The sequence below is a fragment of the Thermobia domestica genome, unplaced genomic scaffold (assembly GCF_964235325.1).
Source record: "Thermobia domestica unplaced genomic scaffold, izTheDome1.hap1.1 HAP1_SCAFFOLD_310, whole genome shotgun sequence".
In the NCBI taxonomy this organism is placed as follows: Eukaryota; Metazoa; Arthropoda; class Insecta; order Zygentoma; family Lepismatidae; genus Thermobia; species Thermobia domestica.
The window spans coordinates 57,448-129,536 of NW_027656024.1; the positions used below are offsets into that span (position 1 = coordinate 57,448).

Consider the following 72,089-nt stretch of genomic DNA (forward strand, 5'->3'; position numbering starts at 1 on the left):
ACAGGAGAAACTAATGTCAAAAATTTATTCAAATTTGATTCAGTTGATTTACCCTTCAGAAAACCATACTGTTCGGATATAATATACTATATAGATGTATATTATATAGTATATCAACGGAACTATAAAGATAATTGTAAATAAGCTGATCAAAAATTTTAGATATTACATCAAGAATAGAAAGAGGTCTATAATCAGTTACGAACCTTCCATCAGTTTTCGCAACAGCAACAGTTTTCCATACATTAGGATAGAAATGAGGTGCTAAACTCCAATTAAACAATGATGTCAAAATTGTTGCAATTATTTCAGATATACATTTAATTATAAAAATCGGAATTAGATCAAGACCTACAGAAGCTTTAACATTTAAAGATTTAATAACATCAATTACCTGTTTAGCAGAAAATAATATTTGAATCGGTGAGATTAAGAAGGGAAAGATTCCACTTTTTTGTCAAAATGAGTTGAAATAACCATTTTGTTCCTTTAATTAAGACGCATATTTTGGCATGAAAAACGGAAGGATTCCTTTCATCATTATGACGTAAGAGCACGTGAAAAATTTGACTGAGGTTAAGAAAGTAAACATTCCAGGAATCTTTCCCTTTTTATTCTCAGCCATGGAGCTAAATAAGAACATACTGGAGTGCCTAGGAATGTGTAGTTCCTATTGTTTTGCTATGGAACGGAATTTGTTCAAAATGAGACCAGTTTTCGGTTATTTCCTAGGAAAGGTCCGTGTTGTCACTGCTAGAGGCTTCATATATGCAGTTTCTCTAGTTCATATTACATCTAACTCCATTAGTACGAGTGTTGTAATTGCTTTTTATAGAAAATATGATCGGCTAATATTGCCGAGTTAAAGTCCGTTGCGCGGACATGTGGTAGTCTCAATTTATCCTACTCGGTAGGCACGATAACCATAAGAAATTTCCCAATGATGTTTTAATAGTGCTAAAGGAACACATCGAGTCTTACCCCAAAAAACGCCCCACTATTCTTCAAATCCTGTTACATATATTTAGAGGCTGGGCTGACATGCACAAAGAAGCATAAAATGTTTCTGGAAAAGCATACAGAACTAAAAGACATAATAAAATATGAGTACTTTTTAACTTATTACAAGGAAAATTATGGATACCGATTCGGTAGGCCGCAAGTTGACGTGTGTTCAACGTGTGTATGAGGACCTAAATACAAAAATATCATCATCGACATTGAATGACAACGCTAAACGGGTCGCTTTAGCTGAATTGATGGTCCATAAAAAAAAGAGCAAGTTTTACAAGAAAATGAAGGAAGTAACTGAACTATGCTCTAATAGAAATGACGTTCATGGAATCTGCTTTGATTTTATGCAAAATCTTCCTTTGCCGTGCATACCTGTTCAAGAAATGTTCTATTTAAAGAAGTTATGGCATTACGTGTTTTGTGTTCATAGTTTAGGAAATGAAGAAGCTACTATGTACACCTATTATGAAGGAGTTGCAAAGAAAGGAGCAAACGAGGTGTGTTCTTTATTGTATGACTATATAAACAACAGTGTTGACCCTCAAGTAAAAACTCTATACGTATTCAGCGATTCATGTCCCGGGCAAAAGCGCAATTACACTTTGGTGAGATTGTTCCTGTTTCTTACTATTATTAGGCGATTTAATGAAGTACATGTATTTTTCCAACTAGAGGACACAGTTTTCTCCCCTGCGACCGGAACTTTGGTGTTATTAAGGGAGCCATGAAACGCCACGATAGGATTTATTCCCCTGATCAATACAACGATATGATTAGTACTGCGAAAAGCAAGCAGCCTTTGTTTCAGGTGGAATCCATTTCAAACGAACAAATTCTGAACTTCTAGGGATGGTGGCCGACATTTTTCAAAGCACTTGTGCTAGTGTTCGAACAAAACGACCTTTTAAAATCAGTACCTACAAACACTTAACATTCACAGCAGCAAAAAGGCGATATGTTACAGCTTACACTTTTATAGACGGGCTACAAACTGAAGTTTTTAAACTGCACAAAGGTGGTGAAGCAGACCCTCCTGTTGAAAAGGCATGTAATGGAATCATTCCCATAAAAAGGAAGAAACTCGAGGATGTTGCCAAAGTGGTTCACTATGTGCCGGAACAAGCCAGAGTAATTTACATTAAACTTTTAGAGTGGCCTACTCATGAGCATGAGAGTGAGGACAGTGAGTAGTAATAGAAACAGTGTACAAAGGCACAAACCAATATTTCATGTATTTTATTTTTATAACATGTGTGAATAATGTTTAATTTTCATTATTTTTGTTGGTTTAAAAAAATAAGGAACAGTTTTAAGCTCATAAATACGGTTTTCTTTACTTTTTTCAACATCTAAGTCTGTTGAGATTAAAAAGGGAAGGATTCCACCGTTTTCAAACTCATATAATAACCGTAATAAGAATGTAATGGTAAAACACTTTTGCGTGTATGTTACTTAAGGTTATAAGGAGCAACTTTCCAATAGTACGTTTCTTCCTATGACTATTTGTTTGGTTACTATGAAGTTTTTTTCAGTTTCCCAAAAGTTTGGCTATGTTGAATCTTTCCCTTCTTAATCTCACCCGTTCATTTGATCACTACAAAATTGACTGGCCATAAAAGTAACATTATCATCATTCACATTAATATCATCTTTATGATAAACAGTTACAATTTCTTGGCCATAGCTTCAGATATCAGTTGAGGATCAGACAGAAATTCGTCGTCAACTAATATTGCCTTATGTCCATCTTTAGCATTAATTTTATTATTCGTATACTTCCCAAATCTTTTAGGATTATTTTTTTAAACTATTCTCAATTTTATTATAATATTTACTTTTATCAATAGTAAATTGCTTCTTAAAATCAGAACGAAATTTAGAGAATACATTATAATCTTGAAGGGATTGGGTTCTTTTATACTTCTTATGAGCATTATTCTTTTTTTAAGCAAGTAAATTAAATTACGAGAATACTATCTCGGATATTTAGAAATTGATTTGGTTACTAAAGGAACATTATTCGTAATTGCACTCAATATAACATCATTAATATTTTGAGCATCAATATCAATATCTGGATTCAACAAAATGTTGGCCCAAGGAGACCCTTGGACTTCTTTATATAAAGAAAGATAATCACCCTTTTGATATAACAAAAAAGCTATCACTTGGTATCTCCAGTATTAGAGATAATAACAATAATCTCAATCGGATAGTGATACTGATCAGGCGGAACCAAAGATACTACAGAATTATTAGATTGAACATAGGTGTTGTACAAAATTAAAGCAAGACCAGACGTCCCTGAAGCAACGTCCAAATTCATATCATCTAAAACATTAAATAGAATTTTAGCCTTGGTTTTAGAATAATAGTTTATATCATTTGAAAGATTTCTATTCGTCCAGTCAAGTTTGGATATATTAAAATCACCAATAATCACTACTTCATAGTTCAAAAAGTTCACTTTGGAAACAATATAATTAAGATAATTCGTAAAAGTTGTAACTGAATAATTTGGATGAAAATAACAGCATGCAACTAATAATTTTTTTCCCATTCAACGTATCAATCTTAATCCAAACACACTGAATTTCAGATTCCAAGTCAAATCTCCTTTGACAATTTATATTTGTTTTAACTGCTAGCAAAACACCACCACCTCTGCTACACTGATCAGTAATATAATTCCTATCGGAGCGAAAACATGTATAAATTCCAGGAAAATAGTCATCAGTATGTTGTTTACGATTAAGCCATGACTCAGTTACTGCAATAATATCAAAAGAGCAGTCGGCAACAGACGAAAAAATATATTACTTTTTGTTCTAAGTCCTCGAACATTTTGATACAAAATATGGACTTCCATATTGAACTAGTTATTGTTATTAACATTATTTATTTGATTTTCAGAATTAGTTGTTAAAAGTTTGCCATAAAAAGGACCAATTAATATGCCACTGGGCCAAATCATAGGATCATTAATAATCCCAAAGTCAGATTCAAACAGTTTAATATGAAAAGAAGCATAAGTATCGTGTTTAGTTTTCGTCTAGTACATTTGACATAGGTTACACTCCTATCATTCACAATAGACTCAAGATCATTTTCTTTTACTGATGGATCAAGTCTAGTAACAAATAATGCCCTCTTTCTGCTTTTACCAACCAAATCAATTTTATCATAACCACTACCAGGAGTCAACTTACGTTGATTTTTATGTAAACCAATACTGAAATTCCCTCTATTATCTGTCTCTTTTCATCTTTTGTCCTCTAATCTCCTTTTATTACGTGAAATAACTTGAACCCATTGATCTTTGTTCGCATCAAACTCAACTTCTTCATGATTAGAGTCTACAAATCGTATATTCTCATTTCTAGTTAATTCTGGGAAATGATCAGAATCACTTATATCAACAACCTTAGGATTTTTACGAGAAGGTTCTACTGATACATTCCTCAAACAATTACAGGATTTATTAACAAGCAATTCATTATTTTTTTCATTTTGAGACCTTAATTGCACTATTTCCTCTTTCAAACTTTAAAATTCTCTCAGAAATACTCTCTTCAGATTATTCAGTTTACTTTCAAAAATTTTCTCCAAAGAATCTTCAAAGTTTGACTTTTCAAAATCACCAAAGTTACCATCTTTATGAGATATTTCAAAAAACCTGTCACCCTGTATACAATAATTACATAAAAATTCAGATAGCTGAATGGAACTACTGTCCATTTTAATAATAATAATAATAATAATAATAATAATAATAATAATAATAATAATAATTATTATTATTATTATTATTATTATTATTATTATTGGCGTACTTTTGAACTTGCACGGCGAACCTACCGCAAAATATGTATTATTCCTGTAATTTTTCGTGGATTGTATGTTTTTCATTTGCTAGTGGGAATTAATTAATCTCTATGCCATCGATTAAATGAATTTTGTTGTGCACTTTGGTTCATTCCAAAGATCAGGGCCAAACTAAGTAATATTTGGCTTGTAATTTCCGGTGGCCTGATAGTGTAGGGGTAAGGTAATGCTCTTATGAATAATACAGCTATTTTACATAGGTTAAAAACCTGTTCACCCCAAAGATATTTTTTTTACAAAGTGAAAAATTGTCTTATCATACTGGATATGCAATACACAAGAATATGGAGGCAAACACCTGATCACGATAGAAACGATTTACGAATGTTGGTTGGGAAAGGGCAAGGGAATTACCAGGACATTCCAAAGACATCATTGATCTGAGGTATACACTTTTCGTGTTATCGTTCTGAGAAAGAAACACTACACCATTTGTTAAACAAAGTTTGACTAAAGGAATCGATGGTGTAGTGGTAGCGTGCTAGACTTCCAAATGGAAAATCTTAGTTCAATTCTCCAAAAGGTAGTATGATCTTTTCGCATAAAATAATGGCTGCAAAGAGAGATTCATCTTCTGATGGAGAACTTACAAAGCATCACTGGCGATAATTAGAAAAAAATAGTGTGTGCGTTCTACACCATACACTGCAATGATAAGTATGTTTCATATTTATATTCGTCCCCTCCCTCTCTCTATTTCTTTACGTTTTCCTATCCTGTCTTTGCATCTTTAATTTTCCCCCTTCTCTCTCACGCACACACTCACTTCATGTTCCAAAGTTAAAACGGAGCAAAAGTTCGATATACCTGGTCTGGAGAATAATTAACTGGGAACTTCGGCGTCGTGTTTTCCGTGCTATGGGGATGGCATTTCCGATCCTGGTCACTTCTGACAGAAACACTGCTTAAACGCACGGAAATAAGTAAAATCTATTTCTTATCCTCTGAGTCACCGAGTCTGAGTCGAATTACCGGGTCACTGCGGATTTGAATGATGTTTTGGAATGTCCTGGTAATTCCCTTGCCCTTTCCCAACTAACATTAGTAAATCGTTTCTATCATGATAGAGGTGTTTGCTTCCACATTCTTATATATTGCTTGTCCAGTATGATAAGACTATTATTGACTTTGTTATTTTTGGGGTGAACAGGATTTGAACTTCTTTTAGATAGCTGTATGATTCATAAAACCATTACGTTACCCCTACCCTATCGGGCCACCTGATATTATAAGCCAAATATTACTTCGTTTAGCCCTGATCTTTTGAACGAACCGAAGTGCACAACAAAATTGGTTTATTCGACCTTCTAGAGATTAACTAATTTCCACTAATAAAGGAAAAACATACAATGCATGAAGAATTATAGAAATATAACGTATGTTGCAGTAGGTTCGCCGTGCTTGTTCAAAAGTACGTGAATATTATTTTTATTATTATTATTATTAGTAGTAGTAGTAATAGTAATAATAATAATAATAATGGCAATAAATGTTCATATTCACAATAGTTGACTATTATTATTATTATATTATTATTATTATTATCATTATTATTATTATTATAAATTGCCCGCTTCGTAGTGTTAAATTGAGAGAAAATAGTAATATGTTTCGTTAGTCAGTCACTATTTAATATTACTAAAGCGCTCTTCGATATCGGTCATTTTCGATGAGTTTATATATCCCCTCCCTACCCTATGTTTTGGGGCACGGCATCTGCGGTGACATTATTCATCTCAGCGAGATGGGAAACTATGAATTTGACACTCATATTGGTTATTTCGATCATTTTTATGTCCCCCTTCCTCCGAGTTGCTTGGCTGAATTTGGATATAAAGAGCATCAGATGTGTCATTGTTAATCTCAGCGACTAAAAAATTATTGATTCGCCACTAATACCTGTCATTTTTCGCTATTTTTTAAATGTCGCTTCCCCACTCCATCTCTTAAGTTACACCGTCAAAGTGATATAACAGAAAATATCTCAAGTTCGAACTTCACCTAGGTTGAAAATTTGATCTAGATTTGTTTGGTGGTTCAAGATTCATTACGTTTTATTTATTTTTATATATATCCCCCTCTCCCATTTCCCTCCCCAAGTTCTCCCGTGAAAGCGAAATTAAAAATTCATCTCAGGTCCGAACGTTACCTATCTTTTTAAAAAATGATCGAGATTGATCCTTTGTTTCACGAGTTATCAAGTTTTATTTAATCTTTTTAACTCCTCTTTCTCCTGAACCCTAAGTTATATCGTCAAAGTAAAAGATAAATACTATCTTAGGCCCGAACCCATATCGGTATTGTGGTTCAAGAGTTATGAAGTCACAAAAAGAGTCACTTTCATTTAGTTTACATATATCTACGTCTCTCCGGCCCTTACGTTGCACCGTCAAACTGAAATGACAAAAGTATTCCCAGATCCAAATCCTATGTATGTTGAAGGTTTGATAGAGATCGGTCTGGTGGTTCAAGAGTTATTACGTTTTATTCAATTTTGTATGTCAACCTTCCTCTCCTCCTTCCTTCCTAAGTTATTCCCTTAAAATGAAATGGTATAAAACCTTCCCAGGCCCGAACCTTATCAATGTTGAAAGTTTGATCGAGATCGGTTGGGTGTTTCAAGAGATTAGGAGCCACAAACATAGTCCCTTGGAATTTTATAATATATGGTATTATTATTATTATTATTATTATTATTATTATTATTATTATTGCGTGCTTTTGAACTTGCATGGCTAATTTACAGCAAAATATGTTTTATTTTTTATTTTTTGCTGGATTGTATGTTCTTCCTTTATTGATTCATTAATTTTTCTCTAGGCCGTCGAATAAATGAACTTCGTTGTGCACTCACGGTGCAAATAACGTTACATGAAGAGGCCGTTTCGTTCCAAAGATCAAGGGTAAACTGAGTAATATTTGCCTTGTAATTTCTGGTGGTCAGATAGTGTAGAGGTAATGTAATGGCCTTATGAATAATAGAGCTATATAACATAAGTTCAAGTCCTGTTCACGCCAAAGTTAACTTTTTACGAAGTGATTCTGAAGAATCGACTTATATACTAGACAAGCAATACGTAAGCAAGTAGACGCAAAAACCTGCATCATGATAAGGACGATTTACGAATGCCCGTTGGGAAAGGGCAAGGGAATTACCAGGACATTCCAAAGACATCATTGCTCTTCAGTACACACTTCACGTGTTATCGTTCACAGGAAAAAAACACTAGACCATTTGTTAAACAAAGTTTTGCTAAAACAACCGGTGATGTAATTGTTGCGTATTGGACTTTCAAATGGGAAATCTTGGTTTGATTCCCCGTCAGACAGAATTATCTTTTCGCATAAAATAATTATTGCAAACAGAGATTTATCATCTGATGGAGATCTTACAAATCAACACTGGCGATAAATTGAGTAAAAAGTGTGTGCGTTCTACATCATACACTGCAATGATAAGTATGTTTCATATTTATATTCGTCCCACTCCCTCTCTTTATTTCTCGACGTTTTCCTATCTTTCACTATTCCCTCTAGTCTCTCTCTCTCTCACACACATACACTTTGTGTTCCAAACTTAAAACGGAGCAAGAGCTCGACATACCTGGTCTGGAGAGTCTAATTAATTGGGAACTTCGGCGTCGTGTTTTTTGTGCTCTGAGGATAACATTTCCAGTCCTTGTCATCTCTGACAGAAATACTGTTTGAGCGCACGAAAATAAGTGAAATCTCTTTTTTATCCTCGGAGTTACCGAGTTTCAGTCGAATTACCAAGTCATTACGGATTTGAATCTTCGACCAAGTTGTGCTCTACATCATCCGACTGACACGATGATACGTTTGAGCTCTAAAGAGTTAATTTTTTGTGTTCAGGTTACGTTATATCCGGAAGGGATGAAATAATGCTGCATGTTCGGAACATATAAATCTTCGGAAAAGACTAGAAAATGGTAACCTCTTTGGTTATTTGTAAACAGAATTTTATATGTACTAGTTCGACACAAAATTTATTTCCATCCAATAATTCAATGTGTTTTATTCACGTTGAAATTTGAAACATACCACATCTAAGCGGAACATAAATTTTTGCTTTCGAACATTTGTAACTTTTATTACGATACAGTTTGGACGTTTAATATAGGGTATTTGTGATAGAAATTTAGCAGTAAAATAGCATTCTTTAATTTTCTCTTTCTTTCTTTTTCTTTTCGCTTTTTTGTTCAGTTTGAATAAGTAATCTGAAATGGAGGATATAACCAACGCTACCTACTGGGTATATTAGAATGTGTTTCTGGATCAGTACGTCCAATCTGCACTACCGAATTTGCAATCGAATGACGCGGAAACAAAGCATGTGTGCTAAACTTTTAACATTATCCTAGACGTGTCTCGGAGTTCTACAGTTCTACTGGAGATTGTGTCTGCTATCCATTATGAAAATGACCTAATGAATGTTTAAAGCATCCTCTACATATTCGAATAGCTCTGAAAAAATTGTGCATAACAAACATTATTTCAATTTACCTGTTGGATTTCTGGAAACGAAACTTTATAATGTTAGGTTCTTTTCTTAGTACGTTTGAATCCACAGTTTCATCTGTTATCCCTTTTTTCTTCTTCTCTTCTCTCTCTGCTTTACTTTTTGAATCTGTGTGTAATAGACATCGTTTGCTTTCAAATTTTCGTTCTGTGTTTCAGTTTTTCCACAAATCAACTTATGAATCTTGTTTCATCTCGGGTTTGTTATTTCATTTTGTCGAAGCTAATACATGTATAGTTTGAAATTAGAATTGCGCTCATGCTGTTAACTAATTTTAGTATTGGAGAGAAGAAAGGAGGAGAGAGAGGGGGTCTCTTTGCCTGACACGATTATGGAATAAGAAGGTGTATATTGAGTGGCCTAACTGAACAGCGTTAGCTGTAGCAATTTTTTTTGATGCCGAGTGTACGAGCGGAGTATCTTCTTTTTTTCTCTTCAGAATAAATAAAATCAGAAATATAAACTTTCTCCAACTTGTCTAAAATTTTCTCCAAGGAGAGAGATTGTGTGCTTACAGTTAGTTTATCCACGACTGTAGTTCGTCCACACAACATACATTTTATAAAAAAATTGTGCTCTACTGTCTTGATAAGTACGATTGAAACTAAAAGAAACCCATTCTTAACCAAGAAATATATACGCATTGAGATTTCATTCATAACTCATTTGTTCAGTACAATCCTTTTGGGCAGAATTGGGTACATTATAATTCAACAGCAAATAAAGTTATAATTATTTAAATGACATCTTTGGAATTCCACCACACAAGATAACTGATATTCAGAAACCCACGCAACCACTTCAAAATTTTATTTCAGAAACGTCGAACTGAAAATTATTGTAATAAAATTCAACTAGCCAGTACCTGTTGACCAAGCAGCAACACCACATACTATTTGCTATATATTTTTGTCACATACTACCCCCTACTGCAAAGCAGCAACTTGTATAACAGTTAAACAAAGCAGTAGAAAAAAACAATGAACCTGCAAGCCCACAACAATGTTTAAATCAAATTAATACAATAGAGATTTAAAATACACAACAATGACCGCAAGGTCTGAATAGGTTAACTCACATTCAAGATATGTTTGAGTATCCACTTCAAAATATAACGCATGAAATTTCGAGAAATGGGTACGAAGAAAGGTCGTGTGACAATGTTACGTGAATAGTTCTAAAGGTAAGTCAGTATCTTGCAAATATTGTGGACATAATAAGTCAAATATGTATGCGAGAAAGTTGATAAAGTAGTAAAATTGTGTTATCTAGTAGTTACTCAACATAATTTGTTTATAATATTTTAAAAATTATTGGAAGTCTGGAATTTATGCAAAGTCGTTCTGACGTGTGATTTGTACCATACTAAAAAGTTCGGCTGCAGATATTAAACTTTTAATATCACTATTATTGGGCGTTTACACTTGGTCGATTTAGTCACACGACTAAAACGACTCACTGCATTTGTCACTAAATCGAAGCAACTAGGCCGAATCAGGTAGATGGATGTGTTCAATTATTTCAACTACAGAAAATAGGACGTCTTTCAATTCAGTTGCCAGTCGATTAGTCGCCTTTGATCAACAAGCGATTAAGTTGAAGTCCCGTTTACATGGTCGATTAAGTTGAAAGTGACGTCAATTCAACTGAATCGAACGCAAATCGACTAAGTGTAAACGCCCCATAATCATGTATTAAAACGACTGTGCATAAAGCCCAATATGTTTATAACATCAGTAGTAGGGTCAAGCTTAGAAAATAATCACTTCCATGCAAATATAAATTGTTTAAAGGTGTAAAGGTATGCTGACATCCTACACCAAATATTTTCACAACATATTTACTAGCATATGAAACATTCCGCTTCCTCCAGAGTTGTTTTGAGAATGATGAGAATCATACTAAAGGTCTGACTCCTGCAGGAAACATATGTTAATGGAACTATTTACTATGGTACTAATAACGCTTCGGAATCACTCTGCATACGGCTTAATGAAATTAAATATACATCTATGCTTACTTTCTAAATATAATAAAATATTAATAAAATAACATAAAATACCCTTCAAAATTTATAGGCTACAGTAATCTTAACGAATTCTCTGAAGACAACAATAATAATATACTGTGATAAGAAAGGGCATTTAATTTTGAAATCATAATATAATAATAGAATTTTCTTTTCTTTGTATATAAACTCACGGATTATTCCCCAAAATGGAAATATACCTGAAAGTTATTATGCCGGGATTTTTCGAATCACTATTTGTAACTACTATGGTGATTATAGCAGATCGTCTTTAACTGTTAACTGTTATAAAAGTTGCCTGTCTTTTTCTCACAGAAAATTCTATTGGAACAAGAAAATTTATATGATACTGACAATCTGCGTGCATCAAGAAATGGTTTTCTGACAAAGGACGCCCGATTTCGACAGAGCACATTACTGCGTTCCTTGATGTGGTAGTTCTCTGTGAGGAAGAGAGTTGAGTGGGAATTCCAATAACCCTACACTAAACTTGTACTTTCTTTTACATTTACACGTACATACATCCCTTCTTTTTTATACTCTTATTTTCTTTTTTCATTTTACACTTCCCACTTTATCTAACATTTTGCCCTTTTCAACTTGGATTTCAGCCCTCTTTCACTGTCTGAACTTCTTTCCCGATATTGACCTTGCCGATTGCGTCCTTTCTCCCCAATTGTACCCTTTATTTTATATAATTTTGTTCCTGAATGTAAATTCTCCGTGTGAGATATACATTTGAAAATATTGCAAGCTTAGCACACATGCCTAGCGAGCTGGTGCACGTAATTATTTGACTGGTAATGGTCTAAGACAAGAGAAGATGGGCACTATTATGATGTGACAATTTAGCTTTGACTTAAAATCTTCTCGTTCTCAGATATACGAAAAACAATTTTACATTTGTTGCCTGTGGATGTGGATCTGCGGTACCTATTTGTTTAACCGTTAGAGTGTTTTCAGAAAGAAAAAAAGAAGACATACCAACTTTAATTTACAACGCGAGTTTATGCAAATTATAAATTCACAATGCGCCAGGTTTATATATTTAAAAATCAGGTTGGTTTGTCACGCTATGATCTCGTATTTCTAACAGTCCTTCTCATTGTCCTCTAGAATATTTTCTCGACGTATGAAAACATATTTTGCATAGATGAACTTCACGCGAACCAACAGAAAAAATGTTAAATAGTAAATTCTTTCATGACTAGCGTGACAATAGTGACTTAATAATAATAAAACTTAGAGCTATGTTTGGATGAAGCGGTCCACGATTGCATAAAAATAGATTTACAGGAGAAAAAGGTTGACGCAAATGAATTGTTCTGCACTTTTACTATACGTATCCACGACGCATATGAATTGTTTTGCACTTTTACTATACGTATCCACACAGAAATTCATTTAAAGAAAGTATTTCTCTCTGTTTTCACTGTTTGTACTTTCAGGAATGATTTTCGCGGTATTTTCCTGCATTCTTCGGTAAAGGTTCACTTTAAGAAGTCATCTTTAAAATCAACCAAGCTGTATTAGGTGGGTACCAAAAACGTCCTGTTTTACTGTACAGATCCTTAGTATAAGTAGTAGGAATAAAAGGAAAAGAAGTAGAAGTAAGAGCAGAGTAGAAACCCTGAGGAACGAGGTTGAATATTTTCTCTACATAAAATGGGGAAATTAAAGACGCCTATTTTTTTTCCTGCATTCGTGTTCGAATTTTTCTCCATTTGAAAGTAGTTACACACTTGGAGAGATTTTATCAAATAACTAGTTTTTGAACATAAAAATAACGAAAACTGTGGGTTTGCTAGATGCGCATCTTACAGCTAAATGCGGATGTTATTTCCATTACTACTCTATTGAAATATTAATAGAAATTTCTCCTCTACATTTTATAAGGTAATTGTATACAACTACTACTTATCATTTTCCGTGCATGTGGATACTTCTTGTTGTTGTACTAGCTACAGTAGTCATTCTATATCATGTGCGAGTATTAATGCAACACACAAGAAACCCAGATCATGTGTTCACACTTCTACGAGGAGTGTGAGGGGGGCGCGGTGGATCACTCTTAGAGGGTTGATCTCCGTTGCTTGGGGACTTAGGTTCAATCTTAGCTCGCGCCGGTTGGACTGTGTGGTGGACAAACACCGTGCTCGTCTGTGTTCTTGAGGTTCACCCGTTCCTTCTACTTTCTTCATTCCAACATTTCATTCATTTCTCAGCATCACCGTCTCCTTTAGCCTAACCGGCATAAATGTTGGAAGTAAAGTTCATAGATTTCATTTTTCATTTCATGAAGTGTGAATACAGTCTGATTTGCGTTTGTTATTTGTTGTGTTACCACCTGTATATGAAATAAATCATTTTTGTAGGTAGTACATCACTAGGAAGTATACACGTGCTCGGGACATTCGATATGCGGTCAAATCTCCCCCACACACTCATACATTAAGAACAGGGGAACATTATTCTTCGTATACGATTTAAAAGGTGATATTCCTAAAAAGCACCTGAAGTACAAGGGCAGATTTCAAGAATGCAATAAAACACAACAGGAAGTACCAGGCGGAATAGCTCACACAATAATCACAAGGGTAAATTTCAGCAATGCAACGAAAAAGAAAATAACGATCACGAAGAATTCATTTTCACATACCTCAAATCGTTCGTAGGTATATGGGAGCAACTTCCAGCAGTGAAACCTCGTTGCGAGGGAATACTTTTTTTTTTCTCCAAGAAAGTAGGCCAGATGTCCAGTGACATGGTGTCTTTTGTTCCCGGTCCAGCATCCGATACGGAAAATTATCGGTCGGTAATTTTAACCAAGAAATATAAACCCCTATAAAAGGAAATATCAAAAATGGCCTACTAAATAGCATAGAAGTGCTTAACGTTACGAAGTTGAAAATTCAAACCTTGATATGGTTTTTGCATTTTGTTGACCTAAAATAATAATTTGTAACATGTGAAGAATAATGTACTTATTTCTTTATAAAAAATGTCACTAAAAACTAATTTGAGAATCACACCTTAAAACTGCCTGCAATGACAACCATCGGCAATTGCCGATTTCTAATATGATATTGAACACTGTATACAGAGAAAATTATCACTGGTTACCTACAATAGAAGACACAGATGAAAATCGGATCTTTTACAACTTTTGATATTCGTGGACACCACCTCTCGCCACCACCAAATCTGTGGATCCATATAGTAAAACTGCACCGCTGTAGAAGCTGTATGTACCGTACCTACTACAGGCGCATATAAGAAAATATGAATAGAAATATGCAACTAAATAGCCCTAGCCTAAGGCAATCAAAGTTAGGGTAACATAATCGCACCTAAACTAAATTAATATTAAAATTAAAAAACGACATTTTTTCATCCTTTACTGAATTAAAACTTGACCCCCATAACTAAACATAGGGCAAAATTACAATACAGAATACGGAAACGAACTTGCGCTAATTGGCCGAAATGCACGAATTTTAAATAGTGATCTGGCGGTATGAATTTGGAGGATCCGCGCTACAGCGTAGCTGTTCTTTCCTAGGAAACGGGACATTAGCCACTCTACATTTGCTCATAAGCGATGATATTGGAAACAAAGAACGGCAATTCTCAAGGCTGCTGACCTTTTTTTCTAGGTTGATGTTTACTATATGGCGGCCAGATTTTTCATAAAATCGAAAATAAACGTAAATGCAAGTTTGCTATTTTCTAATAATATTAGGTAGGGTTACATTCTAAAAATTAGTTTCTTTCTTCTTTATTGTACTGTTCATATTTCACTTTGAAACAATATGGCGATATTAAAAAGTACATTTCGTATTACGTAAAATGTACAAATAATAATGTTAACGAGACGTACATGGAAGCACCTGCATTATTCTTTACTTACTGTGTTTTATCTATAGTAGTTTTTTTTTTCTAAATGAAAGAAACATATTTTGACTCCACTTCACCATATCAACTTATAATGTGAATTCTTCCCTTGCTTGGGGTCCTGGTTCGATCACAGCTCGCGCCATGCGGATTTTTGGTGGACAAACACCGTGCTCGTGGCTTTTCTCGCCGTTCTTCCGTTTCCTCCCACCTTCCTCATTCCAGCATTTCATTCATTTCTCATAATCACCGTCTCTTTTAGCACAAACGTAAGACGAAGAACTGAAAGACCATATCTTTTTTTTTTTTTTTTTCATAAATGAAAATATCGAAGCATGTTTGGGATTGAGTGCACTCTTTGCAGAACAAGTGATTTTGGATATATTTTAGTTTCTCTCTTAATTTTGCACTTATAAGATCTCCAATGTTACTTCAGAAACCGTAGCTGAGCGAGATAAGGGGGTGAGGAGCCATACGGGACTCGTTTAGGTTCGGTTTCTATGAATGTTCTGCACAAAATGCAGTCTTATTTCATGTTTTATTTATTTATTTATTATTATTATTATTATTATTTTTTTTTTTTACAAAGTGCTGTTTTGTGATGGAGTTTCGTGTAATACTAGCTTCCTGGAGGTCAGCATATCTTTAAAAGTTTTCTGCAAGGATCTTCTCCATTGTACAATCAATCAATTGGAAATAACTTTCATGAATTCCAAAGCAATAGCAAGCTGCTGGTAGTATTGTTGCACAATGTGCAAAAATTGATCAGAAGCATAGAAGTATTTTAAATACCTCTGCATCAGAAACACTACCGTCATTTTCGCTCATTTCTTACGAGTATGGCCTCATGGAGTTCGCCATTTTTGCCGTAATGCAACATTCACATCACGATCGGAGAAGAACACTAATAGAACAGTAAGAACATCGGCACTTCACGTAGTAACTAAGTAACAGTTTATGAATTTTAGAGATAATTCAAGATCCTATCTCCGTACAAGTATAAAAGGAAAAACAAATTTAGATTTGAGGGACATGTTTATACGTGAACGCAGTCTCCTTACGTTTAGCCGCTCTTCATATATATGTGATTAGCACTCACAGTGCTGATATTTCATTCGAATAATTAGCTGTAGCAATGTTAAATTGACAAGATTTTCTGTGAGATTGAAAGAAACAGCTGAGTCCTATCGAAAAAATCAACTCGAAGGGTATCGTACCTCCCGGAGATGATATTCACTGTCGCTTAGGAGTAAATTGTCTTGCAACTATTATACAGTTTTCCGTAAAGTCATGCTGCAATTTTAGCCGTCTCAGGAATTCAAAGAAACAAGGTAGAAACGTGAAGTTCTCACCAATTGAAGAGAAAATTCCTAAGTTTCATTTTTATTCCGTGCAGCACGATGTGGCTTCGATTTGTTTCCATACAGAATCTAAGCGATATTCAATTTCTTCCCATATACGGTAAGGACCTCTTCTGTAACAGAGTAAATAAAGTCTGATTTTCTTTACAAAATTATTAATGTCGGTGGTGCGTTAGATACATACATGCTGCTTCACATAACCCCAATGGAGCATTCAAGACCACGGGCATGGTACATCGGAGCATTTAAATACCGGTATCAGCAAAACTTTGAGGAGAGGTTTGAGTTTATATTAGAACAGCAGTTTCAGTTTTGCGTTAGGCATCCTAATATTCGTTCCATTTTACCTAAAATAGACGAAATACGCATACTAGTGTTATAATTGCTGTGCTGTTTTTATAATTACTGTAATATGGCTTGACAACTAAGCTGTTTCAAATCTCATAAATATATCTGTTTACTCCATTCTCCAGTAAGACAGAGAACATAATGCTAGGGGAAGTTTAATGCATTATTTTGAAAATTAAGATGTAAAACTTGTTGAAATACCTAACTCAGGTCAAGTAGAATGCCTCACGTAATAGTCAAAATAAATTCGCTACGTATAGGTATCTTATTAATGTATAGACCACGAAGTACCACTACACCAGATTGTCTATTCTTCAGGATCTAATTACGCATGGCTATCCGCAAGTTGATTGTCTTTATATACTAGGCGACCTTAAATGTGATCAGCTTTGTCCTGGCAAGCATAAACAGCATATTTGGATCGTATCCTGGATATGTTCGGTTCTGTCATACTGATTAAAGAACTTAGAATAACACAGTTCGGTGAATCGTTACCAGATCTTATTGTTAACGATAAAATTGACATGATAGCATCAAATGACGTTTGTCCACCCATTTTATTATCCCATCACTCAGTGACACATGCTATCCTGAACATTAAGAACCCACCAAGTTAATCTTTTGATATTATTCGTTATCGCAACTTTAATACATGTAATCGCGACGCATTTCTCCAAAATGCCGAAATTTTGAACTGGAAACAAATTGAATTTCATAATTTCATAGATGCTAAATTTATTTTCTTCTGAATTCTCTAAAACATCTTTTCGATGAGCACACGCCGATGGTAACGGTTAAAGTTTCAAATAACAAATTACCTTGCGAGACTAGTAAATCGAAGCTGCTAATTAAAAATCGCGATTGTGCGCTCCGTAGATTCAAACGCACTAAGTTGGCTCAACATTGGGATGAGTACAGAGTTCTGTATTTTTACTACGGCAGTTATTCGACAAGAAATGATTGCGTTTTTTTCCCTTCGTTTAATTGGCGCTAAAGACAACAAAGACCCTTGGCAGACATTACACAATTTGGGAATAAGAGGGAAAAGTTCAACATTAAACCTCCCTGAAGTAGTAATTTGTCGATGTCATAAACCCTCTTTTTGCTAAGGTTTCCGAAGTCTTATTAAAAAGTAACGATACATTTCATAAACAAACAAATCGGTACATGAAATACACTGTCAGTGTAATTCCTTTCATGTTAAGACTTGTTCATCAACATGAAGTTAAAACAACAGTTAAGATTAAATCCAATGGCGCAGGTTTTGGTGAAGTAACACATATGTTTAAAATAGCTTCACCTTTTACCACATTTCCCGCAACTAATATTGTTAACTTCACGTATCGAATGGTAAATTCCCTAATGTCAATAAAATAGTTAAAGTTCTGCTATTACCAAAGAAGCCTTGCATTAAATCAATTGGTGACCTTAGGCCAATAAGTTTACTGCCAGTTCTTTCAAAGGTAATTGAAAAGTTAGTGCTTCAGCAAATGGTTTCATATATTGATAGCTATGGCATACTTCCGTCCGAACAATCTGGATTTCACAGCACTTTTAAAGCTTTGTTAGGTATTAAAGGAGATGTGTTTCATGCACTAAATGACGAATTTGTGGTAATACTAGTTTATTAGACCTCTCAAAGGAATTTTACTTAGTCCAGCATTATGTTCTCTTAGCAAAAATAAAATACTATAATTTTTCACTAAATACCATAAAATGGTTCGAATCCTATGCATATAAGAGAAAACCACAAGTTGCTGTACGTAGATCCTTTCATTGCAAAATTTCTCTAGCTGCTGTTCTTGATAGAGGTGTTCCACAAGGCTCAATATTACGGCCAGTTTTGTTTACCTTATATGCTGCAGATCTGCTATCGGTTGTACAGCATTCAAAGGTGTACTGTTAGACGGACGACACTCAATTGTTTAAGAAAAACCTTGCGTCAGGATTACCACAGGTTGTTTGACGGTTCAATCAAGGTCTTAATGCTATCTATAAGTGATGTGTTGGTAACGGTTTTTTATTAATCCCTTAAGTGTACTTATACCGTTCTAAGTTTCGCTAATCAGCTGAATAAAATTGTAACTGAAAAAATAGAATTACAAATAAAGGACTGGAACATTGGATATTCACCATGTGTAAAAATCTTTGAGTACAAATTGATGATAAACTCTATGCATATTGACGTCTCTACCCATTGTTCAAAAGCTCTGGGAATTCAATAAAACTTGTACAGAATACGAGAGATTCTGTACAAAAATACCAACCTACTCCTAACACAAACACTAATGCTATCTTTGATTATTGTGATGTTGTATATGGCCCACTTCTTACAAATGTAATTCTATTTTGATTCGAAAGGTACAAAATTTATCCATCCGCTTCTGTTACAATATATGAAAATTCGATCATATTTTGCCTATTCTGAACAACAATGGCATGCTGGCAATATCCAGAAAACGACATTTGCATAATTGCTGTCTCGTGTGTAAAATTCTTTAAAAAAAAGAAAGAAAACACACGTCCCGCGTATTTATACACGGAACTCACTGCTATGCCAACTATTCATACTCATTTACCACGAGAAAGAAATACGTTCGATATTCCGCACCATGGACTAAAGCAAACCTCTTCGGCATTTTAAGTAATTTTTGAAAAGTTTTAAATTTATTATTGCCACCCCAGAGGAGAGGTAATGATTTCCAAATAATTGAATTGTTTTGATTCAAACCTTATAGTCGTCGATCCGTCCACTCTGACTCAGTTCTTGTGTTCTTTCTAGCACACCTTATAAGAAGAGATAGGCTAATGTAACGGGTCGCGCCGTGTATTTTTTTGTATGTGTCATGCGAACGACATCAGATAAAACGATGTGCTTGTCTATGCACTCTAAGTGCTACGAACAACAGAACTAGGGCGGCAGAAGTTTCCAGTCACACCATTTCGTTCCATGATTCTACCGAATAGAAAATAGAGGCATAAAGAAAGACACGGAATATAATCGCGGTAATGTGGAAAACAGTGAACCAAATGAAGTAATTCTTAGCACGTTTACTGACATTAGTCAGCTACAAGTTACAAGTTAATTGTTTCATTGAGTTATGGCTAGAGCAGGTGCCAGTAGGAGTTTTCGGAAACTGCAAAATCGGTAGTTCTTCTGCAAGCTTCTCAGGGTGAGTTCGGTAATTGCTGTACATGTTTATAGGTATTTCAAGATGGCGGCAAAATAGAAAATTTCGGCCGTAAAAATCCGCGGTAATAACAGATGGTCGGCCTCAAGTCCCGATATCTAATCATTCAGTATTAGTGTAGCACGTGATCTTAGTCATTCCCAATTGGCAATAAAAAAAAATAATGGCGGGCTATAGAATAGTGGCAAAAAGGAAAATGCGAGCACTAGTTAAAGAGCGGACCTAGCTTGTTTCTACTCACATATAGCAAGTATTTGATGGAAACAAATCTTTAGTAACCTAGTGAAATTTAATTTTCTGTTACCATACCAGTATTCATTCTCTTTGATTGTAGTTAATATTTAATTAGATTTGTATAACTTTAAACTATTCCCAAACATATCAGAAATTTGGTGTAATATGTACCTACTTCACATAGCCTACGTCACACCACAAGTCCAGAAAAAATAAAGACAAAAAGTAAAGTGTACCACTTAAAGGTATTATGTGTCACATAAAAAAATAATTGCAAAAAATTATAATAGTGGGCATAGAAGAAGTAGGAGTAATAATAATAGTGAGAAATCGGTAATCTTATTTATAGTTTTAACATCACGAATACAGTCAATATAGAAATGAATGCTCGGACTTAAAGGAATTGCGCTCGTTGTAAGGCAACCAAAAAGAGAAGGCTTATGATGAGACAGAGGAGAACATTTTAAACTAAGTTAGTAGGAAAAAAGTGATCGATCTGGCTCAACATTAGCCAACCTAGCTCATAAGAGGCCAACTCACAAGCCCCTGGGAAATGACCACCGTGCACCGTGAGCCCACGGTCTTTTACGACCTCCATTTTAGGGGTGAATTTATTCCCTTTTATGAGCACTTTTAAGGGGGTGTATTCGTTCCCTTTTATGAGCACCATTTTAGGGGGTGTACTCGTTCCCTTTTACGAGCATATTTTCCAACCCCTATTTGAACATAGCAGAATATGAACATACAACAGAACAGATTCGTTCCCATTTATGAACACTCAGGGGTGAACTCGTTTCCAACCCCTATTTTAACATAGCAGAAATTACATAGCACAGCTAATAAAAGAACATGGTTTATTACACTGAGACTACGTAACACACAACATCCTCCATTTTAAGGGGGTGTATTCATTCCCTTTTATGACCACTTTTTAGGGGGTGTACTCGTTTTCAACCCCTACGAACACATAACATAACAAGGGTATACTCGTTTTCAACCCCTATTTTAACAGCAGAACTAGTAAAAGAGTATGACTTATTTTTCAACCTTAATTGAAGACAGCAGAGAATAGATAATATTCAACCCCTATTGGAACATAGCAGTGAATACATAAAACTACGGGGGTGTATTCCACCCGTATTTGACCATAATGAACATAGCAGAGAATGGGGGTGTATTCGTTTTGGATTCCACACTATTTGAACTTCGTTACCTCTTACGAGCATATTTTAGGGGTGTACTCGTTTTAATGTAACATAGCAGTGGGCCTATTTTTCCACCCTTATTTGAGCATAGTCCATTTTTAGGGTGAACTCGTTCCTTTTTATGAGCATATTTTTCAACCCCTATTCGAACATAGCAGAACTAGTAAAAGAGTATGATTTATTTTTCAACCCTTAATTGAACATAGCGCATCACATAGAGACTACGAAACATAGCAGGGGTGAACTCGTTTCAACCCTTATTTTAATTACGAACACACAGCAGACCAGAGAATACGTAAGATTCATTCCCTTTTAAGGGTGTACTCGTTTTCAACCCCTACGAACATATAGCAGAGATTATTTTCTTTTACGGGGGTAGCAACACCCCCAACCCTCCTCCTTTCTCATCCAGGGCTTGGGACCGGCAATGGCGGAGTTTAAATAAATAACATCATCATACTCTCATAAATGAATAAAGCATAATATCATTAGCATCAATAGTAGTGAGTGAGAATTTGTTTAAAAAATCCTGCATCGAATACCCAGATGCACGACATGCTAAATATAAAAAACAGTAATGTCCACAAAATTGAGATAAATCACCTTGAATACGTCTATTATTCCATGTATAATACAGACAGTTTCGTTTTAAAAACCTTATATGATGTTGTATATAGGGAGATATACCATAGCTATCGAAATACTCTCCCACACACATATTAGATATATAAACAGCAACCCAATGTTCACCAGGCTTATCACCAGAATCAGTGTTTATAATTATGGCGGCTGGAAATGTATGAATAAACAAAGGTAACTCATCAGCAGCATACACACCAATAAAATGATCTTTAGGCAAATTTTGTTGTAATGCTTCATAAAGCTCAATTGTATTTAACATCTTTAATTAATATATATTTTTCTCTGGAAATCAATTTCTAATTCTGAAGAGAATTCACCATAAATAATTGTTGTTACAGGAGATGGCAGTGCTTCTTTAAAACGTACACTTCCTTGCCGTTGCGGACTAGTATGAAATGCAGCACTTGCGCTTGAATCAGGAGTTAAATCAAACACCAGTAGAGTATAACCATTAGGATATTCAGCGAGTGAAATATTATTACCTAGATTAGAATAATAAATACCTGAACCTGTAAATAGCGTAGAATATGCTTGTACATATAGCTTATTATCAAAATCTGGCTGTAAAGGTTTGAAGGGCATTGGATTTCCATCAACATACAATGTAAAAAATGACATACTAAAATGTTGAAAATTGAATGGATTTGTTTGATAAGTACCATTGAAAGCAGTATTAGTAATAAAACCAATAATAATACGTTTAGGCACTATGCCTGAAAACAGATCTGGAAGTTTACTATCCATAATTCCTTGTGGCAGAGTTTCTGTCTTCACTTGCACTTTTGTTATAGGATATTTTATTCTAAATTTAGGATTTAGTAATACTTTATTTTGTGCTATTTTAACTGCTGGTGATACATCAACCTTTTTCACAAGCAATGTTGCATCTGTAATTACAACTTTTCCATCAGCATCTGCGTCACCCATTAGACAAAATGTAGGTTTAGCTGGAATTAGTTTAATACGCAATTGTACACCATTCAGTAAAAATTTCTCCTGATTGAAAATATCAGCATGAATATAACCCAATAATTCAAATGACTGACTTAAAGCAGTGAGAAGTAAACGTTGTTTAAATCCTACATTAGCATCGGCCACACTGTCCATATGCCCTGCAGTATCTTTAAACCACATTGATGTTTGAAGATGCGTTGTTTTAGCTTCAGTATTATAATTTAGTAATTTTTCAATATACGATCGATATGGATATGTATGTGAAGAGTAGGAAATAATTTGATTATTTAAATATAATTGCACTTCACTGAACATTGCATTGAGAAAATCATTTACAGGGCCAATTTTCTTATCGGCAGAAGTTAAATTAGAACCATCTGATTTAGTAATTTTACCTTTAACATATAACATTGTGTGCGGTAAGTCAATATAGTCATCCCCATGACCGGGGACTACAAATTATATTGGTGCATTATCAGCTATTGAAGCCACAGGCTTATATGGAACTATTTTATTACCTATAATACTGGTTTGAGTGGGTAAACCAGCAAATAAATCTAATTCTGATTTCGTACACTCACACTGCATTTTCGTTTCTTACTATTAATATTCACACATGGTAAAATTTATAATACCATATTACGTCTACGAAAATGTAATTTTACACATACACTGCCATATTGGAAAGGAAGTGGATTACCTGTACTATCTCTTAAATCAATAATAATTTGATCAAATTGTTTACGTTGCACGGTGACATAATGAGGATTATCAAAAATATGTACATTATTAATACCATGCTCTGTAATATTTGTATTTATAATACGTAACAATGGAGCTACGGTGTCACCCACCATTTGTGGTTCTACAATATCACTGTAAATATACATAAGTGTAGGTAGCGCTTTTTGTAAATCAGGTGGATAACGAGCATGATGAACAAGTGCAATATCTTCTTGTTGAGTATGATCAAAGCCTAGTATTCTGGCTAGTTCAGGAGATAGGCGTACTTCTATATGCTTCTCTTGATCTTTTATTACTCTATTAACTTCAATTCGTTTCACTGATGCTTTGACTTTTAATTGTAAATTTAATATATCACTTTTATGATTAATTTGAGATAGAATATCATCAAAATGATAATAGTGGCCTGGTGAGATTTGAGTTATTTTCCAGTTTTTTGTATTCATGAGACGATAATAAATATTATTTGTATATTTGGAAACATTCTGAAATGAACTTGTATAATGCACTTCAACAACAGCTGTTTCCCACACTCCCTTCTCCAGTACAATAGGTTGATATAATTTAGTAGTATAACAAGCAAGAGTATTTTGAGGAAAATATTCCTAAGAACTATTGCTAGGAAGTGTGAGATAAAAACTATCACTTTGCTCCATAATTAATTAATCAAAAATATCTTTGGATCTCTTATCCGTTTCACACCAGCACCACCCCTAAAATGAACTTTCTTTCTTTTTCTTCTTCTTCCAGATCCTTCCAACACCTGATTTAATTTATTTTGAGCTTTATTTTTTAAATTTATTTTAGCTTCTTGCCATCGATCATGCAAAGACTCTTCAATAGGTCTATTATTATCTAGTACATCTCCTGCTACATTAATTCCTGTACGTATCAATTCTTTACCAACAGTTTTTGCACCTTGTTTTAATAAAGGAAATACAGTACGAAATAAATCTCCTAGGAAACTACCAATGCCATAACCTTCTTGATATGCTGTACCTCTATACACGTTATAATTACCTCCTGCTTGATATATGTAATACTTAAGGTAGGGCTCATTCATCTTTCTTTCTATATACTTAAAAATAACAATAGATTACAATAGAATATTATTATTATTGCTTATAAATACACCATTTGCGTTTACGGGGTGGAGGACCATCCTCTTCGTCTTCTTCGTCTTCTGTTAGTTTTCTAATATAATCTATTCGTTGAGGATTACCAATGTACTCTAAGGGTATATTGGCTTTTGCTAATAATGTAGCAAAAGGTTTCCAGCCGGCAACTGAAATATTTTTCTTACGACATCTAACAAAATCGGATATCAAGTCCACTATATTTGCACCTGGAATTAATTTATTATTAATATTCACATTTCCATTATCGTCCCATTGAATATTTGGATTTTGTTTCAATTTACGTAATAAAGGTCTCGCTTTACGTTTACAAATTTCAGGGAGAGTAGATATTATTTCATCATCCTCTTCCTCGTCCTCCTCGTCCTCGTGTTCTTCTTCCTCCGTAGTAGTTGTTGCTGTTGTTGTAACTGCTGCCGGTTTTTGAATTATATTTAAATATTTTTGTAAGACTTCTCTATATTTTGTCCATTTTTCTTCTGCAATTAAACTTTTATTATTTAAAATTTCTTTCATTTCATCATCAAGATTAGATATCGTTTGATAATGATGTGATTTTTCTGGTGAGATTAAAATAAGTTTTTGCGCGTTTTGCATAATTATTTAATTAAACTAGATAGTATACCTCCAATAATAGGTGCAAGCAAAGCAGTAAGAAAACCACCTTTTTGTATAATTATTCGTTTTTTCTTTTGTTTTAATGACGGACCTTTTTTCACCAAATATCTCAGTTCCTTTTTATATTTTTTTGGCTTATTTATCTCTGTTTTATTTAATGGAACATTTCCCTGTAATACGTTATAGGAACATTCACAAATAGAGCGAATTAAATCAGGATCTTTTGTAAAATTGCCTTACGTGCTTTCGGTTTTGACTTTGCTAAAAGTTTTAACATATGTGCATTTTCCTTACTAATCATTTTTTTTACGGCTATTAAAGCACAAATCGTTGTTAGAATATAATGACAATTTAATGAAATATCCCGCATTCCTTTTTGTTGATGGAAAATATTCTGTGTGATAAATATTACACTTATATTTCTATGATGGCTACCCTTAGTAAATATATCTACAATCCGATGGTCACACTCACGCATTAAATCATCTATAATGACAAGATGTGGACCCTCATGTGCTTGAAATTCATTATTTTGAGGTAAACCTTCTTTAAACGTACAGTTTGAAAGAGTATCATACAACGGTTGCCATTCACCATAACACCATACAATATTTTTAAATAACTTGCTATAATGGTCAAGAAATGTTTTAACAAAATATGATTTTCCACAACCTGTAGGACCTGCTACCATACATGTAAAAGGAATTTTCCATTCCATCTCTATTACAGATATATTGCATTTATTTTAAATAGCGTTTTTAAATATTTTGCTTTCTTTTCTCCTTTACATAAAAAACAGCGTTTGTGGAATAACTTGTGATACTGATAGACCTCGTGATGATGATGATGATGACAATTTAACTAAGCAACGAAAATTTACAGTGTTGCTAGAATTTAAAATATAAAATTCACCTTTTGAAATATTTGTGACGACATGCTTCACCTATAAATTCTTGACTTCTCTTTTTTTTTACAATATAGTATGTTTTAAATCAATCCAAGAATTTTCACTTTTTGGCAGACCTAACCATTTCACATAGGTCTTATTATTTTTCTTTCGCAAAACTTTTTCAATTAAATATGTTTTTGGAAATTTCGTTAATTGTAATTCGTGTCCGTAAAATCTTCCTTCAATAGGTTTATTATTTGAGTCTACTAAGTGATATGTCGGAGGATTAGTGAAGAAAACTTTAGCAATTCGAAAAATTTCTGTACTCCAATTGCGTGTAAAACCTCTATCAAAACCAGGACGTTTAAGTTTACTAATTCTTACATATTCACCTATCTTAAATTTACTTTTTCTTTTTATCACAGAAAACTTTTTGCAATAGATGTTTGTCAATAGATGTTTTTCATTTTCTTTTTTAATAGCGTCGATAGGTTTCATTTTAATAGGGGAATGAACAGTATTATTATAATTATATAGTAATTCCGGTAGAATGCCAATCCATTTATAATTTCCCTGCAGTGTAAATTTTTTCCACATTAAATTACGTAATGATCTATTAAATCTTTCAATAATACTTGCTTTCACATCACTGTACGTGGAATAATGTTTAATGTTATTTTGGTTCATCGCCTTCTGAAACTCTGAGTTATAAAATTCTCGACCCCTATCAGTTTGTAAATATTTAGGGCTTTTGTTTGCTTTTCTCAGTACTGTTATAAATGCTTGTGTAATTTCTTTCCCAGTTTTATTTTTCACAGGAATAGCCCAAGCATATTTAGAGAATGTATCTATCACAGTTAATAAATATTTGAAATTTCGATTAATTTTTGCTAGACCTTTCAATTTTCCACTATTAATTTCAACTAAATCAGCTTGCCATAAATCATGAATCCCTTTCGTTATAACGGGTATTCGAGGATAGTTTCGTCTTGCACTTTTATGTAATTCTGCAACTATTTGTTCTCGAACTGATTGTGACATATTTTTTAATACTAATATATCCAAAAAAATATATATCGTATTTACAATATACAAATCGTACATTTTACATTTTTATTATTATAATACCCCCAAGGAACAGTGTGTATATTACAATTTAAAATTTTTCTTTTGTCATCATACAGATCTAATGCTAATTGTCTTACCTGATTTGTTGTTAAATTATGGTATTTACTTTTAATTTCAAATTGTGTTTTATAGATCGTTTCGTTTTTAAATATACATGATTTATAATCGTCAAACGTAATTTGTTCTTTAACTATATATTTCTTGATCCCTTTACATTTTTTCAATTCTTTATTTTCACCAGTTTTTATTGCATAATTTTTTGCTCGTAACCCAACATATTCAATCATAGGAACTCCACCTAATTCGTCTTTCATTTTACCCAAAACGTGTTTATTTTGTGTGTTATATAAAGAATTATTTTCAGGATAATTTGAGGTGTCAAAATACTCAATCATATCTTTTATATCGTTATAAATATTGTTAGTTTTAATTTGGTAAATGAAAGAGTCAGTATCCATATATGCAATTCTAATTTTATCTCCATATCGCGGTTTCATTATATTATAATGGAAGTTATATATAGCTAATTTTGATAATTGTAAAACTGTCGCTCCTACGTAAATTGGTTTATTAAGGGTTACCAATTTTTTTACCATATGAAACAATGCCAAATTATCAGCCAATTTTACCCAATTTTGAAACTGACTTTGCGCTACTAATTTTTTACACTTTTTTCATTGTTAATTAATTTTATATCAATTCGTTTTCGTACATTCTCCATTGTCTTTCCGTATACAGAATTATTTAATAACTTATAGAAATCTTTTTCAAATTCAATTGTAGCATGTGCACGGCGTTGAGTATTTTCTTGAATATAAGATGCAAGCCATTTAGATTGACGAAACCATAATATTTTATGTACTTTTACCAATATTAAACCTTGTTTTAGATAAAATTGTAATACTCTATAATGCAAGATATAATTCGATTTCGATTTAAGTGTCAATAGTAATTTTGAATATTTACCATTCGGTGGAACTTCATTAGTTGGAGCACACGGAAAATCAGAACGGTATTCGTGTAAATAATTTGGATACTCTAAGTCCACTTCTAGAAAAAATCCCCATTCACTATCCGTGGGCCAATTGATAATTTTATGTTTGTCTTGCCAATTGTCAATTTTATCCTCCCACCGAAAACCACCATATGGTAAATAGTCAATCATTGATAGTCCGTACAGATTGTTCATGTCAATATACAGTAAATAAGATTTTTCTTTTTCCGCATCAAAATCATGTACGTAAGGATTATTAGCTTTGGCATATCTTAACACAGCTTGAGTAATACCTCCGCGAATCGATTTTTCTACAAACATATACATATTGATATCTGATAAAAGTTCAAGTTCAATTTTTGTTCTATATAACATGGCTTGCCATGCCAACCCAGGTGCAGTAAAACAATTAATCGAATCAATACAAAAAACATTTAAACATGTCTTTATAAAATTCTCCAACACATCTGCTGTGAGAAGTACATCACATTTTAAATATAGATCGTGGTAGTCCCCTAAATTTTCGCATTTAAACACACACCAAATCAGTTTTGCATATTAATAATCAGTCTCGGAAATTTGTGTTCCATTCAATTTGCTACTAAACGCTTCTCTTCCAGGAAATTCAGTTTCTTTAAATGTATCTAAATTTGTTATGTATTCATAAAAATAAATTCCCTTACGGAGAATTAAAGGAAACTTTTCATCAGAAAAATATTGCTTTGTATAGACAAATTGCTCAGGTTTTAATTTTGACACCAAATTTTCGAGACTATACGGTAGGAATTTAAATAAGTCTACAAAACGTAACTCGATAGGTCTACCATTAAAATTAAAGTGCTTAGAGAATGTTATGTATTTCTCAGTGCTTTCAGCAATTACAAAAATATTTCCAGGGGTGCAACCTAATTCTTTCACAAATAAATGTGCATCATACCCAGACAAATTATGGAAGAAGACAGGGATAAAATTACTTTGACGCTTAATTTGTAAATTACACTTGTTGCACACCGTGGCAATAAATTGACCAGTTAAATGGTTATGATGTTTAACTTTTCTATTGTTACTCGTATATTTACTATCACAAACTGAGCATTCAGTGGATAGGTTAAACTCCTGTAACTGAGAACTATTTAATGGTATTAATGGTTTTTCTTGATCTAATATGTTTATGATTTTTCTTAATTCATTCTCCATAGCAGACAAAAACTTCATCGATACATTTTCTCCCCGATAAATAACTAAATTTGATTTCATATAGTTGTTACTCCAACATACAATATAACCAAAACTGCATGGTATATGTTGGTGAATTTGTATTGTATGAGATCCACTTTGTTTATTTATAGGTTTTAATAAACTTTCCATATCTGCAATTATTATCACATCATTCTGTAATAATAATTTCAATTTTCGAAATTTTGAAACTTCTTGTTTCGGCATGTTAATTTTGGTTGGAGTGTGTTCTTTACATAATTTGTCATGTTCGTCTAATTTTGATTTGTTATAAAAAGATATTAAACATCGTCTACAAATAAATGTTTGATGAGTACCTAACTGATGTCTGACTAAACCATTTAGATTTGTAATTAAACAATAATGAGAGTTTAAATATAATAAATCAATATGTTTACCTACAGCTGTGTTTTCGCCTATACGTAACGGGAAAATAGTTTCATGATCATAGTTAATGCCATATATATTAATGGAAATTTGTTCCTTAGGAAATACGGAATTATACATATGTTCAAATTTGCTTATGTGTTCTATTTCAACGGGAAATTGTATATTGTTTTTTTCAAATAATCGTAATAAAGTATTAATATATTGTATGTAATTATTCACACGATATGGATTATCTTTTGTGGGATGCAACGCAGCTAGAATACTATACATAAAACTTCTATTATCGTTATTTTGAATATTTAAAACACATTTTGTTGATAAAATCCATTGAGGCAATTTTACATAAGTTTTATCTTTATGACTCTTCAATAACGCATTGATATTTTTTATTAGACAATAATGAGAGTTTAAATATAATAAATCAATATGTTTACCTACAGCTGTGTTTTCGCTTATACGTAACGGGAAAATAGTTTCATGATCATAGTTAATGCCATATATATTAATGGAAATTTGTTCCTTAGGAAATACAGAATTATACATATGTTCAAATTTGCTTATGTGTTCTATTTCAACGGGAAACTTTATTGACCCAATTTTACATAAGTTTTCTCTTTATGACTCTTCAATAACGCATTGAGATTTTTTATTAGACAATAATGACTGTTGCAATTTTCTTCACAATACAGTAAATCTATACGTTTATCTACAGCTGTGTTTTCGCTTATACGTTACGGGAAAATAGTTTCATGATCATAGTTAATGCCATATATATTAATGGAAATTTGTTCCATAGGAAATACGGAATTATACATATGTTCAAATTTGCTTATGTGTTCTATTTCAACGGGAAACTTTATATTGGTTTTTTCAAATAACGGTAATAAAGTATTAATATATTGTATGTAATTATTCACACGATATGGATTATCTTTTGTGGGATGCAACGCAGCTAGAATGCAGTACATAAAACTTCTATTATCGTTATTTTGAATATTTAAAACACATTTTGTGGATAAAATCCATTGAGGCAATTTTACATAAGTTTTCTCTTTACGACTCTTCAATAACGCATTGAGATTTTTTATAAGACAATAATGACTGTTGCAATTTTCTTCACAATACAGTAAATCTATACGTTTACCTACAGCTGTGTTTTCGCTTATACGTAACGGGAAAATAGTTTCATGATCATAGTTAATGCCATATATATTAATGGAAATTTGTTCCTTAGGAAATACGGAATTATACATATGTTCAAATTTGCTTATGTGTTCTATTTCAACGGGAAACTTTATATTGTTTTTTTCAAATAATGGTAATAAAGTATTAATATATTGTATGTAATTATTCACACGATGTGGATGTTCTTTTGCAGGATGCAACGCAGCTAGAATACTATACATAAAACATCTATTATCATTATTTTGAATATTTAAAACACATTTCTTTTTGGATAAAATCCATTGAGGTAATTTTATAAAAGAAGAAGCGGAAAGAGGATCATATTTACTGATTTTAATTTCTAAGTGATGGTTTGGTTCAGAACATAAAGACCACCCTGATTTCTTAATTGCTCTATTTTCTTGTTCAACTAAAATTTTATTAAATAGTTTTTCTATTACAGAATTCACATCTGTACTCGGTAAAATAATTTCGTTACCACTATTTACAAAGAATCGACATGTTTCTAAATCTACTGGTTTTACAAAAGTTGTAGCCAAAGAAAAATTTACTTTAAATGCTGAATTATCTTGTTCCTGTTTTAATATATCTAAACAGTCTTTTCTTTTATTCTTTAAAAAACATCCACTATCCTCATTTAAATCAGTATCACATTTTAAAATAAAATTTTTTAAATTATTATTAAATAGAGTATCAGAATTGATAATATTTGATTTAACCTTTTTTGTTGCCATTTTTTAAAAAAAACTAACTCTTCAAAGTTACTATAATAATTCTGAACTGAGTTTCTATAATATAATATTATTATTATAAAATGTCTTACTTACAAAAGAAAACAAAACCACACTATTAATAAGCCACACTAATAATATAAACGCACACACACAAAAAATATCTGAAGTTTACGCTTCACACGGTAAACATGAAGTGATTACAAAAAAACATGTCGGTCAGTCTTTTATACCTGTCTGACCGCATTACGTCATATTGCGCAATAGTATGAGTCATCCTCGGGAATTCCCCTCTTTTTTTATACCTTTGTGATTGATTACATTACGTTCAGGGATTCCTATCGTTGAATGACAAGTTATTGTCTGTTAAAGTGAAAACTAGGTCAATGTTTTTTAAAATCCGGATGAATGACGTAATGAGAATTATCTACATATGGCGGAAGTTATTATGTAACTGATAACAAAACACGGAAGTTTCGCATTCTTAATATAATCTCTGCTATGTTCAAATATAGGTTAAAACAAGTTCACTCCTTAAAAGAATCTTTGCTATAGGGTTCGAATGTATTATCTGTTATGTTCAAATAATGGTTGAAAAATGAGAACGAGTACACCCTCCCTCCGTAGTCTTATGTTTGGAAAATAGGCCCACCCTTTAAAATGGACTATGTTTAATCTTCCATGGAACGAATACAACCTCATTATTGTCTTAGTTTTATGTAATTTCTAGGTTCACCCTCTAAAATGGAGGTCGTAAAAGACCATGGGGTTGGAAAATATACCATACTCTAAATAAGGGTGGAACAAGTGTTATGTATCTGCTGTGTGTTCACCTCTGCTATGTTTCGTAGTCTCTGTCTGATGTGCTATGTTAAAATAAGGGTTGGAAAAGGGAACGAGTTCACCCTTGAAATGTTACGTAGTCTTATGTATTATCTGATCTTCTGTGTGTTCGTAATTTCTGCTATGTGTTCGTAAGGGTTGGAGAATGAATACACCCCTTAAAATGGAGGTTGTAGTTTTATGTGCTCTTCTGTCTGTTCGTAATTAACATACATAGAGGTTGGAATGAATACACCCTTGCTATGTTACGTATTCTTATGTATTATCTGTTCATAGTCTCAGTGTACTTTCTGCTATGTTAAAATAAGGGTTGGAAAACGAATACACCACTTCTATGTTATGTTGAAAACGAGTACACCCCCTAAAAAGTGGTCATAAAAGGGAATGAATACACCCCCTTAAAATGGAGGATGTTGTGTGTTACGTAGTCTCAGTGTAATTTCTGAAATAAACCATGTTCTTTTATTAGCTGTGCTATGTAATTTCTGCTATGTTAAAATAGGGGTTGGAAACGAGTTCACCCCTGAAAGAGTGTTCATAAATGGGAACGAATCTGTTCTGTTGTATGTTCATATTCTGCTATGTTCAAATAGGGGTTGGAAAATATGCTCGTAAAAGGGAAGGAGTACACCCCCTAAAATGGTGCTCATAAAAGAGAACGAATACACCACCTTAAAAGTGCTCATAAAAGGGAATAAATTCACCCCTAAAATGGAGGTCGTAAAAGACCGTGGGCTCACGGTGCACGGTGGTCATTTTCCCAAGGGCTTGTGAGTTGGCCTCTTATGAGCTAGGTTGGCTAATGTTGAGCCAGATCGATCACTTTTTTCCTACTTAAGTTTCATCAAAATTTGACAACCTGTTCGAAACTTACCGTCGGTCCTCACATACAAATAGACAGACAGTGCGATCTATAATAAGGAGCCAAGCACCAGAAATTCACAACTTTTCATTTATTGATACTCGAAGTTTGAATATTGTACAACATTTCAACAATCTCAAATACTCGAAGAGGTTCGAGTGGCAAATAGTATATTTTCAAATCAAATTTCTATAAATCTTTAGTGTTATCGTACTTCCTTCAGTCACCTATATGAGAAGCTGTCTCCATTCAGAACTTTAATTAAAACCCTCGGAACCAGGTCCCAAGATTCTACATTTTCTGTCTATCCTGTTGTTGGCGATGAAGTTACGGCTTGTGGACTAACTTTGTATTGGATTCCAATCACCTTCGGATGATGCATGTTTTCTTTTGCTGTCACTATCTCTCTCTATATATATATCTTTCCTGAAAGATATTTTTAGCCTTGTACAAGAATATTGGTCGTAAAGAACTATGGGAAGAAACTTTTCTTTCACTTCATTTCAAGGGAGGCAACCTTCAAAATGAACATCTTGCATATAGAACTATGTAGGTAGATATTGTGTGCACCTATGATAACCTTAATTGCATTGTTTCTTCCAAACCAACTGATAATACCGAACTCTTCAAAATGTTCGAATGACTATATAATATGAGACACGGGGATTTTTAATCATGTGTTGCTTGCAATCCATCAAAGTCTCACGAACAGTTCCATTGTCTCACACTCGTCAAATATTTCTAACATTTTGAATATCTCGAATATTACGAGTCTTGAACACTTGTAGTGTCTCGAACACTTTGATAGTATTGAAAGTTCGACAATTCTATAAAAAAAATTCTTTATCGACGAAACTCATGAAATTTTATCAATTTTTTTTATCGATAAGTCGATTATCAGAAAAACCCTAGACTTCTTTAGCTATAATTTTCGAGCACACGCACGCATAGATTTTTACGTCTCCGCAAGTAACTCTCCCGTATACACTCTACAGACTCTCACTTACCGATAGACTATGCAAACAGTTTTTCTCCAACAAGCTACCGGTATCCCTAAAGTCATTATCCCACGAAGAAATGTTATACCATGTGTTGGCGCTACGTTGTACACACGCGATATTCATGTTGCACTTTGGTCACACATTCGAAAATAGCAAGCAACAAAACACTGACCTATTCCCTGTACCGTCCACACCTTGACTAATAACTGTGTTGGCTGCTGCGCAGTTCGTGGTGTTGCGTGATCACCTGTTTCCGCACATGCTTGCATATCTTTTTACGGAAATTTGGAGAGTTTTCTTTTTATTTGGTGGGTTTCTCACTTTTAACCTTGTTAGTTTTTTTTTCTTTGACCGCTCGAAATTGCACCATCGTTTTACGCACAAACTATATTAAGTACCCAAAGTTATTCTGACTCAAACCACTACCTTTGAAACAGAAGAAAAATAATATACTATTGTTTATTTGTAAGGTAGAATAACTTGTTTCTGCATTGAAAAAGAGAGAGATCCCCTTAAATCATTAGAACCTACTAATACGAATAGATATTTATTTTAGTAAAATAAATTTATTTTAAAAATTGGTTATGTAGAATATAACATAGTTCTATCACCTTTTATTTTACTTGAATTTTCAAAAGAAATTAAACTTTACGTTAGCACACATACCGATAGAACTGTTCGGTGTTAAGATTTGGAGATACTAACTTTGATGTTTAAAATATCGAAAAAACGTCATTACATGGCTAAACAAAATTACCGCGAGAGCAGATATAGTTTTATGTAACGTTTCATTTCAGTCAAATATACCATATATCTACACTCGGAATATTTCTGTTCTTTCGTTAATTTAAGGGCTTTTACGCTGAAATCTGAAAAGTTAAAGTGGGTATATGTCCTATTATAACACTATATAAGACCTCTATAGCTGTTCTTTTGTTAGCCTTAACGGCTTCTGTGCGAAAAAATCGTTCATTTCTGGTAAGAAATCCTGTTGTTAAGATCCAACATTAACCAGTAAATCCATATCTCACATTACATTGGTACTAAAATAAGCGCTATACATCTGTGTAACCAATACCATAATTTACTACAGGAAGTATCCACTGACAATTAACTACTAGAAGAACGAGAATACCGAAAATTGGCAAGACCTGTAAATCAACACATTCAACAAACAACAAGGAGGACAAAATAAATGTAACTACAAATTGCTAGCGTTACATTTATTTGAGTAAAGATAAAGGCTACAAAAACATGTAACACTTTCTTCAAAATCTTACAGTAAATGTTGAAAACCTTATACATTTTTAAGTCGAAAATTTGTATAACACAGCTTCTTATATTTTACTTTAGTAATATAAGCTAGTAATGTAACGGAGAAAGTTTGAATTTTGGCGTTTTGTGTTCTGATGGAACACTGATTGTTCGTTGAGATTCCCAACTTTATTTAGAAAGAAATCACAAAAACGCAAGTGTCGTACTCTAATAAAATGGAACTATGTATAGCAGAAAAAAATAATGTACATGGAACATAATGTAGCCGTAATTTTTATATTTGAAAGAGAAGAATAAGGTATTAGATTTTGTTTTAGCAAATGGGAAAGTAAAGAAAAAATCGGATATTGAATACTATATTTCGATACTCCGGTATGGTTCTGTACTTCCGGTATTTAGGTACATCGATATTTTGGCACGAGTTGTAGGAAAACTTCGGAAAATTGAGAATACTGGTTTCAGCGTTTACATCCTAGTCTGACCCCAACCATTCCACCCACTGTCTCCATTTTACCTGAAATAGTAGTTACTCTATTCTCCCAACCCGTTCATATTTTTTTTAAAACTCTGATAATATATTTTTTTGTTGCTTTCAGATTTGTTTGGATTCGTTTAACATTAAACTCTAAATGTTTTAAATCTCCAACTTGAACGTTTCTTTCTTTGCGACAAGCCTTTCATTATTTCAAGTTTGCTTGTAATAAAATGGAAATGAAAATAGAAGACGTTCCTGTTAAACTTGAAATAGAAACAAAAAACCAGTCATTTGAAGAATGTAATTTTGAACTATGTACTAGTAACGCTAATGATCAGAAAGACCCTCTTGCAATACCTTTGGAATGTAAAAAATGGGAAAGTGCAATGGAAGGAGACAATATAGCTTCAGTCAAGTGTTTGCCAACAGCTGAAGTACTAGTAAATGCCAAAAGTTTTGACAGTAACATCAAGCCAAAATCCTCCGATTTCACACAGAATACGAAAGAATCAAGCAGCCACATCTCGGCCACTATTGAAGATATGAACGGTGACGAAGAAGACATTGAAAAAATTGGTAATCGAGAACGAAGTAAGAGTGCTCAGGACCTTAGGTACGTTTAAATGCATTCATTTCATCAGAACTATATATATGTAAATATTTTTTCTTCACTTGCAATACTTAGTTTAATATTCATTTTTTTTCGTTTACTCTAAACTGAGTTAATGAAGTTGTTAATATTCGGGAACACAGAATATCCCAATTTCATGCTTAGCTTTGTAAGAGGTGAGACAGTTCAGTAGTGAAATATGTATCCAAACGTAATGGAAATCGGTATAAACCTCCATTTCTAGGAACACTTCAGTGACAAGATTAAGAACAGACACGATTCTGACTATTGTCAACGGTTATTTTTCTTATAAAACAATGCTCGCAATTAAAATGGTCATTTGCTAATACTGTAAACAATATATAAAACTGCTCTTAAGTCTCAACATTATTTAATATTCGAGTGTTCTCAAACACTAACTGCAATGGGAAGTATGGTTATTTTGTGGTAGATAAGTCGGTTATATATTTTATATTATCAGGAACAGTCATTCACCGCCTTGAATATTACTTTCCACTCTAATTCCATGATCCAAAAGCTTGTATTCGTTTATTTATCGGTTCTGAAACTGAAACAATATTTTATATAGAAAACTCCTCAGTGTAAACAAATGCCAAGTGCGGATCACACGAGGGAATTACACTGTTCGCCAAAATTCAACTTCAAAAAATGTTTCTACATGAAAGCAGGTGTTCTTTATAGTTTTCAAGCTGCTGAAAACGAATCTAATCTTCATTTTGATCCTGCACCCTCAGGATTTGAAATAATGTCAGTTATAATAGATTTTAGCTAAAATTTTAAGGAAATCGCAGAAGGGCAGGTTTGAAGTCTTTCTGCTCCTTTCCTAACTATCCCAGAATAACGAATGACACCTTCTTGGAAAGGGCATAAAACACACATTCCAACAATAAACATTTATTATCCATCGCTCCCAATGTGTAGAAGAAGAAGAAAAATATTAAAAACTGGGAAAAGCGTTTTTTTTTGAACAAATTTAGAGAAGTTTGCAACACTAACAGCTACGCTACGCAAACATAAGCTCAGTAACCCATATCCCATACACTCAGGTGTGCTATATTAAAAACTCAAAGAGATATCTCAAACACAAGGGGAGTGAAACAGTGTGAAAGTAATTTAAAAAGGAAGGAAAATTTAATATTTAGAGAAATGGTAAAAGGTTTGCAATACTTACACTTATGATACTCACACATAAGCTCAGTAGCACACATCCAGTACATTCATTATATTGAAAGAGTCATAGAGAATGTTGTTTACTAGGCGAGAAAAAATGGTTAACTCGAGTAAACAAAGAAATATTTCTACAATATGCATATTCACATTGTGATACAGAAATACAGTGAAACCTGCCTATGTTGGCCACCATCGGTTCCATCGAAAAGTGGCCAACTTAGACAGGTGGCCAACTTACAGAAAATAAGTGTCATTTGTGTATTTTTAGAATAGATTTCTAGTATTACTTGATTGCAAAATTTTAATAAGCAGTGGCACGACAGCTACTTATAAATAATGTATATAGAGTAATCATAAAATTATACAGTACTAGAAAATATTACTATAGTATGCAAGAGCGCCGATTTCTCTGTAAATTTGGGGGTGTGGGCATTCGGATGCAGAAGGTATATATATGAAGATTTTAAGACAAATTGCACTCAAATTATACCAAATATTGTATGCTCATAAATTAAATAGGGGCCAAATAATCTTTGGGGGTCCCAGGCCCCCTCGATCCCCCAGGTTCAGCGCTCTTGATTGTATGTTTAATATATATGCATACCTTTCTCTTCCTGAAAACTAATCTGGTACATTGGATTATTCCGATTGAAAACACAATAACACAAACATGAAATAGAAGTGTATGTACGCAGTTTATTAAAATTGATATTATAGCACACTGAGTTATTCAGATTGAAAACAAGAAAAGCTAAGTTATAAATTGAGAAATTCATATGCAATTTGTGACTTCTTTTCAGTTGTTACTGAATGGTTTGCTGAACATATTTGCTTTGTTCTTTTTGGCAGATGTGCACATTCTAATATTGTAGTTAACTACCTCTTGTTAATTACCTAGAAGTGTTTCCCTCGGAGCAAAAGATGTTTTGAGAAAATCTTGAGGGAATTCATATCTCAAAACCTCCGCTACCTTTTGAAATGCAGTCAGGTGCCAATAAATGACAATTGAGCTTTAACCTTGAGAATTTTCCGGAATTAGCTTCCCACTGATGAAAGGAGCCGATATAGCTAATGGTTTTACCAAAACAGACAGGGTAAACAAATACGTACAACCATTTCCTGAATTCCTGTACGTGCTTTTTCTTATTCACATCTTCCTTCACCACCCTTTTATGAGGGTAGTGTTCTGGCCATTGACCTCCAAGAATCGTGCGAATCAATGCTTCTTTTAGTCCAGTCACAAATACAGAACATCTGCCTCTCATATGGGAATTCGAAAGAGTTAAGAAAAATAACAAAATTGTATTTTTCGTGTCCAAGATACGCAGGTAAATTTATCATTATCATCATAGGGTAAACATTGCTTCAGTGTGGCCAACTTCCAAGATACAGGTGGCCAATGTATAGAGTAGTAAGTAACGAATGTCTTATGGGAAAATGCAGGTTCAAGACGAACTAGGCCAAGATAAGCAGGTGGCCAACTTAGAGAGGTGGCCAAGTTGACAGGTTTCACTGTATATATATGTCATCAAAGAACACTACATATGATTCACCTAGTTCATTGTTTTGCATTTGACCTTCTTCCTGTGGGTGTCATCGGTGTCCCTAACCAATCCCCAACAATAGTCCGCAAGCATATTCGGTTCCCATCCACTTTGGTAACGTCTTTCCATTGCCACTACTGTTTGGTGAAACTTTTCGCCATGCTCATCATTTACCTCGCCGGGATTCAGTGGAAAGAAGTCTAGATGACTGTGTAGAAAGTGAATTTTCAGCGACATGTATGCATGCTTTCTGTAATTATTCAACAAGTTGCTCAAGAGTGTTTTTGTAGTTCTCATCCTTTGTCTTGTCTAAGAAACCGTAACACAAACTCTTAAATGATACCCGACAATGCATCTCAAGAGGGCTAAGCGCTGAATCAAAGTTATGATCCCGCATTAGGTCTCTTATCTGAGTGTCGACAAACACACCAGCCTTCACTTTGTTAGCGCTGAGATTCGGAAATTTAGTGTCAAATACTAAAATCGAGCTCCAATCATGTCCATTCCAACCACAAATGATTTCATAAGGCCAAGTTTTATATGGAGTGGAGGGAGACTCAGGGGAGTCTTCTGATTTAACTATAGAGGGGTTGCAACATTCCTAATACCTACTTGCATTGTATTGCGTTGTGGTCATTCTTTTCTCTGGTAGTGATTATTTCAGGCTCAAGAGTCCCATTCGCATAAGAAACAGCAATGTTTCGTGTATCCATTCTGTAGTTCTGTAAGTATGCTATAACTTTGAAATCGGCAACAATGTGCTACTTAAGAACATTGTACTGAACTTTTTCAAATACACGTTTCATTTTGTCATACGTTTCCTTCACCTGTGTGTCATAAGCAATTTGTAAAGTTGGGAGGATATTGCCATTATGCATTAAAACTGGCTTAGAACTGCTCTTTGAGGAGTCTATAAAAAGCCTCCACTCCTATGCCACATATGTCGTACCAAGAGCAGCAAACAAACTATTGACATCAGAACAAAAACAAAGTGTATCTTCCTGTTTAAAAAAACTCTAAATGGTGCATGTCTTTTCGTGTATGAACAAACGGTGGCACTTACGTCAAGTAAATTCCATTGTTTAAGTCTGGATCCAAGAATTTCAGCCTGCCACTAAGTTGGTTTCAAATCTTGAACAAGGTCATTTAAATCACTTTGTATTACAAAATGTAGGTTGTTTCTCTCTTCAAATTCAAAATCTAACTCTGAGCTCTCCGATTCTTAAGAAGCTACGTTTGTTTTTTCCTCTTCCAGAGACCATGCTGCTGGAGGTACAGAATTGGAATATTATCACCGTGTTTGACAGGTCTTATTGCAATCGAAATATTGTCAGGATTTTTTTGTCCTTTCTTTTCATGCCTTGAATGTATACAGCACAGAAGTAGCAGTCACTTACGTGGTCGACTGGCTCACGCCATATCTTCGGAACACCAAATGACATCTTACCTTGACGTTTGTTATTCGACCATGACCGGGAATGCCAAGCACACTTATTACATATTGCACTAAATACCCACTGCCTATCTTCATCAATTTTGCTGTCGAAGTATATAGTTCGTAATCCTTTTTCGTCAAAAGTATTAATTTTTCTCTCTTAGCCTTAACTATGTATTCACAGACATAACAAAAATTATGAGTGGAAAAGACAATCTCGAGGCATTGTGATAGTCACAAAAACACTTATACGATAGGAAGGCGTGTACAAACTCCCTGCCCTCGCACAAATCTTCAGACAACTGAGCAACAGTAGAGTGGTGACTGGGAGGGAGGAAAAATACAATGTTGCCAGGCTTCAATAGGCCACTTTTTTCCTCACAAATTGGAATATTGGATGTAATTAGAGAAATTCTGACCATGTTTCTTTTTCCCATAAAAAAAGCTGAAATTTTTCAAAACATTCGGTAACATTTTAGATACATGGTAACTTCATTTAGCAAAATTTTCATAACTTCTGTTCAGGTAACATCTGTGAGTATTTTATCTGAATGTATTAGGTGTTCGTTACTGAGCTTATGTGTGAGTATCGCAAGTGTAATGCTGCAAACCTTTCTCAATTTCTCCAAATATTAAAATTTACCGGTTTTTAAAAATTTCTTCCACACTATTTTAATACCCTTGTGTTTGAGCTCTGATTGTTTAATATACCACACCTGAATGTATAAGGTACCGGTTACTGAGCTTATTTTTGCGTAGCGTGACTATCAATGTTGCAAACCTATCTAAATTTGTTTTTTAAAAAGAACTTTTTCCCCAGTTTTTCAATCTTTTTTCTTCTTCTTCTACAAATTGAGCACGATGGGTCCTAAATGTTTACTGTTGGAATTTGTGTTCCGTACTCTTTCCAAAGAGGTATCATTGGTTATTCTGGGAAAGTTAGGAAAGGAGTAGAGAGGCTTCAAACCTGCAGTTCTGTGATTTCCTTAAAATTTTAACCAAAATCTACTATAACTGATATTATTTGAAAATCTGAGGGTGCAGAGCCAAAATTAAGATCAGATTCATTTTCAGCAGCTTGAAAAATATAAGGAACACTTTGTTTCATGAAAGAAAATTCTTCACTGTCGACCAGTGATATCGACACCTCTTTCAACAATAATTTTTAAGGTGTTGTTTTACGAAACCCTTTCACTTATTTTTTTTTTCTAATTTTAATGTATCACAACCGAATCCCTAGCACAACCAAAAATTCAGCTCGTGTAAATACATTATTTTAATATCTGGATGAAGTAGCTTCACTGATAAACGTTCGTGTCTCAGAAATTTATATCTCACAATACCAGGTTTTATCATGACACTGTAACGCAGGCAAAGCGGCTTTTCTTGCTCTACTTTTTTTTCTTAACTTTTGCCATCATAAAAACCTTTTTTCTTAACTACCGCTTTCTTCTTTTCTGCTTTGTAAACAGTGACCATGTTACGGGGAAACGGTGGCCATTCGTAGATTGTTCATCTCTGGCACGGAAGGTCGCGACTCGATCCCGAAATCCTGACAATTAGGCTTTGTGATTTACGAACACTGTTTGGATTTCTCGGAATTGTCTTATGTCTCCCACTTTCCTCACCCGCCATTGCCATTCATCTAGTCATCATCGTCATGTAAACGTGCAACAAAATCAGTAACAGATCATATCAGTTACATTACGAAAATAAAATATATATATAAACAGTATAATCGCCGTCTGCTGCTATTATGGTACGCAGTCGCTCCGGCATACTTGCAACAAGCGTAGAACAGTGACCAGGCCTAAGTCGGTAATACTGCAGCATCTCGGTCACACGGGGTTCTAGAACTTCCTGATTCCTGTCTTATCTTTCCTACCACTCCTGCACCATAAAAGCCCAAAATTTTGGAGTGGATTGAGAGTGAGAGATCGTGGAGGCCAATCCATGCAAATGAGCTATGAATGTTCTTGTAACCGCTCCTGCGCTTGCTATGACTTATGCATAGGGCTATTCTCGTACATGAATAAGAACTTATCTTGGTCTGTAAAATTGGCATTAAGAGAAGGTAAAACGCATTGTCCAGAACACCAATATATTCTCCAGTTCCAAAATACAGAGTAGGAGCTTTGAAGCGTTTTAAAGAGATTGATCGTGCCATGTTATACTGCGAAATTTCTTTATGGTTGAAATAGCTTAATTGATTCACTGAACATATAAACTTTCAATAATAAACCTATTTCAACAATGAAGAATATACATCAACACATTAACACGTTTTGTGTATTCGAACGCATCCACTTCATCATGCACACAGTGCTTTTACAGCATGAATGAATTTACAGATATACCATGATTTTTTTATGGGATTGATTCACATAGCGGATCGATGGGTTATTTTCGGAAGTGACGCCACGTAGAGTGCGTCAAACAATCCAAGTTCACAAGTCTGTGAGTGCAACGTGAGTAGTGTGCGAGGATGTACCATACGTTAGTATACTTGTGTGCTTAAGATTACGATTTTTCGCAAAATGACCTACTAAATTAATAAAAGGAATATTTTAATAATTTTTGTTGAGGTGAAAATTTTTGTGTACTGATCTAATAATAATTTACTTGATAAAAGTATATATTAATGATTGTACTGGTGGAATATAAAAATGTTACACAAATAACAAACATGTTTATGTTATGTTCTTTGTTGATGTAGTGAAATTTAGTATAGTGTAGGGAGAAAGCGAATATTTTTTTATATATAATGCAACGCAGAAAGTTGTGCTGGTTTATGTAGCTTAATTGTGATACTTAGTCTATTTGTAATGCAGATATTTGCACGAAAACTACAAACTTTAATGGCATATACAGTATATTAAAATGCTATATTTTAGCATACAATATTCAATACCTAGATTATTCATTACTCTATGACTATAGCTGCAAAATCTAAATCGTCGGTAAATAGACCCAATTTTCTAGTTTTCATTCTAAATAAACTAATTTCTTTCAAAGTTTCTATATTTCCTTTCAATACATTTGTGTGAGAGTCCGTAATATGCCAACTGCCGTACATTTTACATTTTCGACAGCAAAAGACCAAAAGTGAAATACAGGTAAAAAATTATTTCTTCCCATTTATCAGAGATTTCACAATTTCAAAAATTAATTCATATAAGCTCATTACTGTACGCACTATGAAACGATTGTAAACAAACTTTACAGTTGAACAACATACACACTGTATCTTTTATAGAACCGTCTCGTAATTTTCATAAAATTCTTACTGGAGTTTTCGCAGTTGGCGTGTACAATTGCGAGGGTTACTTGAGAAACTGCTATTTATCTTAACAAACTGCTATTTATCTTAACGATTTACACGTGACAATTCATCTTCCACGACTGTACAGTCACAGGCTGTCAGCAGTTATACGAACAGAGTTTACACCATAATTTTATATGTGGATAGGAAAATTTAATTTATATTATAATTATGACATGAAAACTTTCGTCGTGATTTCCGCTTTATAGATATATCTTCCACTAAAGTATTAAACGATTTGTGTTTTATGATTGAATTTATTACATTTGCTTATGCAACGCACTCCGTTTTAAAGGATGCGGCCTAGTGTTTTACAGGGTTCCAAACCAGTTGGTTAGCCAGAACACCCAGATGTAAATGTTGAAAAGTGTTGCCGCTCAAACACTTAAAAATTTGTAAAGTAAAAACTTGTTCCATAAATGGGCATTGACAAAGTTTAAGTGACTTTTCTGCTATTATAGAAATATATGCGTGCAGACACTTACTTTCTTTTGTTGACACATTGCATCCGATTAGTCCCCTTAAGAATTTACACGACCTTTCGCTACTACCAGGCTCGGGTTTTTGATAGTAATATTATCCTATCGGAACAAGATGATTGTTAGTGATGATGTGAAGTTACACACTGAAAGTGAAGTCACTTGTGAACCGTTGTATTTGAAAGACCAGAGGTAAGTACACTACCAATGAGCCACCGAGCCTCCCTTCCGCTACTGAAAAAACAAAAGAAACACTAAAAATCACTAAACAAACCAAATGCTAATAACAAGTTTCATCACGATTCGGTACAAAATTCAACTTCTAAATGAGTAATTCACTGATGATGATAATTATCAAGAATAAAGTTTTTTTAGTCTTCTGCAGGGACATTCTCATATTTTTTTATTCACTAATAAAGCTTCAGATATAACTATGAATTCGTTTACACTGTAAGAAATTAATAAAACAAGAAAAGCTGTTAAAGAAAGAAGTATATTGGAATTGCTGTCATGGAGCTAATTTCAGTATTCGCCTGATATTTTTAGTTAAAACTGTTCTGAACCAAAATATAATAACAAAGAGGATGAAATTTGTTTAAGTCGATAATATAAGCTGGAAGCGAGAAGAATATTTTCAGTGTGGTGATGCGAGGTAAATTGAATTATAATTTAATTTTTTTGCTAGATCTTAAAGTATCGAGACCGGAAACAAAAATGTGAAGTGATTTATAATTATTTTTAAACAATCTCTTCAGATTCTCCGTGGAGTCTAGTAGTTAACCTGGAGGGAAACGTGTAGCATATATAATCTCAAATTCAATATATTCATTAATAAGTGTTTAAAACTTTTTTTTTTCAATTTGTCCTTCCTTTTAAAGACTAAGAAGGAATTTCTCTGCTTGTAAACTCCTCTTTAACGGTTTACCCAAATAATCGAAATGAAACATTTCTTTGGCTTTCCACACAAACATGCCAGTCACCATATGCCTGGCAACTCTGAAAAAACGTGTCCTTACAAACTAATAAACTATACCTATAGTTTTGAAAGGGCTACATCTACACCCTCACTTCCCCAGTTGTTCAACCCTTACTTATTTTATTCTCTGATGCCGACTCTGCTTTCAGTACAAAATTTCATCTAAGCGATTCAACTTTTTCATAAACTAATGCCACACATGCGAACTGTGAGATTATTCCTCATATCCCTCTTAAATACGGTATTTTCCAAAACACTGCTGCACGTGACAGTTTATTTTAAATGATAAACTTACTTGCTATGCCTTCTTTCCCTAACAAGAGAGACTCGTGAGATGATAAATTTCAATGTAGATTTTCAATCCTTCTTCTCTGTTAGCAATACCCATTACGATGAAAGTATCATGATAAGAACACAGATGAGGGTAGACACTCAGCATATCAAAAAAATTTATTTCAAACAATTCAGCTGCTTTACTTTTATAATGTAATTGCAACAACATTATGTCACTTTTTAATATACAGAGTGGTGCATTTGTCTTGACACGCTCTTTTAATTTTAAAGTAAGTAAGGGTAAACATTGTAGTGTTTTACGATGCATAAACACATTCCAGACGTTGTTTGATATACCTCTAATAGCAGTGTTGCAAAGCCATTATAGAATTGTTTGAGTGTTGTTTGTAAAACCATTGTAGGCTTGTTGTTTGAGTGTTGTTTGTTTATTTGAGAAGCACACTTGTTTGTTTGAGTGATAAACAGAATGATACAGCATGATAACCTTGAATATTCTAGAAGCATGTCAGGTTAATATCAAAGGAAGACCAACGGGACAATGCAGATGCTGATTATCTTAGTTTTGAATCTTACAATCATAATATCAGATATTTTTAATACATAGCTTAAGAACAGCAAGAAATTAAATCGTTGATGTTTCTGAAATGGCCTTATTTCCGAAAAGTACTTACATATATATATGTATATGATATCTAACCACGCAGATATTTTTCAGTAGACAAAGGTCGTTAAAAAAAATAAAATTTAATATCTAAATCATTCCGATGATATTACAAACGCTAATGGAGATTGTTTTAGTGCTTAAAATGGTAATTATTTTCTCAAATTTTAGATATTGCAATAGGCTTCCTTTTTTTCTTGGTCATTATGTTGATAGTTTCTGATATATGAAATTGGAAGATGTTCTGGGAAATTACTAAATTTTCTGCAGTAAAATTAACAGTATTATAAATAATCTTCAGTGACTTCGTATCCCCATTTTCAACTGTAATAAGAGATATTCGTTGCATAATGTAACATATGAAACTTGATATGCATTTAAGTCTGATTCTTACTATATAATGTAGATACCACCTCAGATAATAGCAGAAAGGATACTCTCTTTGGAGCATTGCAATAATATGGAGACCTCTCCGTTTACCGTTCCGTTTACCTCGAAAAATTGAGTATGAGACCCTGGGAATTGTGAATATTTAGTATAACAAATATAATATGGAACAACTTCCTATTACTGCTGCATTTATATACAAACGGTCGCATTTTCTTTTTTGCTTCATATCGTTTATCTCACTGTTCATTTCCTTATTTATTGATCATTTGCAGGTTCAATAAACATGCAGTTTCCAGAAAAGCGAATACGTCTATTACACAAAAAGACCTTACAAAGACATCAGCTTTGACAACACACATATTAACACATACATGTGAAAATTGTTACACCTGCGAAGAGTGTGGAAAGGGATTTACGAGGAAGTCAAATTTGGCAATGCACATGTTAATACATACAGGACAAAAACCTTATATGTGCCAAGAGTGTGGAAAGGGGTTTATTTATAGGTCACATATGACTGAACACTTCTTAATACATACAGGTGAAAAACCTCACAAGTGCCAAGAGTGTGGAAAGGGATTTATTAAGAAGTCACAGATGGCAACACATATGTTAATGCATACAGGTGAAAAACCTCACATATGCGAAGAGTGCGGAAAGGAATTTAGGCAGAGGTCACATTTGGCAGCACACATCTTAATACATAAAGTTCAAAAGCCTTATATGTGCCAAGAGTGTGGAAAGGGATATACTAGTAAGTCATATTTGGCAATACACATGTTAATACATACAGGTCAAAAACCTTACATGTGCCAACAGTGTGAAAAGGGGTTTATTAAGAAGTCTCACTTGGCAACACATATGTTAATGCATACAGGTGAAAAACCTCACATGTGCAAAGAGTGTGGAAAGGGATTTCTTAGGAAGTCGGAGGTGGGAACACACATGTTAATGCATACAGGTGAAAAACCTCACATGTGCAAGAAGTGTGGAAAGGGTTTTAGGAAGAGGTCACATTTGGCAGGACACATCTTAATACATATAGGTCAAAAACCTTTTATGTGCCACGAGTGTGGAAAGGGATTCACAATTAGGTGCAGTTTGGCAAAACACATGTTAATACATACAGGTCAAAAACCTTACATGTGCCAAGAGTGTGGAACGCGATTTAATCAGAGTTCATCTTTGACAACACACACGTTAATACATACAGGAATGCGCCCTCACCGGTGCCAAGAGTGTGGACACAGATTTAGGCACAAGTCAGCTTTAATAACACACATGTTAATACATACAGGTGAAAAACCTCACACGTGCCAAGAGTGTGGTAGGGCATTTAGGCAGAAGTCACGTTTGACATTGCACATGTTAATACATAAGGGTTAGGAAACATCACATAATCTAAAAGTGTGGAAAAAGAATCACGAGTAAGTCCAATTTGGCAAAACACAATGTTACTGCATACAGCAATACACCCTCACAATTACCACGAGTGCGGAAAGGGGTTTATTTGTGGGTCGCATATGGCAGCACAGTTGTTAATAAAAACAGCTGAGAAACCTCACACGTGCAGGAGTGTGGAAAGGGATTTACGAGGAAATCAAATTTGGCGATGCATATGTTAATACACACAAAAACTTCACACAGGCGAAGAGAGTGCTCAGGTATTTAGGCGGAGGTCACATTTGTTAATACATAGAGCAATGCGTCATCACACGTGCCAATAGTGTGGAAAAGGCTTTACTCAGAGGTCAGCTTGGGAAACACATGTTATTACATACAGGTGAAAAACATCACACCTAACAAGAGTGATGAAATGGTTTTAAGATTAGGTCCAGTTTCGCAAAACACATGTTAGTGTGTACAGCAATGCGCCCTCACAGATGCCATGAGTGTGGAAAGGGATTTATTAATAGGTCAGATACGGCAGAACACACGTTAATACACACAGGTGAGAAATCTCACTTCTGTCAAGAGTTTGGTAAAGGATTTGGACAGAAGTCGATTTTCGCAACACACATGTTAATACATACAACAATGCGCCCTCACAGATGCCAAGAATGTGGAAAGAAATTTATTAGTAGGTCAGATATAGCACAACACTTCTTAATACGTACAGGTGACAAATCTCACACGTGGCAAGAAAGTGGAAAGGGATTAGGCAGTGGTAATATATACTGAAAATTTGTTCACATAGGTCATGAACCGGTAAGGTTGTAGGAGTGTGATAAAAAAGTTAGCTGTAAATTCAAATTTGGCAAGAAACGTGCTAATACATTCAGTTTAAAAATCTGACACGTTCTAAGGGTGTGGAGAAAGATACAGTGCAATGTCACATTACACTAGAAAAATCTCACAAGAACCAAGACTGTTGGAGTATCTAGTGAAAGATTATGTTTTGAAACAGATATGTTAATACATGAAGATGGAAAAATCACACGTGATTAAGGTGCAGAAAGAAATTTCGTCAAAGTTCTAATTTCAAAACAAAGGTTAGATCTTAAAGATGACATATATCCCGGAGGTCTGTAGAATTTACTCAAATTCATACTAAGCAACAAACATACAAAGACAATCAGAATAAAACCCTCATGTTCGAATATTATGATAAGCACATATAACAAATTTGCGTTTTAAAATGCATTTAATACAAACAAAGTTATTACCCTCATAGTGTCGGAAGTGCGAGAAAATACTCAAGCGTAACTCATAGTGCGGGAAAGTTTTACACATAAAAATGAAGGTCAATAAGCAGAGATAATATGCAAAAGATTTGGTTTATTCAAAGTTGGTGAGACACGTGCTCCCTTCTAACGCTAGTACTGTTTTGGGGCCGTATTTTTAAGACACGCAAAATAACATTTTGCTATAAATTAGAGAGAAAAGTCGACTTTTTTAAAACCAGAATCCATTTCCGGCAATTTGAACTCCATTCTGTCTCGCTTAGTCATAATTCACGTGATAACATCTCTAAAAACCAACTCGTTTTGCTGTCGTAATAATGCATAGTTTCGGCGTAGATTAATTAAAAATAAGACTCGTACTTACCATAGCTACTTTTCGAGCTCTTATATATTGATATATATTACGTATGCTTGAGTATAAATGCCATTGTATAATAGAACTGAATACGCCACTCCAATCAGACACTGTACTCACTCTTGTCATCTGCGTGCACTTGTAATTCGTAATAAGAGATAGAATACATTTATATCTTTAGCTGTCATTTCTTATAGAGAAAAAAAATCGAGCATAAACCACCGCTCTAATATTCTGGTTTTATTAGTAATTTAAAAACGCATTTAATTACGATTTTATGATTATTTTAAACTACGGTTTTCCAGTATCTATTGTTCAAAACCTTTAAGCCCATCGCACAATAATAATTTATAAAGATATATGAGCGTATCCGTAGCAAAGCCAGCAATTATTGAAAAATTGGCTTCCTAAAAATTATATTCAGTTGACACAGCATAACATTGTTTTCTACTATGTTACTATGTTCAGTACTAGTCGTGCAAAAGATAGTATTCAACTATATATCAGAAGGTATAGTAAAATCTATGATAAAAGTTGTAGAAGCAGTAAGGGAAATCTTGCGTCACTGCTTTCCAAGCTATTTACAAAATAATGGCTTTACAGGTAAGAAATTGTTAGAAATGTTAGGCATAAAAAATTCAGTTTCTACTAATAAGAGAGGTTACATTCACTTTGATGAAATCATCACAGAAAAAATTCACTGTTTAATTCTTGATGATATGGACAATCTGGTTTATTTAAGATAATTAAACACTAAAGGCTTGTTTTCAATTTTCAGAAAAAGCTTATGCGTTTCCAGTAAAATCCGAACACGTTTTCCTAATATGTTTGAAAATTTTATATAAAAAAAAAACTTTCGAGTTAAAGCATGGTTTCAAAATAAATGTTAGTTATATCATGCGCCTACTTAGTTTTATGACTCTATTTTCGAAAGCTAATTTATAAATTTTAACCGAACAATATTTCGAATCAGTTCTTGATTCCATTTAATCTTCTGACGATTATACTGAAGGAGTCTGTGTTAAAACACCAGAAGCAATTGTTACCTATTGTAATAAACGAACATTCATTTAACGCGCATATTTCCAAATACTATAAAAAATTCTAGAATATATTTTCCTTGTATATGATGCAACCTACCGTTTTCCTCGGGTGCTGGTTTCTGGAGAATTCCCTAAGAAAACAGCTGATATCAATTCTGGTCCAGGCTGATGTTCTGTTTAGGCACAGATTGATGACATTGAAATGCAACAAGTGATTTGACATGAGCAATGTTGGTGCTTTTGAGACTCAGGTTGGATTATACTTACTTTTGCGTGTTCATGCGTATACATATATGTGCCTGGCAAGCCGACTGCTCGCAGGGATTCATACACACATGAATGAAGACGATACTATTTCCTTAGATGAATTCTTATTTATTAAATAGGCATATATGTGGATACGGAGTAGAATAAGAAATACTAACAACACACAAAATTTTTACTTTACAGAGCTTGAACTCTCAGACAGAAGAAATTGCACTCATTCAATTGAATAAACGAAATAATGGGAAATAAGACACTTAATATTGCATAATAGACGTAGGTACGCACACACTTTAAAAACACTAGAAACATAGCTCTTTTATTCGGTATCACTTGCACTATATACTTATTATTCGCACTGATGTGAGACTTTCACTGCGTAATTTAAGAAAAGAGGAATGGGGAGACACAGGAAACACTAATCTATGACGAGATTTCTTGGCTCCCTAGAAATGCTGTACTGCAAAAGATGGTTCACTTTTCGGTTTAACAACAAAGTAAGACTTCTATCACATATTTAATTATACATCGTACTCCTCCTATGTTAATATATAGGTAAAACGTTCTTCTAAACTTTTCGTTCCTCCTTGCTCTGAAGACTCCGGTTGACTTCCCGCTTCTACCAACGCTTGGGAACGTCCCGTTCACTATACTAAGGGTTGGTAGTGCGTTATACAAAATAATGAAGAAGTGTCAAAGTTTTCTGCATTCTTACACAACACAAATATGACGACGGTATAGTTGATAGCACTGGCTACACATGTTTCGGTCCTGTGGGAATACTGAGAAACACCTGCAGAAAGAGTTGAATTTCTCACCAGAAAAAAAAATATCTTCTTTTCTATGAGGAATATAATGATTTCGTTGCATGAATAAAAGTTAAAAAAGAAATACACTGTTCGTCCAAAAACGTAATCTTGTGGTTAGGCTGACGGTCACAACTTGGCGATCCGCAAGGGAATTACACATTGCGAGCTAGCGAAGTAATGTGTTGAGAATCCTGGATTAGCACATATGGGAAAAAAAGTTTGGAGGTATACAGCTTTTTTTCAAAATAAGGAGTTGGTAACACCATTCTTGATTAACTGGGTGTGGAGGACTATGGAGAAAACACTAGCAACACTGTTTTCGGTGATCACTATTCGCAGTGAATAATTAAGATAATATAGATTTCTCACTACGAATCACTAGGGCTATTTATTCTGTTTGAAACACAATTGATCCAGATGGATAGCTATCGGCTGAATCCAGATTCCATGAGTTGTTTTTGAAAATTCCATATCCAGATGTTTTCTCTCTTCTGCGATGAGAGGTCCAATTCGTAAAATCCAGTTTTCTTGACAATTGGGGCTGTGGGGTGCGAAGGCAGTTGTAGCACATTAGTGAAATCTTATTATTATTTTTTTTTTTTTACACTGAGAATAAATATTCTCATTTCACTGTAAACTATTGCTTTAAAACAAGCTTTGGTATATTCACTATTTGTCTGTCATATGTATAACACTTTGGGCTAAACTGATTACGTGAAAACGAATTTGTGGTTTCACCTTTATGTGTGAAAATGTTTATAGGGCTATATAATTTTGTTTCTATTTATTATTTTTATTTATATATTAGTTTTTTTAGTCGTTTTTTTAAAGTATTTATGCTTCAATGGTTAAAATATTTAAATGAAAATTGAAAAATATAGATAAATTGTAGTGATACAAAACACTAAATATTTTCAAAATACTGGAGTATATTGAGTGAATATGTTAACTTCAAAGAGAATTTAAAAAATTCGATTTATTAATCTGATTATGAATAATCGTATAAATGTAGGTTAATTCACCTGGAAACGGATGTTAATTCGTAACAATTCTGAGGGTTTGGACGAATAACCATTCGTGAGGTTAATTTAGTGTGACTCTAAGAACGCAAAATTTTGCATACTGATAAACAAAAAAATTAAATTCCCATATATGGGAAGATACACATATATACTTCCAACAATGAAGAATTTCTTGAAAAACATATACGAGTTTTCCCTTCATCCAGGTGTATCCGAAACACTCTACGAATTCGCATGCCAGTACACATATATCTTGTTGAATCACTTTGACTAATATCCATTAACTGACGAAGGTGCCACGTTCCATCTAAATAGTTTTTTGGTCTTATTAAAGTAAAACTGGTTAACCATTATCGAAAAATGCGTGGAAAAGAATATTCATTAGTCTTTATGTGGTAATGAGAGGTTACACAAGACGTCTGTAGAACATAATCATGTTCGAAATAGAATGTAAGAACATAAAAGGGTATTAATCTTGAAAACTTCCAAGGAAATTCTTGACGTCTAGCCCATAATGCTTATAATAGGATAGGAAAATTTTGTTAACACAAGATCAACAATGCATGACAACAATATATGAGCATATCTATAAATGCAATCATCTCTCATGATGCAAGATTCCATCGTAAACAGACGCCTAGCCTTGGCGTAATAGATGCTCATCGGCACATCCCTAAAGTCCACAAAGTCTTCAATAGTATACATCAACATGTTCATTTAATGACACATGTATATTTATCACAACATTCACATATTCGCCATCTCGAACTGTGACTTAACGTATGCCTAAAATAAAATCGTATTAGCAATTCATTGCAATAATCATACATAGAAGCATAATGACAAGTAATTCCTTAAGATGTCAACATAAAGACACAAGATGTAAAAATTCCTGAAATATTCATTATCAATGAAAATAAGACGCTGTAAATTAGAAACACTAAAATAGTATAAAGACTAAGAGTATCTCTCGAATGAACTTTTGATTCTTCAGCTGCAAATTCAAACAAATGGTTAACATCAAGAATATTAACATTAATATTATTTCACATTGATAAATTTTAAGTTTTGGCATCGACAAAAATTAATGGAAATTAGTTGGCATGGTATCAATAATTAATTCTTAAAATATCAGTTATACAGAAATACTTCAGATTCTTCGTGGAAATCTGTTGAAATATGAGAATAGCATTAATACGTATTACAAATTCACAAATACTGAAATATTCATCAAGCATAAAAGACATTATAATAGTAATACAATGAAACATCATTAAATTTTAATATTCAATATATATAGAAGTGTATGTCTGAAATACAAGATATGAATACACAAGTTACAACGAAAATTCAATGTGTGCATAAAGAAGGAGAAAATTTCCAATAATTACCGAATGATGGGTTAATTACTGGGGTGTCCAAGTATTTCATGGTTCACGACGCCATGTCTACCTAGAATGTAGCTTGGAAAAGAAATTTAATCATCCCTTATTAATATACCTTAGAATTCCTTCCCGAAGAATCGGTCACATCAAGATGCTAAAGAAGCAAAAAGAAATGTTAATAAGGAGCCCAAATAATTTGGATAGATTCCAAAAGAAATGTGTAGTTACGGTAACTACGCAACCGAAGGATACGACCGCATGTCTTGAATACATGTCTTCTTGTGTTTCCTATGACAAGGAAAGAACTACATAAAATCTTAATGTAAAATATCTTGAGACTTAACAGTGTACGCTGTTTGACAGATCTCGATATAGAATATCAATGTACCATATCAAACACATTTGTATCATATTCTGCAAACACACTTAATCATATTAAAAGTCAAAACTTAATAATAAGTCTGCTGAATCTGGCCTTTTCCTTCAAAATAGGCCTCTTTTCAGTAGAAGTCCTCCAGTCAAATTCGGAACGATTAGTTTGACAAATGAAGATTGCCAGTAAGACGTGTTGAAATAATATGTCAACAAACGATCTCCTAAATATAAAGATAAAAAACGGGTAGATGTTAAATTGTTGGTTTTAACTTGGTTTACCTGGGATTCATCTTTCGGATTACCATTCACACTATCCTCTTCGGCTTCCTCATTGGGTTTCGATAAGTGAAATTTCCCACTAGGAGTAAGAGAAGTAAAATTATTCGGAGTGTCAGGTGTTACTAAATTTAAATTACGTAAAATGTGTTCTGGGAGTTGCCTTTGCGCCAAGGTTAACCAAATCTTGCGGGTTTCAGGCGTTGGATTCCAAAGTCTTGTCCTGTCAATGGAGTGCAAACCTATATATTCACCTGCCGTGGGGTCAATAAGTTCGCCAACACGATTATCAAGGGCTTTCACACAAAGAAAAGGTCTCCTGTAAATGTCGAAAAACTTGGAGATTTCTTTTTTCAGTAAACTACTAATATTCCGTTGTCTCAAAAAGACTACGTCGCCTTGCACCACCAGACGACGCCGTTGTTGGGTTTGATTCCATCGCTTGTTCCTTTTCTCGATAGTTGACTTTCTGCGGTGGTCTGCCATGAGAAGTTTGTTTGACCAATCAATACCATCTTCCTCGTAAAAATCTTCAGAAACCTGTAGACCGAAATGTTTGAAAATAGGACGAGAAAAATGAATATTGAGATGTATACTCGCAGGAGAAGCTCCGAGACACTCTGTAATTGAGTAATTATGTAACAAAACTGCCTGGGTTAAGTTCTCAGCCAATTGCTGGTGTGACAGACTGCACAACAAGATAAGAGTACAAAGAATTTCTTTACTAGATCTTTCTGTAATAATAGCTTGGGCGTGATAAGGTGTGGTGTGGTGTACTTTAATATTATATTCGTGCATCTTCGATAAAATTTTATTTACTGTGAAATACTGGAGCATTGTTAGTGAGTACGGCTTCCTCTAGACCTAAGTGGTGCATATAGATATCAAATAAGCATTTAAGAACTGCAGTAGCTGTAGCAGATCTCACTGGATAAGCTGTACAGTATTTAGTGAATACGTCTACTAAAAACTAATGCAAAACGAGCGCCACCTTTGCCTGTGGGATAAGGACCAAAGAAATCTAATGCTAACAATGCCCTAGGAAGTAAATAATCATTAGTAGACAATAAACATACGGGTAAATGTTGATCCGGTTTAACATTCCAGTAGTCGCGCCGCGGTCAAAAGCACCGCAAAGAAATTATTTTTGATCGTGTGTCCATTCTGTTTGTCCGACAGACTTCTCCGTCTAGCTAATCTTTCCCCTCACCTTCCCGAACATTGATGCTCAATAACTCCGTTATCCGTTGTTTAACTACTAGTGATTGTTTAGTTATTCTGCGGTGTTTCCACCGCGCGCGACTGAGCGTGTAATGTTTTTTCTCAGTGTTGCGCTCTGCACGTGAGCTTTGCTTTGGAGATGTTTTAAGCTTTATACACATAAATATTATTTTAATGGACGGAAGAGAGGTCGACAGAGTTAACAAACTGATACCAAGTGTGAAAAAAAGAAAATTAAAAATGACCAGCTTAAAACAACGGAGGGAAATGTTAGGAATGGACTATTTGGATAAATGAGCCGAGATGATCTCGTGGAAGCTTCGAAATAAGCGACGACGATGTGTAGAACAGTGTAAATTTGAAGATAACCTAAAATAATTTAATGTAGTGCTGTATACGTGAAGTTTCAAAATAATAGGACCGTAAAATATATTCAGTGTTAATTTGATTTCATTTCAATTTAGCGCCCTTTTCAGCATCAAGGCTATGTAAGACGTGGACCTACTGCTTAACTTGGGATCCGAATCACATGAGCTCCCACCGGGAATGGAACCGGGATGTCCCACGCCAAAGGCGTGTATCCTAACCGTTTAGCTACGAGTGAGCTCTAATTGAATATAAAATGCGCTGTGAAGCTTTGTTTTAGCGTTATGTTTATGTAGTATATTTTTCACTAATTTACTATTGCATTTCTAATTTTAGACGAACCAGAGTTGACAGAAAGGAAAGATCGTCATCAGATTTAGAATTTTCAATAAAACCAGTTCGTAGCTATCTATTTAAAGAAATATATAAGAGAAAAAAACATTTTATTCCAAATAAGAAATAAAAAACAGTACATGTCTAATTGTAGGTTCCTCTAATAGTTATTACTGTAAAACTTATTATAATAATAAAAATATTATTCCCTCTTAATCAGAAAATATACAAAATTGCGTTTCTAATACAAGAAAAAATTTAAAACGATATTTGCAACACATTAGGTTCGTGGGGTCCTTTTGACCGCGCGCGACTACTCGTGTTACTTTTTCAGCGCGACTTCTCGAGGGTTAAACTGCATGCACTTGATGCAATCCCTGACGTGTTTCTTCACATCAGATATCATCTTTCTCCAATAAAATGACTTCTAAATAATTCTCACTGTTTTGTCAGTACCTGGGTGATGAAATTGATCATGATAAGCAACTATTACCTTCTGCAGTAAAGATCTAGGGATACAAATTTTCCATGAATCAGGGAAATGAAAATGTGTGTACAATAAAATATTATCTAACTTAAAGAATTTTGACCAGTTTCTGGAATTTCGAGGTAACTCTTCCATTATTTCACCTTCTAAAAAAGAAATAATAGGTCAATATTCAAAATCTTCACGTTGTAAACGGCGAAGTTCTTCAGGTGATACATTAAGAATTTCAACTTGAATGACCTGTTAACAATGAACACGTTTAGTGGGTAGATCTGCAGAAGGAAATAAACGTGAAAGTGCATCTGCACACAAATTATCGGAACCTTTCTGGTAACGAATCCCATAATCCAGCTGCTGTAATTCAATACTCCACCGTAAAAGACGGGTGTTCCAAGGTTTAGCTTTGTCCAGCCAGCTGAGGTTTTTGTGGTCTGTAATGAAAATTACATGATGACCAATCAATAGTTGACGCTATTTTCGAACGGAAAAGATGATCGCCAAATATTCTAACTCACTCATACTGTACCGGGATTCTGGTGACGTCAGAGTCCTACTAATAAATTGGATTACTTTTTACTTGTCGCCTACATACTGATAGAAGACTGCGCTGATTCCGAGCCGAGAGGCATCTGATTCAATATAGTGGGGTAGATTAAAGTCTGGATGTGACAAAAGAACATCTTTACATATATCGGCTCTGATTTGTTGAAAAGCGTTTTCGTTGACATCCAACGCCATTTCTTACCTTTTTTAAGAAGTTCGAAGAGTGGTTTCATTTTCTCTGAAAAATGATGAACGAAAGAACGAGACCAATTGAAAAGTCCTATAACAGATTGTAAAGATTTTATATTAGTAGGTCGGGGTAAGTTGCGTACAGCTTCCACACTTTTGGGATCCTTTTTGATGCCTTCAGAGGTGATGAGAAAACCTAAGAAAGGAATAGAGTCTGTACAAAATAAACATTTCTCAATGTTGAGAGTAAGGTTAAATTCCTTATATTTCTGAAAAATTTGTTTTAACAGCTGGAGATGTTCTTCGAAAGTGTCAGTGAAACATGCGAGGTCGTCGATGTACCTTAATATTTTAGCGTGTAGTTCGGGTCCTAATACTCTCTGTAACATATTATTCAATACACTACTATTTTTATATCCAAAACATGTAACACGATACTGATAATGTTGGCCTTCAAAGTTGAATGCGGTGTATTCCTGTGACTTGGGAGTAAGTAATGCTTGATTATAACTGCTCACTGAATCAAGAGAGCATAAGAATGGTTTACACATTACCTTCAGCAACAGGTCCTGTATACCTTCTGATTTTGTTTGTCGTAATTCGATATACTTGTTCGGCAAACGCAGATCGACGCATACTCTCGGTTTGCCATTTTTCTTAGGTACAACTAAGATGGGATTACTGTGGATAGAATTGGAGTGGCAAATTAACCCTAGCTCTAATAGTTTGTTAATCTCATCTCGAACGTCAGGTAAATACTTATGTGGGACGTCATACTGTTTTCGGACCAGTGCTTTGTCAGCCTTGACTTCCATTTCATAAACAAAATCCTTACAAAGTCCAGGATAGTTAGTAAAGATATCCCTATATTCAGATAAAAGAAAACGTAATTGTTCCTTTTGCTGTGGTGTAAGGTTGTGGGTTCGATTCACAGCATCTCCAATTTGTTCGTCTGTAGCATGTTGCCTGACGAATTGGACGCAGAGATCGAAAAGTTTATATCGGCAATACCACCTTCTTCATCGTCTGAAATTTCTTCTAATTCGTGCTAGTCAGGTAAAAGGTCGACAAGAATTTTTAAATTTCTGTACTCCATAAAAATAGTACCCTCAGATAGATCTATTTCAATATTTAGAGCTTAAGAGCATCTAATCCTAAAATAAGGTCTTGGTTAAGTAATTCGGTAACATATACTTTTAAGTAAATGGAAATGTTATCAATTTGTACTGTAATTAACGTATAGCCTCTTACTTTTCTTTTCACAGACCCACTAAAATCGACTAGAAAAATGCCATTGGCTGGGGTTAGCTTTGGTGCCGTGACGTCAGCACTGATACGTCTCCAAAGAGCTAAACAGAAAGATCCGAGCCTGTATCACATAGGCATTCTACATCTGTATTACAAACTTTTAGTTTAATTTTCGAAGAAATCTGGGTTGGCTTAGAATTAGCGTAGTGATCTATGCTATCGGTGTCCGATTCACAATCACTTCTGGCTAAATTTGGATCTTTACAGTTACATATGTGCGTATGAGTTACATAAAAATATTTATTTGGGCCTTCCGTAAAGTGATTTACGTTGGCTGATACTCGACCCCTAGTACAGCTCTTTAGCGGTTTCCCTGAGAATCAGAGTCTCGTTCGTTACGATGATTTGATCTTTTATAATCATGTTCGTTACTCCTTTTCTGGTTTGTCATTATTACGAGCGTAAAATGCTTTATTACCTCTAGCTTTCTTATTTCGGTGGTCATTTCTTCGATCCTTAGAATTACCATTACGTGGTTTCGGTCGTTTGTTGTAATTGTGAGGGTTACGATTCCGATTTTGTTCGTGGTTAGTGTTCTGATTACGAGAACGTGGTTGTCGATCGTTGTTGTCACGATCATTTGCATGTCTCCTGTTTCAATTATAGCATCTTTGGGCCTTGGTATTATTAACTTTCTGATTGTAATACCTATTCTGATTATTATTACCATAACTGAAAGATCTCTGATAATTTTTAGAAGTTTGATTCTGTATATTGTTAGAATTGTTACCTGCGAATGTTTTTCCTCTCTAGTTTGCTGAAAATACAATGTTTCTAATTTCTGAATAGACGCCAAAAATTCTTTAATATTAGTGCAAGAATGTAAATAAAGTTCTGTACGAAATCTCTGAGGTAACATATGTATGATGTCTGTTAATATCAAGTCCTCTGGTAATTGCGGTGTCAGTTCTCTAAGTTTATTAAACTGAAACTGAAATGAAATCTTTGAGTTTTACGTCCCACGGTTATGCCGGTGAGGCTAAAGGAGACGGTGATGATGAGTAATGAATGAAATGGTAGAATGAAGAAAGTGGGAGGAAACCCACGCACATGGTGTTTGTCCACCACATAATTCACATGACGGGGGCTGGGATCGAACCCGAGACCCAAAGCACCAGAGATGAACGCTCTACCACTGAGCCACCGTGGCCCCGTTTATTAAACTGATCTATAGCAAAAGCATGTACTGAGTCGTGAGTCTTAGAATTGAATCGGGTTGCTTTACGAGCTAACAGCCTGTGTTGTATCGTTGCGTCTCCAGCAAAGGATTCAATTAGCGCTTTTTTGACCTCTTTTAAAGTCTTAAATTCCTCATTACGTGTGTAATACCAGCTTAAGGCTACACCCTCCAATACGTGAGGTATGGTTTGTACTAAGGCTTTTTCTGACAATTTGGCAACTTCCGCAGCTAATGCTAACTTGCGCAGGTATGTATGTACTGACTCAGTAGCAGGATCACCTTTAAACTTAGGTAAATACGCAATAATTTTCGGTGTAAGGTGGTTTTTCAGTTTAGCTGTTCCTACTTTTCTATGTCTAGTTTCCCTATTATTACGTCTAAAATTTCTATTGGTAATGGCCTTAACATGAGTTTCGTCGCTACTACTAACTCCACTATGCTCAGTATAAGCTGAGTCACTGTTAGATTGGTATCCCGTTCTGACGTGAATGTCACTATCAGTATTAGGTTCCCATTCCCGTGTTTTATATTCGATTCTTTCTACTTTTGGTATACTAACGCCAAATTGTGCCTAATTTCTCCTATTTCCCGCTGTCCTACTTTAATTTCAGCGTTGTTCTCGAAAGCCTGTTAATTTTTAACTATAACATGATAATCTAATTGCCTAATTTCTTCATAGCACATCTGAAGTGACCCTTCATTCTTTCGAGCCTGTTATTTTAAATCTACGACTTCGTGTATTTCGTCTAAATGACTTTGTTTCGCTATGCGCTACGAGACAACGTTCTTTATTAGCGTTAGAGATGGTGTGATTAGCCTCTACCTGTCCTTGTGTTAATTCTAATCTTTCGGATATACCCATTAAATGATTTTTTATTTTTGTTACTTTCATTCCCATTGAACGTACGTCGCAGATTATGAGTTCTATATTATCTCTATTTTGCTGAATAGCTGTTGTATTATGTTCGATTCCCCTCTGAACCCTTTCAATGTTTTTATCTACTTTGTTCTCAAACGCTTGTATTCTATCAGCTATTTTTGTAGTTCCTTCATCGCATTAAATTTCAACTGCTTCTATTTGTGCCCGTAATTTAGCAAGATTCTCTTCCTGACTATCTAATTTTTCTCTTACTTCTGCAAAATGTTCCTTGTTTTCTATCTGTGCCTGTTCATTTTTCTTAAAATGTTCTCTGTTTTCAGCTTGCATTTGTTCAAGTATCTTAAGTATGTCAACTTGTTGATGAGCCATAATGAAAATACAATTACCAGTCACAAATAATAAATGTAAATAGAATTCAATTAAAACACATATACTACAGAACAAAATATGAGTACGAAAATACTAAGTTTTACTATAATTGTTTGTATTGGAACAACCTGTAAAAAATATGATTAATAAAATTTCCTATTCCAATATTAGTAGTACTTATTCATATATAACTACTGTCTCCATGCACAAATCACTGACGGTATTGGCTCGTTTTGCTCGTTCGCGTGTCATTAAAATTGTTACCTACCGTTTCCCTCGGGTGCTGGCTTCTGAAGAATTCCCTAAGAAAACAGCTCATAACAATTCTGCTCCAGGCTCATGTTCTGTTTAGGCGCAGATTGATGACATTGAAATGCAACAAGTGATTTGATATGAGCAATGTTGGTGCTTTTGAGACTCAGGTTGGATTATACTTACTGTTGCGTATGCATGCGTATACATATACGTGCCTGGCAAGCCGACTGTTCGCAGGGACTCATACACATATGAATGAAGACGATACTATTTCCTTAGATGAATTCTTATTTATTAAATAGGCATATATGTGGATACGGAGTAGAATAAGGAATATTAACAACACACAAAATTTTCACTTTACAGAGCTTGAACTCTCAGACAGAAGAAATTGCACTCACTCAATTGAATAAACGAAATAATGGGAAATAAGACACTTAATATTGCATAATAGACGTAGGTACACACATACTATATAAAAACACTAGAAGCATAGCCCTTTTATTCGGTATCACTTGCACTATATACTTATTATTCGCACTGATGTGAGACTTTCACTGCGTAATTTAAGAAAAGAGGAATGGGGAGACACAGAGAACGCTAATCCATGATGAGATTTCTTGGCTCCCAAGAAATGCTGTACTGCAAAAGATGGTTGTTCACTTTTCGGTTTAACAACAAAGTAAGACTTCTATCACATATTTAATTATACATCGTACTCCTCCTATGTTAATATATAGGTAAAACGTTCTTCTAAACTTTTCGTTCCTCCTTGCTCTGATAACTCCGGTTGACTTCCCGCTTCTACCAACGCTTGGGAACATCCCGTTCACTATACTAAGGGTTGGTAGTGCGTTATACAAAATAATGAAGAAGTGTCAAAGTTTTCTGCATTCTTACACAACACAAATATGACGACGGTATAGTTGATAGCACTGGCTACACATGTTTCGGTCCTGTGGGAATAAAACTTGGAAGCGATAGTCGAAAAAGTGTTGCAGTCTGAACTGGCAGATTCCTTCCATGAATATTAAATTTTTTCACTACTATTATACACAAAACAGTTCAGTGGAAAGGAGCGAACGTTGGTAATTGTGTGAATGAGTCATTTCACCTACGACTCCTACAAGCCATGAACACTGTTCCCACGGTCAGAAGCATGATGTAATATGAGTGCATGAGAACACAACAGACGACGAGAATTCGTTCGCACACAATATCAACTTCGTATCCAAAAATATTCCCAACCTTAATAAATGTCGTTATGAAGAAAGTATATATGGAACAGTCATAGTAACGAAAAATATAAGTTGGTAACTATTTTTGGGGAAAGAAAAAGATAAGTTTGCTACTAGAAAGCACTTTGTCCAGACAATAAGCATTGTATTACAAACAACATATCCTTTGTTCTACCGTGAGTAATGATAAAAGCAACTGAGAAACACCTGCAGAAAAAGTTGAATTTCTCACCAGAATAAAAATAGCTTTTCTTTTCTATGAGGAATATAATGATTTCGTTGCATGAATAAAAGTTAAAAAAGAAATACACTGTTCGTCCAAAAACGTAATATTGTGGTCAGGCTGACGGTCACAATAATAAACTTACTACGTATTATACCTGCATTTGCCTTGTATGAATGTGCAAAACCTTTAGAAAACTTCACTCAATATTGCCATGCTGAGAAAACCTGCTACATGTACTCGACCGAGAAATATTTCGAAAACAACAAATGTAAAGAGATACTTTCACTTATTTCTACAAGGGAATAGAATCTTTCACTTATTTCTGAATTGAATGATGAGAGATCTGAAATCGCATGAATTACTTTCGAGAAAACATCTTTTTCTGTTGTTTTCTAACAAGATATTTTAATACTTCAAAACCTTAAGCAATATCTTTTTAACTTTTAAAGTTTCCAGGCTACATATTACGTTAGCTCAATAATTTGTCTTCATCGAGGATCGAGGCTATAAGTGTCGTGGACTTACAACTTTATGTAGGATGCGAGTCATACTTGTAGTCTGACCATATGACCACAAGTAACTTCAATTCGTTCTTTGTTCTAGCTTTCTGTTCTTTTTGGAATGCGTTTAAATCAGTTCAGATATTTATTTAGATCTTTCCAATCTTTTGTCAATATTGAAATTATATTCATTTACAGAATTAAATACTCAAACATGCAATGAAAGTATAAATAGTTAACTACCCGCTAATTCACGTAAGAATTGTCTTGTTTCGTTCACTGTTTAAGGTTATGCCATATAAGCACAAATATGGGAGTTAATGGATAGCAAATATTACCAGTGCAAGACGAGATTCTAATATTTTGGTTGGTTCGATCCCAGTCCGCTTCAAGTGAACTTTGTGGTGAATAAATACTCAGTTTGCGTGGGTCAGTCCTCCCACTTTCTTCCTTCCGCCCTTTCATTTATTTCTCATCATCATCTCCCTTAGCGTAACCGACATAATTCTGTGACGTAAAATTTGAAGAATTCCTTTCATTTTTTCGAATATTGTGAACCAGTCAAAATGTTTTGGCCGAAGATTTTCCTAACCTAAAAGATTATTAACCAATTCAGATCTAATATTACTAAAGAAGGTATGACTTCTAGACAGTTAGGAGAAATAGCTACTGACTCCCATGTTTCGCGGTAGAAGTTTCAAAGGACTTTTATCTTTCAATATTAATAAAATATTCAATAAATTAAGAAAAAAGGAAGGTTTCAATATTTTCTTCTTTTTTTAAAAAAAGAACGAAATGGAAAAAGAGTGTATTTGTTTTCACGTAATACGTATTTAAAGGTGTTTGTTTCCACGTGTATTTAAATATATTTCAGTAAGCCGTGTATAGTAGAACGGAAGGAAGGCTAGAAGAGCTGTCACTGCTGCTTGGCTCTTCGTGGGTCAGCCACGGGCGTCTCTGACAGGGGGGACGAGGGGGACGCGTCCCCCCCAAATACTTTGAAATTCAAAATATTCAATATTTTATTCTAGTTTTATTTATATACTAACGACAAACTACGTTTAATTTATATACTACGAATAACACATAAATAATAGTAATTATATTTATTCGGAATATAATATTCAGGATGTGAAACGATTAGAACAGTTCTCGACATATCTCAGGGGGTCCGTAAAGGAAGCAGAAAGGTAAGAAATGGAAGATAATACACTGATTGGGCTAGCTAATATTTAAATCACTTTCTTTGGTGTCCTCCCCCCAAATTTTACATGCCAGAGACGCCAGTGGGGTCAGCAATTGTAACTTATATTCAAACGGGAAGCTTGAATATGGATAATTATCGAGAGGGTGTCAATAAAGTTAAAGGTAGAATGTCAGATTTACTAACAGAAAAATGCTACTAACTGAGTTTCGTGTTATTCGTTCTTCAAATTATAATGTTTGAAATAGGAACCGATTTACTTCTAAAGTTAACTCGGATAGTGTGACTAAATTGATTGGAGATAGTAAGCTAGGTGTATTGGATTCTGTATATATATATATATATTATCCGCAAAACTGAACAAGAATTCATTTTGGATTTTATAAATTTACATTCCATTTGAGATACTTGAGTCTATTGCAAATTACCAATACATGTAGATTGTGATAGTGGAAGAGAGAAAATGGAGACCACTGATTTGGTCTTGGCAAAGACGGTAAATTAAAAGATCGTGCTGAACGTGCAGAACTTCTTTCTTGTAGCTAAATGTATTACTTGGTTGAGAAATCGTTTCCATATTGACTGGTTTTTCTTCGGAATTTCTTGCCTTTTTCAGTTTTGTTCAGAAAACGAAATTTTACTCAACGTTTCTATTTTACGTTACCACTTATTTGCAAGAAAATAGATTGTTCGTCACGTTGTGGATAATATAAAAAATTATTCGGAAGGAATAACCAAATGCTTAGTATATTTAAAATCGATAACTTTGACGCCAATTAGTTCCAAAAATTTCAAAGTAATTTCTCCTACTGTAGAAAATATATCCTCATTGAAGTACTACTCTCTTATATCATAAGATAATTCTTTCTGTGAAAAGTTTTGCACGTAAAGTGTAACGATCGATTTAAGGCTGACTATAATAAGGTAGTAGTGCGAAATGTTTTTGTAACAAATGTATACGAATTTATAGCAGGTAATAAAACTGTAGTACAGAAGTCGAGGCGGAAAATATTATTAAGATTTTCATATTCAGATGATGTTCGATTATACTATAACTCTTCTGGTCAACATTAGTTTTGTTGTTAAATTTGTTACTTCGAGTTTGCAAAAGGAATTCTTTGGAACATACTGAAGCTGCATAAAAGTGACAAAAAAGAAATGTTTATTATTAATTAGAATTTATCTTGCGTTTGTTAAATAGAGATTTTGTTACCCTCTTTGCATTTTGCATATTAATTATTGTTGATTTTGATTTACTGCTTTCATCTTTTCTTACGAAATAGAAAAATGAAATGAAATATTTGAGTTTTACGTCCCTCGGTTATGCCGGTTAGGCTAAAGGAGACGGTGATAATGAGAGATGAGTGAAATGGTGGAATGAAGAAAGTGGGAGGAAACGGGAGAACCTCGAGAAAACCCACGAGCACGGTGTTTGTTCTTACGAAATAGAGTTGTTTTGTTACCTCTTACGATACATTCAACTTGTGCGTTTTACGTACTGGATTATAGTAGTGTCATTGATGCTGGTTCTAGCGCACCCCCTACCTCCATATTTTTGACTAGAACAGAAGAATAGCACAAAATATTTACATAATTGCAACTCCAAAGTACATTGGGTAGTGTCTCTGCGCATTGGCTTTTATCACATGCAAATCGAATCGTGAAATCTATCTAGTTATAACAAAAAAATGAAATAACTATTTTGGATATTTTATATTTAATAAATAATGAAAAATTGTGTAATTTGTGGAGAATTAAAGCAATACCAAGAATTTGCTCGAGATGGAAATACAAGACATGATGAGTATAAAGCATGTCGGAATAAAATGAGCAAAGAAAATGATGAAACAGAAAAAATGGGTGCGTTTGCTTATAATGTTGTAAATCCTGAACAATTATCTGAAAAAGAATTTATAGACTTACAAAACGAACTGAATTATATCAAACTAATGTTTTTAGAATTTTACATCGACTATAAGGATGGAAAAGTTCAACTTGATGAAAGAGCAAAATATCAGCTTAATAAAATAAATGAGCTGTGGAATAATGCTTTGCCTTACAAGAATTTAGACTACTATTTAAGTTTTAAGAACCATCATATCTTTATCAATCATATTAATAATAACAAGTGGAGTGACTATATAAATGTATTTTTGAAGTGGAGGGTAAGGATGATGTCTTATTCAAATTGGGAGTAAAGATAATTAAAGTACTGTTTTATGACATTGAAAATCATAATACTCTTACATATATTTTAGCTCTTCTATTCGTTCTGTTTCTCTTCCTCGTCTACTCTTAGTACATTGATCATATAACTCTTTTAACTTAGGAATCAAATCTTCTTTCCCTAATTCTATTTTATAATGACCCCAAGCTAGAGTATGTATACCATCATTCAATATATATCTCTTATCGTCATAAGCACTTAAAGCTAACTTGTTTTTCTCTACTGAGTATACATTATGCTTTTTACTACGAATATGACTTTGTATTTTATATATCTCTTTCTTTTCTAAAACACAGTTCTCATAATCCTCAAATGATATATCTTTTATAACTACACTTTTCTTTATACTCTTTGCTTTTCTAATCGGTTCATCCTGATCTACCCCTTTCTTTTTAATAGCAAACATTTTTGATTTTAGACCTACAAACTTCTCTATCACAACACCTTTCAATTCATTTTTAATTTTCCTAATACCTATTTATTAACTAATTTCAATCCATATTCATTGTTTTCTTTATAATCAGAGGTAACTAAATATTCTTACATATCTCTCATATCTTTGTAAAAATATTCTGTTTCTATATGTACTATAACAGAATCAGTATCAGTCATTAACAATTTTACATTGTCTCCAAATCTCTTTTTCAAAACATTGTAGTAAAAATCATACAAACATATTTTAGAAATATCTAGTACTGCCGTTCCTACATAGATAGGCTTGTTAAATATAATTTTAGTTTTATACATATGAATAGCAGTTAAATTCTCAGATAATATCGTTATATCTTTGAAGCTAGGTTTAGCTACTAAATCCTCTAATAAATTTTCATTATGTACTAATCTTACATTTATTCTTTTTCTTATATTTTCCATAGTTTTACCAAAGACACCATTATTAGCCAACTTATAAAAATCCTTCTCAAATTCATTCTTTGCTTGTGATCGTATATTAGTATTTAGTTCTATATATTTCTTTAACCAGGCTGATTGTTTAAATGTTATTATCTTATGTATTTTTTTAAGTTTCATTCCTTGTGACAAATAGAATTTAAGATTTTGATAGTATAGTATATAATGCTCTTTATCATATAGAGTTGTCAATAACTTTGGAAGCTTTTTGCTATTAATATAGTTTTCTGGAGCTAAGGGAAAATCTGAATGTTTAGTATAGAGTTTCTTTGGGTATTCTAAGTCGACTTCTAAAATATAACTATCTTCAGAATCATCTTTTGTTTGTAGTATTGTTTTTGCTAAGTGTTTCTCATTATACTTATTAACATATATCCATTGAAAATCTCCATACGGCATGTGATGATTCATCGCCCAACCATACTCGTTATTTGCATCCATGCAGGTTATATAAGAGCTTATTTTCTTCTTATCAAAGTTATCTAAGTATTTGTTATTAACAGCTGCATATTGGTTTGAACATTGAGAAATTCCACCTCTTACATCTTTCTCTTTGTCATAGTCACTCAATAATTCTAATTTTTGTTTCGTCATCTTTAACATTGCATCCCAGAAAAACCCAGGACCAGTAAGATACCATGCTGGATCTAATTTATGTGTTTTATCTCTGAAATTTTCAATAATATCTGTTAGTTGAAGAACATCTGTCTTATTATAAAAATGAGTATATTCTTTTATTGTTTTTAAATCAAACTCTTCACAAACTCGTACATGATGCTTATGACGCTCAGGACTAATTTTTTCTCCTGTTAATCTGTTTGTAAATTTGTCTGGAGATAATGGAACAGGCTCTTCTAACTTTTCCTTAGAATCAAGAAGGCCAAATGGATAATCACCTATAGTACGAACTAATTCAAGCTGATTCTTATTTGGAAAAAACTTTGATGTTTCTCGAAATTGTTCTAGCTTTAAATTCTTTGTTAAATCTGCTAAATCTTTTAGTAAAAATCTGAATGAATCAATGAATCTTAACTTGATAGACCCATCTTTCCGTTTTGCATCCTTATACCGAATAGTTTTTGAGAATGTAATGTAGTTTTCTTCAGTGTTAGCTATTACATCTATTTTTTCTTTCTCATTTCCACCTCCTAAACTTTTTATAAATAAATGCGCATCATACCTAGAGAGATTGTGGAAATATACAGGAATAAATCTTGGATTTGTATATTGTATATTACAATAAGAATGAGAAGCACTTCTAAATTTACCTGTTAAATGATCATGATCATGCACTTTTGTTTTACATGACTCTCTACTATTTTTAAGCTTTTTATATTATTTCTTACATTCTACTAGGACTTCTTTTATCTCTTTCCTCTGCTCTTTTATTTCTGTTATGCTTTCATCCTCCTCGTCTTCTATTTTGAGATAGTGTATAGCACCTTCTTTTATTTTTCATTTTTAAATACTAAATTTTAATCTTTAAGCTTTCTATTTTCTTCACTAATAAACGTGGTAGAGCTTCAAGACTTCATTCACAAATATTACATATTGTAGCTGATTCATATGTCTCTTTTTCTTCCTCAGATAATAGTCATAGCTGTATAAGTATCATATAGTTTTGCTATTTTGATTGCTTCATCTGTTAACCTTTTTATAAGCTCATCTGCTACATTATCTCCTATGTATTCTACTGATTCACTTTTGTAGGATTCCAAAGTGCTTTTTACATATAATAGTAAGTAAAACTATTAAGTTTATGTAGTTGATAAGCATTTGAGTAGGATCTTTCAGAATCAGGTTGGCATGAACTTATTCTTAGTATTGATTCTAAGTCTGCTATTATTGTGAATGGTATTCTTAAAGAACGCTTATCATTTACAATTCTAATATCTTATTCCATTCTCTAGGTAAACTGATCTTAGCAGCAGAATGTAAACCACAGTATTCTTCATGTTGTTTTAATAATTCTTCTGATTTAAAATGCTTAGCTAAACATCCCTCACATAAAAACCTCTTATGTTCAGTTTTTATTTGACTTCCAACAAGCTTCCACAAATCTTTAATCAAACAGGAATGTGTTTTGTCTCTTTTATTTAAATATAAAAGACGAAAATGATTCTGCTTTCTTTCTTTGGGTATTCTAAGTAGATAGATCTTTTCATTATCATCTATGGTAAAGACACTGATAGATATATTAGCTCTATTTTCAAATTTTGGTATATCAGTAATTTGTACAGGAAAGGGAATATCTTTAAAATATTTATCTAATTCTTGCTCATATTGTCTAGGAACTCTTTGTGGATCTTTATTAACAGGATGTAATGCTCTTAAAACAGACCATAAGAAGCATTTTTGATCTTTGTTTTTAATATTAATGCATGTTTTTCTTCTTTTAATTGTTTCTGGAAGTTCTATATATGATGATCCATTCATTGCTACGTATTTGTTAATTCTTAGCTCGAGATAGTCGACAGAATGCAAAGTCCAACCTGAATCCTTTCCTTGAAACTCTTCCATCTCTGCCCTAATTTTTGTAATTGCATTTTTATAATATTCATTTAGATCGGTGAATTGAAGTGTAATTTCATTTGACGTTTTAAAATTATGTTCTCGAATCTGCTTATCTCTTTTGAAGCTGCATGTGAATGAAACATTTACCTTAAGTGCATTAAAATATTTAAATCCATTTTTTATCATACTTTTAACTGGCTTGCTAATTGAACGTAGGAATT

At 33.8% G+C, this 72,089-nt stretch overlaps 1 protein-coding gene across 3 annotated transcripts; it reads left to right on the top strand.

Moving 5' to 3' along the window:
- The first annotated feature begins 12,274 nt into the window (after positions 1 to 12,274).
- Positions 12,275 to 53,783, top strand: LOC145676716 (uncharacterized). Of its 3 annotated transcripts, XM_081747540.1 has the most exons (4): positions 12,275 to 12,527; positions 12,917 to 13,001; positions 36,926 to 37,417; positions 47,979 to 53,783. In XM_081747540.1, the coding sequence occupies exons 3-4, from the start codon at positions 37,035 to 37,037 to the stop codon at positions 49,090 to 49,092; spliced, it is 1,497 nt and encodes a 498-aa protein (XP_081603666.1). In that variant the 5' UTR covers positions 12,275 to 12,527; positions 12,917 to 13,001; positions 36,926 to 37,034; the 3' UTR covers positions 49,093 to 53,783. The 3 variants fall into 3 exon arrangements, 2 of the variants coding, with proteins under 2 accessions (XP_081603666.1, XP_081603667.1); XM_081747541.1 differs by lacking the exon at positions 12,917 to 13,001; XR_014129450.1 differs by lacking the exon at positions 36,926 to 37,417 and having other exon boundaries at positions 12,275 to 13,001.
- Positions 53,784 to 72,089: the final 18,306 nt, after the last annotated feature.

Excerpts from the sequence above, each read along its gene's own strand:
- LOC145676716 (XM_081747540.1), top strand. The coding sequence starts at position 37,035 with ATGGAAATGAAAATAGAAGACGTTCCTGTTAAACTTGAAATAGAAACA. Across the intron at positions 37,418-47,978 it reads AAGAGTGCTCAGGACCTTAG|GTTCAATAAACATGCAGTTT; the intron begins GTACGTTTAAAT and ends GATCATTTGCAG.